This window comes from Caloenas nicobarica, chromosome 3, assembly GCF_036013445.1.
Source record: "Caloenas nicobarica isolate bCalNic1 chromosome 3, bCalNic1.hap1, whole genome shotgun sequence".
Taxonomy (NCBI): Eukaryota; Metazoa; Chordata; class Aves; order Columbiformes; family Columbidae; genus Caloenas; species Caloenas nicobarica.
Window position 1 is genome coordinate 26,181,102 of NC_088247.1, and position 72,089 is coordinate 26,253,190.

Below are 72,089 nucleotides of genomic sequence, written 5' to 3' on the forward strand. Positions count from 1 at the left end.
GCATTTGTGTCACTCAACATATTCATGGATAATTTAGGAAAGGGTGTGAACATAAAAGATAATGAAGTTTTCTGACCATTCTAAGATAAGTAACAAAAATAAAATGATTGCTGAAATGGACATCCTTTCAAGAAGACTTGACCGAGGAAAAAAGCATCACAAGTGGTATGGAAAGAGTGGAAAGGGAAATGTTCTATTTTTCATAATATATGAACAACAAACCAAATAAAATTATCCAGCAACAGTTTTAAAGGTAGAAAAGAAGGAACAATGTAACTGCAGATATCATTGCCTCTAGTTACAGTGGAAGCCAGAGCTTCAGATGAGTTCAGAAAACAATTAAGCAAAATTGTTGGGGGTAAAAACATAATGACCTATTTATCAATCAGACATAATGATTTGCTTCAGGAAGCTGCTGCCTTGCAGATTGATCAGAGATGGGAAGTTGTTATGACAGAAAGTATCATTGCAAACTTGCCTTACCTTCGTGTTCTCTATACATTTATTTCTGGCCACTGCCAGAGATGTCACACTGATTGCAGGGATCTTTGACCTCATGCAATATGATCTGCTTATCTGAGGGATTAGACAACAAAGAAAGAAAGAATCTGATGAAAGCAATACAACAATATAGTAATTCTGGTCTGATCTTATATCAGCGGGTCAGTGAACTCGAACACAGAAAATACAGGTCATAGCCTGTGATACAGGTCGGCGTCATTTAGCTTTCATATACCGAAAGTGATACGTCACTTAAAACCATCTTTGTCACTCTTTTGCTTCCCACTCTTATTCTAACTTCTCTACTTAAAATTTGCATTCTGCAGAAGAGAGATTGTTCTTTGCTGCATGTTGTAAAGGGTAGACCCAGACCTCTAATTGCCACGGAAACCTTTATTATAAATAATATGATTGTAGAATCACAGAATGGTTTGGGTTGGAGATGACCTTAAAGATCTACTAATTCCAACCCCTCTGCCATGGGCAGGCACACTTTCCACTAGACCAGGTTGTTCAAAGCCCCATCCAGCCTGGCCTTGAACACTTCTAGGGATGGGGCATCCACAAGTTCTCTGAGCAGCCTGTTCCAGTGCCTCAACACCCTCATGGGGAAGAATTTATATCTAATCTAAATTTACCCTCTTTCAGTTTAAAGCTGTTACTCCTTGTCCTATCACTACATGCCCTTGTAAAAAGTCCCTCTCCAACTTTCTTGTAGGTCCCCTTTAGGTACTGGAAGGCTGCTATAAGGTGTCCCCGGAGCCTTCTCCAGGCTGAACAACCCAAACTTCCTCCGCCTGCCTTCATAAGAGAGGTTCTTCAGCCCTCTGATTATTTTCATGGCCCTCCTCTGGTCTTGCTCCAACAGGCCCATGTCCTTCTTGCATTGGAATATCTTCTAGAGTGCTGGATGTTTGTGTTAAGTTCATTTGAAAGGCTTTAACATAACAAATCTTTTTAATATATTAAAACAAATGTGCCTCTGCTTTCTTATTCTTCAAAATACTTAATCTGAAATATCCATTTTGTCTTGGGTGACACCGAAGATCTTGTCCTGTTTCTAAATGGGTCAGGAGCAGATGCAAGGGAAATTAATTTTAAGAAACAGTTTATATTTGGAGATATATTTTCTCTGTCTTCAGAGCTCTTGAGTGCAATACTGCATCCAAACTGCTTCATTTAACAGCTTTGATGGACTTGTAATTAATTTGCTTTGGCTTCTACAACAATGAGTTCCAGTATTCTGATAAACATGAAGTTAAGAAGAGTTTTTTCTTTTTTATTTATTTAAACTTGCTCACTGAAATAATAATTGGGAGTGCCTTGTCTTATAAAAAAAAAAAAAAAAAGAGTAAACAGGCGTCCCTCTTTCAGCTTCCATATACAGTTCAGAGACCTCTTCAGGAGAGGTGTAATTTGTTCTATCAAGGTTGGATCTGTGTCCTCATAATTAAATGTGTTTGCCTTAAAATATTCCTAGACTTAGTGGAGGAGTGAATAGTGCAGATGGAACACACTCATTTTCATATGTCAAAACCAATTTTTTTTCTGAACTCCTTTTAGTACTTGGCTGTTAATAAGCAAATGGCCCAGTATAAGAATGGAGAAGGAATGTACCTTTTTTTAATATATATATATTTTAATTGTACCACCCTGGCAATTATGCCTGTGACATACAGGAATGATGCCAAGCAATTCTGTTGCAGGTTGCACAACAGAATTTTTACCAAGACTTGGATTCTCACGTTGCTTTTAGTTCATCTGAATCTGCACAACTGTGCAGTGTTCATCTGAATCTGCACAACCATGCAGTGCACAACTATTTTAGTTTGTATTATAGTAGCATAACTCTACTGACATGAAGTTACTTCTAATTTATGATAGTGTGAATGAGACCAGAATCAGACTTTTTCACTTCAAATGTGTTCTGCACTGGTGGATATTAATAATGAAGATGGCATGATCTGACCAAGTGGTGATCTTTCTTATCTGATTACTGCTAGAAACAGAGTTAAGTTCTCTTAGCTCTGCCTCATTTTAATGGCGATGGTAAGCTAATAAATCAATAGATCATGGCTGATATTATTGCTATATTTGGATAACGGTATCTTAGCAAGCTCTTGGATTGTTTAAAACAGGATCCTGCTGAGCAGGATCCTGCTTTCTACACACAAATAGAAAAGTGCCTGAGGTCGGCTAAACAAGATTAATTGGTGCATGTTTCTTATATCACCATTGGTTTCAAAAATTCAATGGTAGGTTTGAATAACATCTCTCATGTTAAATTTAGTTTTGCCTGTTTAACCTACAATTCACTACCAAATTAATGCTAAGACAAGAAGGGCCCTAAAGGAAATGTGGTGTTGCAAAATGCAGTATGCAATGGAGCATTGTTATCTACATTTATAAGATTTGTTGATTAATTCATTCTTTTTTACAAAAAATACAGTATTCATTTTTCTTTTGTGGCTTTTTACACCTTGCTGCCTGGTAGGTGCCACCTTTATTATCCCACTGAATTTTATGGCTGTGTAGATTCTCAAACTTGTTTTTCTCTATCAGTCATCCTCTCTTGCTCTTAGCCTCTCTCTGCCTGTTCATTCACTGTCTTCCCTTCTTCACTATTTAGTTGACAATAGCCCATCTGCTTCTCAGGAACTACTTTGAGCTGCTGCCGAGGAAGCAGCACTTCACCTTGAAACACCATTATAGGAGGAAATATACCAGAGGGGCTTCACAGACAAAGTCTGGGTCATGACTAAGCAGGTTTGTTCAGGTAAATAAAGGGTAAAGATGGTGGTTTTCTATTGAACTGTCATGTGGCATATTCCTTAAGAGAAAGGGGTCAGAGAAAAGCTGTTAAATGACAGCAGTGAAGGGAAGATGGGAAGGACATATTCACACAGTCCGTCTCTGTTGACAGTACTGCACAGCAGCCTATTTCACTTCAGCAGCCGTGCTTATGTGGTTTGCTTCCTAAGAATGAAAGTGCCTGTTGAAATGTTCAGCAAAGGCTGAAAAGACACCTTCTGGCTCAGCTGCCTCTAAGCCAAGTTTGCAAAAACTTTAAAAATCATTCTGTTTTGATAAAAGGCTCCTAATTTAATATGCTATTAAACTAGTATGGAACTAATTCTCTGAATCAAATAGATTTTAAACGAAAGGGCTAGTCTCTAAGATATGAAAAAATACTGCCTATTTGTGTGATTAATAAAAACGGAAGTCTGCAATAGAATTATTATTATGGTGGAGAAAATGTGTTTGACGAAGCAATAAACTTGGATGCTGAAGTAAGGTTCTTTTGTTCTCTATGAATGTCAGTTCCTATGAGCTATCAGATGCAATAAAGCATAAAATTGTGTTTGATTTATATTCACATGGTCTAATATCATATAATAAGTGGCATTGAAAGCCACAGGATATATCTTCTAGGGCTGATAATTTCATTTCAGTATTTTTGGATTAATGATGGAAAATTATGGATTAGAAGAGTTATCAATGTATGCGAACCTTTTAGCTAAATAAAGTACCAGACAGTACTCTCCTGAGATAAGGTTAATAGATATAACCTCAAATTTATGTTTCTTTTGAGTGCTGGGTAGCTGGTATATTCTTTGATTTTAGAAGTTCCTAAAACCACATACTAAATAGGTTTTGAATTTGAAAAACAAACATTGAGAATTACGTACTTTTGAGCATTTACTCTTTACTTGCATATAAAAGGAACAGTTTTATACTGTTGCACTAGTCTTGATGTAATGAAAAGATAAATCAGCACTAAATTTCACCAAGCAAACCTATTTTGCTAACGCACTTTCACAAATTAGAAAGCCAGAGGGGACTACTGTAGTCATCTAGTCTGACCTCTTGCATACTACAGGCCATGTGACTTTTTCTGAATTAACTCCTGTTCCAACTAGCATTGAATCTTGATTTTAAATATATATATATATATATATATATATTTCCTCAGTAGCTGAGTTTTGTACATGGTGAATATTTTTGGTTAGTCAAGTTTCACTCATACTTGTATACACCTCCATCTCTTTTCACATGTGTACTTATTTATACTGTCAAGGATCACATAAAGCTTTCTGGCTATGGATTCATGATGAGAGTGTGTGTTTAGCTGATTACCTCTGATCTTTGGATTATCTGCCTTCTTCAACGTCATTGAGTGAGAAGTCTAACAGAACTGAGAATTGACAGTAAAAATGCACAGGCTCAATGATAATTCTTTGTCTGCCATTTCATGCTGAGATCTGTTAGCTTTCCTATTTTTAATCTTTATAAAGTGTCATATTGATTTTTTACTGTCGTGTCTTCCTAATTAGAATGTGCTGTATTAATCAAAGAAAATGTCTTACAATACTCTAGGAATACCGAATTTGTGCAGTTTATCAATCTGCATAATCAAGTATTTATGTTTTTATCAAACTTGTAATATTGTTGAAAAAATGAGCCCTAAGATGTATTTTTCATAAAACCATGTTGTTTCTTAATATTTATACCTTTTTAATTCAAGTCCTTACTATTGGTGAGGAAGAAGAAAAGCACTCTATGTCAAAAAAAAAAAATGCATTACCTGTTTCAGACTTTATGACAACTTGGAAGCAAATATTGGAATTACGGACCAACATTTTAACACATGAAACAAGCTGGATCATGGATGTTTGTTACTGATCACTAAATGTTCATGCCCTCTTTTAATCACTAGCGAAGACCATGACAAGCTCCCTAAATATGTCTAATTTTGTGTACCAAGTAGACCTGTATTCCCACATTCTCAGGAGAGTTTAAATCACTTCTCAAAACTCATACCCCAACTAATATTACCTTAGATGTTTTCATTAGTTGCAGTGTCTAATCTTTATTTATGATGCTTGCAAAGTCTACCTTTCTAATTTATGTAAGACAGATGCTGATCCTACCTGCATATCTAAGTATATCTCACTCTTTAATGTATTCAGCCTAAAAAGTCCACTCAACTTCCCTGTGGAATAGGAAAGGGATAGGTGCCCAAAAGCAACACCCGGTGTAGGTATGCTGTTCTGGACTTCGAAGGCAACAGGGAAGGCTGCATACCTATAAAGAACAATTCAGGAATGTAAAGTACTGTCTAGATCTAAGCACTACGTTGTTTATGAATATCTGCCTCTCTATTATGCTTATGTGTTAGAAGTAGAGTCCCACCAGAATAGTTCCTCCATTGCTATGGATATGCAGATTCTGCACCAAAATGCTTAACTGAGAGAGTTATGTCATTTCACAGTGGAAGTGGTGCTTATATCAGACTAATTATTCAGCTAGGAATTGAACAGATTACCTTACTAGAAGGTGTGGGGGGGTTGTTTGTTTGTGGGTTTTTTGTTTGGTTGGATTTTGGTTTGTTTTTCAGTAAGGGATGGACAAGTCCAGACCTATTCCTTCTCTTTTGGGAACTGTACACTGGGCAAAGTATTAAAATAATTCAAGCAGCAATGACCAGAAGCCAGGAATCCTATCACACTGTTTAACTAGTGCTTCTGGGCTCTCTTGAATTGTTTTCTGCCGGCTCAGCTCAATTCACTGCTAAGGGGCAGTTGCTGTCTTGAAATCCCCGAGCTGGATGTTCGAAACAACCTCAGTGTGTGGGGAGTCTGCATGCTAGACACAAGCCTACAGTGACCTCTCACAGTCTTCAAATCCGAGGAAAGCCCGCGCTTATCTATTCAGCAGTCTTAGGGGCTTTCCCACCGACATTAATTCCCCTGTTTTAGCCCCATACCGAGCACAGCCTTAAAAGGGGCACTGAAGGAAGGCAGCCTCATTAGGCACTCGTTTTTAATGGCTCCTTTTACCTTGTACTTCGTTCCACAGCAGCCCTCCATTGCCTTTAATCCACTAATACCTTGAGTAGATGTGGTATTTAATGTAGAAAGGTCTAAAGAGAAGTGCCTGTGAGAGAGAAGGTGGGAAACCGAGGGAAATCGGAGTCGGAAGAGGGGCGGACGAGCCGTGAGCAGGGTCGGGGGCAGAGATGCAGGGATGGGGAGGAGGGAGTGCAGAGTTGCGGGGGGGTTTAGGGGGGGCGAGTTCCATGTGCACGGTTTGAAGAACGAAAATCGGCGTAGTCCGAAACGGACGTGACTTTTCCAGCGGGGGCAGGTGAAGCCCGGCACCCGAGACACGCAACCCATCCTGACCAGTCTTTTCCCCGGCCGGGCAGGGGGCGCAGCCCCCTCCGCAGACGCGGAGGCTGCGCCCCCTGCCCGGCCGGGGAAAAGGCTGGTCAGAGCGGGCTGGGGACCGACGCGGATCCCCAGTCTGTTCCCGCATTGGCTCCCGTAAGTTCCCGCGTCATTTTTCTCCCCACACCCCGCTTTTCGCACTGGCAACCACAAGCCTCGATGGACGGTGGGGAGAAAGCTCGGATGCTCTGAGAAGGTCTTTTTTGGTTTTCCTCTTTTTTTTTTTTTTTTTTTTTTGAATCCCCAGCCCCACGGACCAGCCACCAGGGATGTCCGGGATTCAACCCGAGGATGGTTCCCCTCCGTGCAGGAATTGGACGGCCGGCTCGGAGCTAAACGAAACGAGGGATGTTCTTTTAACCCCTTCCTCCGACTACGACGATGAGGAGTTCCTGCGATACCTCTGGAAGGAGTATTTGCATCCCAAAGAGTATGAATGGGCGCTGATCGCCGGCTACATTGTCGTCTTCATCGTGGCTCTCGTCGGGAACGTCCTGGGTGAGTCGCGCTGCCCCAAAAACTTCCCGTTCCCCCTTGGCGAGGTGGGGTTTGCACGGATGGCGGCTGGAAACCGGGGGTGGGTTTCGCTTCCCCCGCTGGAAACGCGGGTGTCCCCAGCCGCGGGGGAAAGTTAAGGCTGCGCGGAAGGGGCATTTGCTGCGGGACGGCGTGAAACCGGCTCCCCCTGCGCTTGCGAGGCCCTGCCGGGGCTGGGCAGGAGGAGAGCGGCCGGCGGAGCCCAGCGGAGGACGCGGAGGGTGAGAGCCGGGGGCTGCCCGGTCCCTGTCCGCCGGGCCGAGGTGCTGAAACCCCCCCCGGCCCTGCCCGCCCCGCCGGCGGCTCCGCCTCTCAGCCCGCCCGGGCGGCCGCTGCTCCTTCTCTCACAGCCCCGACCCGCTCGGCGGAGCCGGCGCCGCGCTGGGAACGACCGCGCGGTGTTTTCTGAAGGACAGAGATGGCGGGTGCGGGCGGGGGCGAGGAGCAACGGACCCGGGACGGCGCCCGCCCCGCGCGCGGACCGGCGGTTGCTGCCCCTGCGCTCCGCGCTCGGCGGGCGGAGTGCGCGCGGCGCGCAGCTCGCGCCTCGGCGGCTCAACGGACACGCTCGCGAGCCGCGCGGAGCGGGGATGGGGGGGGGGCGGGAGCGGGGCGGCGCCCTCCCGGGCTCCCATTGAGGGAAACGAGGCGAGGCGGCGCCTGGAGCCCGCCTCCTCCCGCTCCATTCATCCGTGAAGGAGCCGGCGGCAGGGAGGCTGCCGGGCGGCCGCCTCCGGCGGGAGAAGGAGGGAGAAGTGGGGGGGGGCGGGCGGGCGGGCGAGCGCTGGCGGCGGGCGGCCCTCACCCGGTGGGGGGATTGTGGCGGGGAGCGAGGGCAAGCGGGGGAGGGCACGGGTGCGCTGGGGCGGCGGGAAGCGGGAGCTTTTACGGGAACAGGCGGGGGCGGCGTGGGGAGCGGCGAGCGGGGTCTGGCCGTCGGGAGCCCGCTCGCCGCTGCCCCCCTCTTTCCCCCTCTCTCCCCTCCGATCGGACTTGCTCCTCCGCTCCCCCGAGCTGGCCGCTGCAGCCAGCCGAGCGTGACTGCGGGCGGGCCGGCCCCTCGCCGGGGATTGTCGCCGGGCTGTCGGAACAGGCGCTTGTGCCGGCTGCGGGGGGGCAGACACGCGTCTGCACATGCACACGCCCGGGGCCGCCGTGTCCTCGCCGAGTGCTGCTCCCTCCCGCAGCCCGGCCCTTTCAGTTTGCTGGTAGCCGGGTGAGCGGAGGGCACGTTGGCCTTCATCAGTTCCGCGCTATGAATGAGCATGAATGCGCTGGGGCCGCCGGGGAGATGGTTGCGCCGTGAGAACCCACTTAGCTGTAGTCACGGCCATTTGCATTTCTTATTTATATCGGTGACATTTTCATGAACGGAGCGGCGCACTAGCGCGCCCAGCCCTGCCATACGGGTCTTTCATTCATGTTTTTCAGAAGGATTTGTGCATGTCAGGGCTGTTACCTGCAAGCGCTGTAGGCTTCCCGAGGCAAGATGCAAATGAGACTGCAGCCAAAGGCGAGATTTTGCAAGACTTTTTTTTTTTTTTTTTTCCTTTCAACGGACTGATGGTACTATTTTGTTTTTCTGGAATGGTGTGCTAACTGCCTGTAAACAAGCATGCACGTCGGCGAAACCAGTGAGTTTTCAGCCAAAGCTATTCAGAAGACTGAGCATGTTTGCTCGGTCCTTTGCTCGACAGCCAGCTTGACAGGCAGTGTAAATATAATACTCCTCACATAGCGGCTGTACTTTAAGCTAGGAAGAAAAGCGTCCTTCGTTCTCATCTTGAGCAAAGACGGTTTTAGGAGAAACTACCTGTGCTTGCCATAACCCGTTCTATAAACAGGCAGTCCCCCTCTCGTCTTTAAAGAGTCAAGGTCAAATTTTCAGCCCTAGGAGCTCTCGCCCTGGTTACACCTTTATTTTCCCCCTGAAGCCACGAGGAAGAAAGCTTTCCCCTCTGTGCACTTGCAAATGCAAGACTGTACTGGCGCTGATGTGGAGCCGTTCCTCCCTGACATTTGTGTATGTTATTGTTTTGCTAAGTATGGAAGCTGGCTTTTGGCTGTCCACTCACCTTTTACTGGACTGCTTCTCCCCAAGCCGTTTGTTCTTTAAACTGTCTTTGTGAATTACACGGACCTCACCCACTCCAACTGCTGCTTGTGTTTATGGGCAAGTTGTTTGTGGAATCTGCAGGTGCAGGTGCTGGGGAGCTGCACACCATCTCATCTTTATGCAAGAAGCTCATACTGCACTGATTGCAGGCTCACGTGATTTCGAGGAGATAAGTGAATGTGGTTTAAAGCTCTTTCCAAAGTCATATTTGTGAAACTTTGACTGCCAGTGAAAATGTGATATAGAGCAGTGCACATGCTGAAGTCTCTGAGAAGATAATTTTTCCTGCTTGAAAAATCCATAGTTAAGGTTAATCTGGGATTTAGTCATGGACCTTCTCACAGCAGAGCAGAAGTGGTTCCACAGAGTTTTACTGCCTAATAGTGCTTTATGGTATCATCCTTAATGATGCAGTGTGTTTCTCTGCTTATGTTTGACCAGTGCTGCTGGACTAGTGTGGCATGTGGAGTCAGTGCTTTGCTTATATTTTGTCTATGTCTTATTCAGATAGCACTGAGGTAACCAGGAAAGACTATATGGTACTGAAAAATATACTGCAGTCTTTTATTTTGATTATTGCATTCACAGCAATAACATCTATGCAAGTGGAAGGCACGGCATATCCCTCAGATGTTAGTAAACTAGATTAAATCATTCTGACAGTTAATTAGCAGCCAAGGGTTGAATCAGAAGCTTGAACTTTGATTGACATCTACTGGGCTCTTGAGTGAGCTGCACTGCAGGAATTCTACTTCAACAGCATACAAGGTCTGCATTGCTATTTAGCTTTCAATTTAATTAGAGTTGACATACGCTGTCCAAGCTGCTGCACAAACCAGCTAAAATGAAAACGGTTAACAAGTCTGTGAATTTGAATGCAAGTTTCATTACTGCATTCAAGTACTTCATGTCGATGATTCTCATGTGTGCCTATGTTGGCTGCTCATCAGGGATTTCAGTGCAAGCCACTGAGAAGAACAGTTTTTAAGACATTTTTAGGATGTATTTACATGAACATTCACAGAATATGAAATCCAGATGATAGCATCAATATGCTTTGTCCTATTTTTGTGTTCACTCAGCTACTGTTTATCACTAGAAGCAGAATGAGTGTCAAGAGTAAGGTCTTTCCATTTTGCAGATAAGACCACAAGATTTCTTTACCACTGCACAGCAATTAAGCTCTTGCAACTTCTTTGCACAGCTACTGCAAAACATAGGACTTAAAGGAGAGTGTATGTTGACTGCAGAGTAAATATAATACCTATTCTTTATTTGAAAACATGACTTAAAAATAGAAAACTAGATTAATAAAGAATTGAAGATACTTTTAGGATGTATGAAAGTCCCTGGTTACTAACATGGTCGTTCCACAGTAACCAGTTGCAGCAGTTAATAACTGGAATAAGACCACAGCGGATTAATAAGTAATGTACAATTCCATATATTTAACTCAGTTTATACAGGTAAAGAATGGGAATGGTCCTTGTTTAAGTTACTCATTTGCACGAGTCAGAACTTTTCTAATGAAATGGTTTCTCTCAGGGAACCTCCATCCATCAAAATGAAAATATACAGAATAGATTACTTTGTTTGATCAAAGACTGCATGCAGAACAAGAAGCCTTCTGGTGTCCCACCAGCTGGGCTGCAGGGCCTCTTGGCAGCCCACTCCAGAGCTGGCAGGAGCTGAGATCTTGAGCACACACAACCTGCCAGCACCCAGCTTGAAAGTCCTCAGCACTGCTGCCTTCCAAGGCTGAGAGACCATGCGGGACATCAGTGAGAGATTTCAGAAACTTTCTTTACTCACACAATTTGATGATACTTGTTTTTTTTTTTCCAACTCAGAATGAAACCAAATTTAATTGTCAGATAATTACTCATCTCTAGATAGCTCTATTATGTATTATCTAGATTTTACAGTAACTGCTAGTTGTGCTGAAATCCGTACAGAATCCAACTCTGGTCCTTTCCTCAAAGAGGTCATTGTCTGACTCATAGAACTCAACAGCATTAATTTGATATTTTCTTATTGTCGTTTGATTTTTTTAAGACTAGAAAAGAAAAGGTTTGTGTATAGTTCTAACATCAAAGTCTCAGTCAATGCCTATCAATAGTCAACTGTCTCAAATGCTGCCCTGTATCATTTTAAAGGTATCTGGTGAATACTGAGGTCTAGGCATACATGCATGTGTTGGTAGAATTAGATGAACCATGTATTCTCTTAAATGGTGCCATGATTTTCATGAACCCTATTTGATTGCCATAGATGAGGCATATTACATTTGATCTTGTTTTAAATTATTACATATAATTTTGTACTGATTACTTGGGGAATCTGGCACTGAAAGGGCTTTACTTTTATAATATCAGTATGAGAGTCATCTATATCTGTTGGATGAAGGAAAACTAGAGTGGCTTTCTCATTTTTAAAAAGATACCACATAGGAAATCATACAATAATTTCATCTACCTAAGATCTAGAATGTATGAGCTCAATTTATGTAAGAGTTTGAGTTATCAGCTGAAGTACTTGGATGTTTGCATTATGTGGGGATTACCGAAAAAGGGTCATGCACATCCTTGTGAGATACACAAAAAGTAGAAAAGCATTAAAAGATGAAGCTGATATGAAATTATGACCTTTTATTTCTAGATTCTTATATCCAGATGTGTAACTAGTTCCACTCCATATGCTTTCTGACCAGAGAGTCCAGAGGGGGAACAGCTCTACTTTCCTTTACCATTCTTTATGTTGAAAGGCAATTCTGCCTACTGCAAACAGTGAAATCCTACAAACCCAACTCTGGAAAAGGGCAATGCCCAAGACTGAAGGAAAGTGAGATGCCAGAGATGCTCAGTATTCTGAATGTTAATACAAATTCTGTCGACTTTCATTTGAGTCCTTCCAAAAGAAAGGACAGTTGCATCTGGCTGGAGGCCGCCGTTATAGTTGAATAAAAAAAAATGTCCTTGGATACTGTTTTTTTTCAGAGTGAAATAATAATAAGCAGTTTGGCTACCTGTATTCTAACATAATTCCAAAGGGCAGTAGTTCTGCTGTGTATTCACTGGATGATAAAGGAGGAGGACTGGAATCTGAACCAGTGGAAAAGTGCTGGGCCTTAACAGTCCAAACCCATTAAAAGCTATTGAAAGAGAAACAAAAATATATTCCTTCACATACGAAGTCTCATATTCTGTTACATTCATAACTACTTTTGATAGTGTTATTGTTCTTGCTTCAGAGACTACATGTATGTTTTTGAAAAATAAAAATTTAGGACTGTTCTGCCATCCATTTTTCTTCCTATTCTTCTGTCTGTAGCACAACTGATAAAATATTTCTTACCTGATGTATCATAAACCTTGGCTTAAAGGCTGACTATATAGCAGCTCCTACAGAAGACTTTTCACCAGTTAGTCAGAATTCCCCTGCAATGCCAGAACCTTATGGGGTGGAGGCAAGTAAAAGGATACCACCGTGTATTTGTCAGATTTCCTAAGAAGCGAAATGACAAGCTTTGTCGTTGTTGTTTTTGTTTTCATTTTATTTTACTTCGAATATGTACTCCTGATAAACGTGTGAAACTTTTAAAGAATTTATTCCATTTATTTTTATACATTCTCAAAGCTGCTGGAGTGATACCTCTGAAGACCAGCTCTGCTATTTAGATCCAAAACAGATGCAGCCTTGATGGTGGCAGGATTTTCTACCAGGTATTAATTTTATATTGTGAGTGATGTTTGGAAGGAAACATCTGCTTGTAGAAGAAGGAAACTAACTCAGTGGGGATATTCAGCAACAACACAACTCCAAGGCCACAGAAAACAGTAAAGCCCTGTCTACCAGGAGCTGAACAGAAACTAACTCATCTTTCCCCTAGGTCAGTGAAGTACTCTTCAGACAGCAGTACCTTTGGGGCATTACCAAATAAAATGAAAACGGTTATCACTTCCTGCTTTAACTTACCATCCTTCAAAAAATTGGAAGGTTTTGGAATCTTGCTTTATTTTTAAAGTGTTGTTTACTTTCTGAGTTGCATGTCAAGTGAAACTTTTTGACAATAGCTCAATAGCTGTTTGCTTACTGTACATCTCACAAGTGGATTTGCCAGAGAAGAGCTAGAATGGACTGTTCCCCAGGGGAAGGAGAGCCAGTAGCTGAAAGCAGAAGCAAGATTGACAGGGCAGTGTGCTTACTGATAGAGTCCCACAGTGCCTGAGAGCATGGTAGATCTGGTGATGTTTACCAGGGTTCAGTCACCTCCCAGCAGTCGCCAGACAAATCCACAGTCATGAAGCAGGTCTGAAGTAAAGCCAGAAAGTAAAGTCAGTGGGTGAAGATTAAGATCAAAATCAGCAAGGCACATGCATACCATGCAACATGTTCTTTACCTGAGCTAAGTATGAGAGCCTTAGCTGATATACAGCTCCCAGGCAAAGAGGTGGCCCCTAAAAGAGGTGTCTCACATCTTTCTCCCAAAGCCCTGTTTGCAGCAGCCTTTTCCCAGCTTACATGCTGCCCCATACCAGAGGTGACCTCCAGCACTGGCAGCCAAGCCTCTGCATGGGGAGCAGGGGTTGCAGAGCCTGGGGTGCACTCAGCCCTGACACAACTGTGCTCTGCCTGTCTCCTGGTTCTCAGTGCAGTAAGACTGCAAGGATTTCAGCCAAGTTTGGGGAATATTATGTTAGCAATGTGGATTCATGCTATAGATTCAGGCCTTATATACTATGCAAGATGTTTGCTGTAACATTTTGCTAGCCCAGTGAATTGTATTTTCTTTGTGTGGTCTAAAAAAAATGCATTCTTATGTCTGCGTCAGAAACAGACATGGACATGGAAGGGTTTTTCCTGATGCAACTCCATTTTACACTGTCTGACAGATGCATTTTGAAGGCTATGGTTTCAAAGTTGCACAGCATTTCAGCTGTGAAACATACCTTGGTTTTAATGAGTCATGCAGGTTTAAATCAAATCATAGAGAAGTGTGAAACCTTTTTATTGTATTGTCATATGCAGTATGACAGCTATATTATGGTCCTTCTGTCTCTAACATGAAATGTGTGTAAGGATTTTGTAGGCTTTTTATTGTTATTATGGATAGAAAAATAATATATCAAACGTGATTATGAAATAACCGGTCAGTCAGTATAGCCAGCTCTGCAGATATGACCGGGGTTACCAATTAATACTTGTAATGATTTGTGTGTATATGTGTGTGGTGGGATAATTTAAAACCAATCTGTCTCTGTTAATCAGTACAGTCAGCTCAGGAAACTCTGTGATGATACTTTTCACTTCCTCCAGAGCTGAACAAACCTGTCATTTTTGGCAGTCTGTTTTATGGCATAGCTGATCTTCTGGTAATAGCTCACATTTCCATAGGATTGTTAACTGTCTAAGATTATGTAATGTGACTTTGAAAATTAATCCTGTGCCAATTAGATGGTTGCGCTATTACTCCCAGTTGTAATCTGTAGAGATAAGCTTCCAGCCAGCAGAATTTAGTTCTTGTATTCCTCTCCAGCACCATAATAATGAGGCAGAACATAAAATATAGAAGTAGGCTGGAGAACAGAAGTATCACACAACCTCCAATTCATAAGTCCTTTTAAAAGTCTGAGTACAATAGAGCACTTAGTAGCTAGAAAACATCTCAGAAAATACATCGCTGCGAGCAATCTAGTTGCTATGTATCTGTTTTGTTTATGTAGACTTCCATTGTCTTTTGTGTGAGACAGATCTGCATTTCAGTGAAGCTGATATTCAACAAAATACTTCAAGATTTCATAATGTCAGTGTTATTCGACTATATTTCTTACAGTTTCATTATTTTTCCTTGAGTTTTACAAGAAAGAAGTGATGGAACCTACATGTATATACTTGTTTATGTATGATACATAGGGAGCATGACCTAACCACCTACTCCTTTTGTCAGGCTTCCATGATTTTGTTCAAACTTGTTGACACATCTAATGTGTCCTGTTTATGAGCTATCACCTCACTGGCAGGCCTTTGTGTGTGCAGCCCAGAATATTATTCATCTTTTCAACAGTCACATCACATATTCAAGGACAGTTGTTATCTGCTGGACATTATTACCAGCTGTAAGATTTTTTTTCGGTATTTCCATTACAATAAACATTGTATAAAAGATGTCTTTGTGTCACTCTGTTGTGGTTTAACCCCAGCCAGCAACTAAGCACCACACAGCCTCTTGCTCACTTCCCCTGGAGAAATGGAGAGAATTAGAAAAGTAAGAAAATATGTGGGTTGAGATAAGGACAGTTTAATAGGTAAAGAAAAACCTTGCACACAAGAAAAGCAAAACAAGGAATTAATTGACTGCTTCCCATCAGCAGGCAGGTGTTCAGCCATCTCCAGGACACAGGTCTCCATCATGTGTAGCGGTTACTTGGGAAGACAAACACCATCACTCTGAATGTCCATTCCTTCCTTCTTCACCCCAAATATATACCAATCATGATGTAATAAGGTGTGGAATATCCCTTTGGCCAGTTTGGGTCAGCTGTCCTGGCTGTGCCCTCTCCTAGCTTCTTGTGCACCTACAGCCTCCAGAAAAGTCCTTTACTGGGTATAAACATTGCTTGGCAACAACCAAAACATCAGTATATTATCAACATTCTTCTCATACTAAATCCAAAATGCAGCACTGTGCCAGCTATTAGGAAGAAAGTTGACTCTATCGCTGGACACACTCTGTTACTTCTTCAACATAAACCTGATGTTAAGTTAGACTTTTTTTTTCAGCTAAGATTAGTTATGTAAAAAATGAAGTAATGTGAGGGTTTAAAGCTTAATAGTGGGTGAGACAGGCAGCCTGGGAAGTAGATATCATCTCCGTGTTCACAGAAGAGATCACTTTGTTTTAAATCTTTTGTTCTTACTGCTGGTTTCAAAAACTTGTAATTAAATATCCTCTGCAATTGAGTTAAAGTGCTTCTCACCCCTTAATCAAGATCATCAATAAAGTTATTGAAAAACTCATGGGAAGTCTTCCTAAAATTAATACAATAAACTTAGTCTTAGGCACCTAATTTTTAGACTCTTAAGTTAAAGCAGAAGAATCCTTAATCAGGAATTGTTCATAATGAAAGTAGTTTTGATGAGAGCTTTTCTCCTTCCAACATTATGCATTGATTCATTGTTTCCACAGGAGCTCTCCGGAATCCAATTTGGTAGCCTACCTACTCAGTCTTCTTTTCAACATGATTGTGTTGCTTGATACCTTACTACCCAGACCTTGATTCACAGTAGGCAATGTCATCACCAAAAAAGACTAAGGAGGAAAATGCCGTAAGAAGAACCAATTCGTTGCCAGGTAGAAACAATTTTTTTATGAGGGTAGGAGGTAGAGAATAAATAATGGGTAACTCAAATCTATTTAACTTTTTTTTTATCACTGGTTGAAAAATATTGTGATGGAGTAAAGCTCTTCAGAAGCTTTCTGCCTCATCCATTTGGAGATGTTGATGACCAATGCTAATAATCACAGCATTACTTCCAAATGACTGCTGGATGGCCATATTATGATATTTTAGTCAAGCAGTTGTGATACTGTATTACCAAAGCAAAGTAAAATGATTGAAGTTTAGTATAATGGGAAAGGAAATTCTAGTTCTTTGTTTACATCCATCTGGGATTCATTATTCACCAAAAATGAGGTAAGACTTAGTGTCACTCGTTTATATAAGGAAATGTCAGCTATTGCTGGTTATGGAAATTCTGTTTTTATTTTAGCCAAGAAGTCACACTAGAAATTGACCCATTGAATAAGAGGTTGACAAGACTTCTGGAGTGTTAGGGAAATGATTTTGGGTTGACATGTAAAAAACAAATTGACAGCTGAACCAGCAGTCCATCAACAGCGGGACTGCAGCACAACGTTTAATATGCTCAAGACAGCGTACATCTTCCAGGAGGCAAGCAGCTGCATTTTATACCAGCTGGAGCCTTTGTATTGTTTTGTTGTTCAGCTTGAGATACAATGAGCTATGCTAATTGAATAGATGGTGTTACAGCCTCTAATTAAAATTCCCCAGGACACTAAACTAACAGAGATTAAATTTGTACATGAAAAATACCAATCTCACCATACTGTTGTATTTGAGAGGGGTTTTTTCTTCAGGAATATGAGGTATGTAAAGCTATTTTCATGTACTTCTGATAGCATCAGTCTTAATTTTTTAACTTTAGTTTTAATATGTTATGGCTAGTCCTTCCTCGGACTTGCCTGTGAGACTTCTTCGGGAGTGGGAGATCACGAATGTTTGGAAGATGGGTTCAGAAACCAGCTTCATTATTGCAGAACTGTCCTCGCTTGGGAAAAGCCTGCACAAATTTTTGCCAACCCTCAGCCTGGGAGCTGAAGCTGGTTTCCAAGCCTTCACTGACACCGTGTGGCAGAAATAGGAATAGCTGAAAGCTCTTGGTTCTGGGAGAGGAAAATGAAAGCACCAGGGGTGACACGGAGTTGTGAGAGTCCGATTACTCAATACCTATTAGAAAAACATAGCTGCTCTGTGTGAAAGCTGGCCTGCATGTTTTCATTTGCAGCAAAGTTATTAACTGTAACTTTGAGACTTTTTATAAAATATAAAAGACAGGAAATTATAAAATACACTGGGCAGGTAATTAGGTTGCAGTAGAGTCCTAACAGTCAGGAAAACCATGCACAGTAGGAACAGGCTTCTCAGTTTAATTTCTCTCACTTTTTCCTCTCACTTTTTTTTTTTTCAAAATTCTGATCCTCTTTTCTTCAACACACCTGTGTTTTTTTATGAGTTTTTTACTGTTTTTCTCACTTTCTTCCTCACTCCCATTTATATCTGGGAACATCAAAGATTGCATTAAAGATTTGCCTATAATGTCAAATTGAGGTTTTATTCAGATCTGGTCTTACTATTTCATAGATTTTCAGTGGAGGTCTGTCTGAAGAGTGCGGTTTGGGTCACTACATTGTGTCCTAACTTAACAGGCATCCTGTTAACTCTGATGTCTCCCAAGGTTTGTGCTGGCCTCATCTCCCATTTTTGTGATTTTTGAGTACTTTTTGGTAAAATACATTCCCAGTTGAGAATCTTTACTACCTTTTTCATCCTTGCTTCTCTTTTCCAAGCTGAGCAGAAAGTCACAGCTCTCTGCTATTTCACTCTGGGTAGGCAGGTGGCATTTCCCACTGCCCTGAGCTTCCTTTCTCTAGCAGGTTTCTTTAGGGTTTATACAGGAGCTGAGTGCCTCTGCTTCTCTGTAGAACTGCCTGAGATTCAAGTGCATATTTAAAGGAGAGTGGAGAGTACAAAACATTATTTTCTCGTGATACTTAACTAGTTGTATATGTTCAGTGGCATAGTCAAACTATTTTGCACAGCTATAAACCAATAGTTTTTGAGCACAGGCTAGAGCATCTTTCTTGATGATCTGCAAGATCAGTGGAATATCAATGAAGCTGTTGTCCAAGACTACTGAATAACCCCGTGCTGTAGTAGACTCAGAAAGACATCGAGTCTGGAAGGAATATATTGAACTAACTTTCTGTCATTTATACCATTCTGTCCTATTCAAATAAGTCGTAGCAAATACTCACAGCTCAGTTTAGCCTTGCACTGAAAGAAAACATCACCCATGCTTGTGCAGGCTGAAAACAACACTGCGGCCAGCAGAGGGCAATGCGCGGGGTGGGGGGAGGAAGCTGGTTTTGAAATACTTTCTCTTCAGAGGCTTTTTTACACAAACTGGGTTTTTTGTATACATTAACGGAAAAATTTCCTGGTATAACCAATTATTATGGTAGTATGTAAAAACACTAATTAAGATGATCTCGTGCTACATACCATACAAAGAATGGAAAATGGTCTATGCTGCAAAGAACGGATGAGGAAACACACAAGCATAAAGAGAAATTTAAAGTAACATCTTGCATTTCTGTGCTTGTAAATTATTACTTTTTCCACCTTTCAGGTGCCCCTTGCCCCTGTATATTAGAATTCAAAGGAATTCAGAGCTACTTTCTGTACCTTGGCTTTCCTGCATACTGCTACTCTCTGAGTTGCATGGGACATAGTCTTGTGTGTTTCTCCGAGGAATAGCAGGTACTGGAGTTCACCTGAACTCCATCCATGTTAAGCCAGTGTGATCTGGAAGGCTTAGTACAGAGCTGAGAATTAGGAGTTCGTGTTTCTTATTTTGTGTCTGATTTACTGTATGGCCTTTAGCAACTTCTATTCTGCACTTCACTTTCCTTGCATCAGAAATGAAGATGACAATATTTTCTTAGCTCTCTGGGGTATCGTGAGGTTTCATTTGCTCATACTGATAGAAAGCTTTGAACATAACATGCAAAACGCTATGAATTGATTTTTGATACAGCTTGCTGCCAATGAGATTGATGTCACATTTGTTAACTTCAAATGGATTTGTTTTACCAGAAATAATGTTTATGTTCAGGTGCTTTCCCCAAACAGGTCAGCACAGGAATGAGAATAGACCTTGTCAAAGAGCATAAACCTTGCATCTTTAGGCACCGACATCTGTGGCTGAAAATGATGCACTTGTCTGAATCAGGTAGAATGCAGGACTGATGAAACTATAACATGAAAACAAAGTAGTCAAACTCTGAGCTTTTAAAACAACATTTTATTTAACCTTTGCCTGTTGATAAAACAAATAAAAAGTACAGAAAAATATTGCCACTTTAAAACCTTTTGCTTAAGCACAAGAGAGGACTATACTTTCAATATGAATTGTACTCGAGACAAAGAACAAGCCAGAAGTAAGAGTCCAAATCTTCAAATTTTTAGTGTTAAAATTATTAAAAGTGAAATGGTGTTTGAAATTTCTTTAACCAGCATTGCATTTCCAACTGTGAACAACATTCCAGAGGGGCAGCAATGTATTATCTTCCCTATTAGGTGCTGCCTCTGCTTTGTCAGGCTGAAAGTTATAACGGTAGTAATCCCATGCACCAAGTGACAATAATAAAGATCTGGATAATTATATGTTGTAATTATGCAATGCTATAAAAGAAGTTACTTTAGTAGGTAACTTAAATAACCCAAATGGGAAGCAAATACAATTAATATGATGTTTCCTTTAAACTTTTGGTTTGTAAGCCTTGCCTTTCAGGTGTCTGATACCACAGCTAAGGGAGCCTGAAATTCTGCATTCAGGAAGAAAACACTGGAAGAAATGGATACTGTGGGATATTTTCTCCAAAAACATCACAAGACCAGTGAAGAGCTTTGCAGAGGGGTTTCCACTTGTGTTTACAAGACCATGATAGATATATAGCAAAGATTATATTTGTACAAGCTATAGAATCTGGAACCATGTCTGCAACATGCTAATAGATACAAAGAATATCTTTTGTGTCACAACAGCGGTTTTAGTGAAATTTGGGAGCCTATATCCAAAAACGGTAGTTAATAAAATCACCTTCTTTTGGAGAAACTGGAGGCCACCTACTCTCCCCCCTTTCTCTTTGTCATAAATTACCCCTAAACATCTAAACATAACCCTCACAAAGAAGTTCCTCAGTCTCAGGTCCTGGTAGGGAGCTCCTGGTACCTCTAGTAGGAGTCTTGAATGAATTTTCCACCGATTTTGATCACTGCATTCTGATCACAAAGACTCTATCTGGTCTAAAGAATGTCCAGAGAACAGCAATGAGGATGGTTGCAGAGGTTCTAAAAATGACTGGGAGTAAAAGTTAAAGACTTCTGAAGTTGTACAGTCTGAAAAGAAAACTAAGGAAAGATGTAACAACTATGTATGTGGAGCATTGCTGCAGGGAAAAACTCTTCTTCATTCCTGCCTGTGTGCAGGAAAAAAAAAAAAGTGGTATAAATAACAGGAAAATAAAAGTAGATTAGACTTTGGAAGATAGTTAGACACTGCAACACATTTAAGAGAGGCATGGTATCTTCCAATGTAACATTTTAAAATGTAAACTTGCCAACAATGGTGTAGTGGTAGTCTTGCTGTCGTTGTGTTGGTCTAAAGACTTAAAAAAGAAAAGATTTGTGGAATAAAGTAATATATTTTATTAGACCCACCGAAGCAGTTGGAAGATGGATGCAAGCTTTCAGGCACACCCTCCTTCTTGGGATCTAAAGAAACATCTGAGTATTTTTTCCAGCTGTTTTAGCTAGTTTAGTAAGAGAATGGCTTAACTCTAGTTGATTCCATTTTAGACTTAGACAAGCTCTTGAGGACCCCCTGTTAACATTCTGTGATCTGTTTAATATATCTAAATAAAGCATAGTGCTATATCCTGACAGATAAAGAAGACTCTGAATCTTCATCTGGATTTGCATGATAGATTAATTGTCGTTTGCAGAAGAACCTTTCATGTGCAGTGGGCTGTACTGTTTTCTTAAAAGAAGTATTGTGGTGTTTCTGGAAAATTTTGTGTACCAGTTTTTAAAGAGCTTTTGATGACTGAATCTGAAACATCAAAAGCTATTGACTGCTACTATATCTCAGGGTTTTACTTCCAAAGTTATTAAAAAACTTACTTTTAGGATAGTTTCTCAGATTCAGTTTGGGCATTTTTAATGCATTAGTGTATGAATTTAGTGCAACCATGTTAAAGAACTGATTTGCCTCATTTCAAAAAGCTTTCAAATTGGAAAAAAAAGGAAAAGATATGAAACAAACTTTAAAGGCACATGGCACATCTTATAAGGTGTCTGCTACATGCAGCTTTTGATCACAGCAATCATAATCAGAAATATACCACATTTAAAATGAGTAGCGCTTAATACTTCAAAAATTGCCTTTATTTACTTACCTCAGATCAGTTAACCAGACAACTGTTACAGATTCTCTGCAGATGCAATAGATATATTATGCCCAGCGAATTACTTTATAAAGTGATTGTTGTCTTGGTATAGTTTACAAGATTCCATGTGGTAGCAATTGGAATTAAGCATCACGCAATCATAAGAAAAAGGTAAACTTTTACAAATGTACATGTGTATTGCCATAGACTAGAGCCAATGGATTAAAATAGACATGAAGAAAGTTGTGTGAATAGTTGGTGAAGATGAACTAGCAGAAAAATAAGCTGCTTTATATATCAGGTTATTTCTTGTGCTGTGGTCTGTGGAAAGCTATTCTTTGTGTACTAAGATTCTCTCTACATGTACCCTCTTGTTTCCACTCTGGAAGAGAACACATGGTTCTTACGCTGAACTACAAACTCAAATATTCTGTGTTAAACAAAGGATACAAACATTTCCTTAATTCTGCAAAGCCAAGTGGTTTTCTGTTGAAGTGTTCCCTAAGTCATGTCCATCTCTCTAACTTGTCTTTCCAAATTCAGTTTGCGTTGCAGTGTGGAAGAATCATCACATGCGGACAGTTACCAACTATTTCATAGTGAATCTTTCTCTGGCTGACATTCTGGTCACAATTACTTGTCTTCCAGCAACTTTAGTAGTGGACATCACAGAAACGTGGTTCTTTGGGCAGCCTCTCTGCAAAGTGATTCCCTACTTACAGGTATTATTTTACTGTGTTTGTGTACACATTACCCAGAGAAAGAACAATAGCGTCTTCCTAATAGTGATAATCTGGTGGAAGTCTATCCCTGCTACCGAAATAGATATCTCAGAGTACATTCTAAGAATTAAAGGACTGTTCCACTTGCGAATATGTTTACACTTAACGAATACTTATCTTGGTCCATCTGATTGTTAGACTTGGGCAATACACTTTCGGGAACATTTTTCTGATGCTCTTCACTTTTTGTTATATTTTTTAGTAATTCAGTAGGGATATAAAGCAATTAAAATGTCCATAAATAGAATTACAATCATTTATACTCTTCATGTGTGGACCTAAACAGCTACACAAGTGTCCAGGACAGACAATCTGAACTTCTGAAGGGAGCCCCAGCTTTCAAATGTGTTTAGTGACTTACTTTGCATATTTTAGAAATAGTCAAAGCATCCTGGTTCACTGGAGGCTGATCAGATTTTCTGCCGTAAGCAATAATTGCCACCACTCATTTACCAGTCGAGTTAGTTAGTTAAGAGGTTGTTTGCATCAAAATTATTTACAAATACCTTTTCTAATAGCAGCTGGTTAGATGAACTGACTGGGCATACTAGAATGACAAGTGCTTGGCCTTTCAGTCATTACAAATCAAAAGAATTAAGCAGAACTCTGAATGTATGCAGGTGATTCAGCAGATACCTGTATGGCTGAAGAGCCACATTGTCAAGGGCAACAGTTCTCCAGCAGATATGTCCTCTACTCGATACAATCAAAAGCACAATTTTTTTTTTCAAGCCTCCACTTTAGTAGAAGAAAATCTGAAGAGAAAGTGAAATGGTCACCTAGTGTACAGAGTGGAAGGATAAAACCAAAGTGAGAGGTTATTTTCTATAGCAGGTAAAATGACTTAGTCTGTCTTAAGGTGATTGTTGTTGTCTTTTTTCATGAGACCCTAATTTCCATTGTTCCTGTGGAAACTGCAAAGGCAAAATGATGGTACTGGTATCCAAATATAACACAGAAAACAAACAAACAAAATAGTTCTACAAAGAAGAAAATATCTGATGAGTTGTCTAATATTTTAAAAGTAGTTTTTCAGATAAAGTTTTGCAAATTCCAAGTTACATACATTTGCTCCTTCAGAATCTGAACCTTCTACACCTACTCAGCTTGGGTAACACCCTAATCTGTGAACTGTCCTGTTGATTCTAGTGAGACTATAGCAGATGAGGATATCTGTTGTAATTCTGTAATAAGTGATTTTAAAAGAAATCTTTTTCTGGGAATAGCTTTTATTTAATAATTGCAGATAAAGGGCTGTTTTAAAACTTCTAAAACTCTGGAAAAAATACAATAAATAAATTTTAAATCTCTGAAAAAATTACATTTACATAATATTTCCTTTTCTTTAGACAGTTTCAGTCTCTGTGTCTGTACTAACACTCAGCTGCATAGCTTTGGATCGATGGTATGCAATTTGTCACCCTTTGATGTTTAAAAGCACAGCCAAGCGAGCAAGGAACAGCATTATAATTATCTGGATTGTGTCCTGCATCATAATGATTCCTCAGGCTATTGTTATGGAGTGCAGCAGTGTGTTCCCAGGATTAGCCAATAAAACCACCTTGTTCACAGTGTGTGATGAGCGCTGGGGAGGTGAGTGTGTCATTGACCATAAAGACTGAATTTGTACTGCTGTGAAGTAATAAAAATATCAGGTCATATTAATATGCAGTCAAGTTGAATAAACATATCACAAAACGTTCTTAATTACATAAGCTTTCCTAGAACTACCGTTTTTCAAATACTGTGAAATCCTATTTTCTTTTGTATTGCTAAGACTTAAAGTACATTTGAAACCAAGTTTAAATGAATGAGGATGGCTTGTGCCTTGACCGTGTTAATGTTTCCCGGAGGGTAGAAATGTTCCCACCCTTAAATGCTTATGCTTATATAATTCTGTGATCGATGGACATTGCAGGCTTATAAAGACTTCAGTATTTAGCCTTAAGAAATAACTACAGGAGAACAGAAGTTCTGTTTACCTGTTATATTACTTTTGCTAATTGCTGATATTTGACTAGTCTTTATAGATATCTCCTGGGACTTCAACGCAAATTGGATGTCATTACAGAACCTACAGAGATATCATTGATATGGTGTAGCAAGTTAGTCTACCATTTGAGATTTGTCATGGACAAGATCATTTAAATAACTTTGTAAATGTAGTCAGTTGCAAATGATTCTATCCAAGATGTGTAATTCTGCCTTTCCAGATTAACTTTGAACCTAACTTGTTCTGTACTTGAATGCAGCTGTAAGAATTCGTAAGGGTTGCCAGGGAGTAACTACTTTTTTTGTCCCTGCTCACAGCAAGTGGCATTAGCCACCCACCCCAGTGGTTGAGACTCAACTCTGGTGGGCCTTGGCATAACTCCAACACTAATAGAGTGTATGAGTTACATGCTGTGACTCTCACACTGGATGTAATGACCATCAGTAACACCATTATTCACACACAGGAAAATAAAGCCAAGTTTGCCAAAACGTATAACTAAACGGTGCCTGTTTAATAGCCTCAAATCACACTAAAACACAATCACATTCTCTCCCAGAGCTATCTCTGTAGATGAAGATTCCAGTCCTGTGAACAATTAAGATAAAATACAACTGGATCACCTGTACTTAATTATTGTGATAAATTGGCTTCAGCAGCTTGAACTTCTGAGGGCTCTTCTGTGGTCTGTTTTGGAAGTTGCTCCCCTGCTGATGGCCTCCACAGGGACACCAGGGGATTAATGGGAAGACACTGGCTGTCACATTCCCTGTTCTTTATTGCCTCCATCCCAGGTAGTCCTCTGGGACAAGGCCAGGAGCAGAGATGGCCGTCAGCTGGCTGGCTCTCATTGGAGACCGAGATGTGCAGAAGGTTAGAGGAAGCCTCTGTTAAGCTATGAGTATTGTGCTAGCTGTTTCACTGGAGAGGACACATCTGCTCTTTACTTCTAGTGTTCTTTCTTCATCTGTGAACAATTTTGTACCCCAGTCTCCTGCTGGATGCTGCAGTATTTATGTGACCACTTTCTTTCACAGTGTTCACTCCTAGTACAATTTGTGTCCGCTCATGTTGGCTGCAGAACTAATTATCCATTCCTTCATCAGTTCAAGGTTAGATCTGCAGCAAAGACTCTTTTTAGCCAATGCAGGAAATGAAAATCATGTAGTTAATTAATTAGGGAGTCAGGAGAGCATTTTGTCAGGGAACAAAATCTTAAAATTTCAGGAAAATGTTGCTTTTGAGCTGCAGAGTCTGAAGTAGCCTTGAGACTATTTCAAAGAGTGCCTTTCATTCAGTGTTGGAATGAATTAGTTGCAGCCCACAGATATGCCTGAGCTGAAGCACCCATTATACAAAACAAAAAAAGCCTCCCCCATGTTTGCAAGACTATACTCCTGTGGAGTGTATTTGTCCAGAATGAAATCTATTGATCTTCAGGTTATGCTGTGAGCCTTCACTTGCATATTTAGAGCAGTAGAAAGGGATATAACAAAGGCAAGTACTTATGCATAGAATTAAGTTCTTTTTGTGTGTGACTTTAGAAATGAAGTGCAAACACACCAACATGATTTTTTAAAAATTTGTATTCATCATAAAATGAAAATAATTTTACATTAAAAATAGTTAAAATTTTCTGGAACAGGAAGCTTTCAATTCCACTGAAAGATAACAATCCTATTTATATCCTACTACCTTTTTAATGAATTATTCTTCTAATGATAATGCCACATCATTGCAAGTTATTCTGCTGGTGCATTTCAGCTTACCCATAAAAAATAATCCTCTCCAATTTCTAATAATAGGTTATCATAGTAACTTGACAGAAGGACCTCTCTATGCATTGTTACAAGTAGGTTGCTCAAATCATGGAGTGACTTAGCAAATGCAGAGTTAACCACATATAAATAAGGATAAAATATTATATATAGATATATCGATATATATACTATAACATCCCTTTCAGACTATGGAGAATAGAGTGTCATTAGCTACTGATAATTCTTGTTCAATTGAAAATGTCTAAGGACACTGAACTGAGCCAAAGCACAGAAGATGCAATTTTTCTACTGAAAACCAACATTGGACAATTTTAAGATTCAGCTGGACAGAGTGTTGGGCCATCCTGTCTTGATCATGCTCTTGCCAAGAAAGATTGGACCAGATGCTACTTGTGGTCCCTTCCAACCTGGTATTCTATGATTTTATGATTCTATGAAATCACAAAGTCCCCCAAACAGAAGAACAAAAGAGTATGGATAACAGGGCAGCAGTTTGAATAGACTGGTGAGCCTTGAGGCCAGAAGAAGAAACAAAAAGCTGATATTTTTGAAGAAAATAATTGCATTTTTGTTGGATTTTGTTTTGCCTTTTTTGACTATGGGAATATCAAGGGTCAAAGAAAGCTAATTAGGAGGACGTTGAAGGAAAAAGAGATTCGTGTTTCTACAAATAACCTATATTTTCAAAGAGAAAGTAGAGATGCACACACTCAGACACCCGAGCAAATCCTGTGGGATAGCCAATTTAGAGGAAAGAGATTATATTTGAGTGCTATCTGCTTTGTGTAGAACTGCATTTAATTTATGCTGTCTAAAATTAGGGTACATCTGATGAAATATTTGCAGAGCATCATGTACACCATATGTCCCAAGGATGTTAAACTGTGCGTTGTCAAGATTGGGACTGCAAAAAAGGAGGTGCTTAATGACACTTTCTAAAGTGTTTTGGAAGTCTGTTCTAATTCTGGGAACTCAGGGCCACTGAAACATGAGGTGCCATGGAGGACTAACTGGGAGCCATGTGCAAGAAAGTGTCAGAGATGCCAAAGCAGGAGACAGCACTGTACCCTACCCAGACTTGGGTCCAGCTGCTGAAATCCATACAAGTCTGATGAGTGTCTGGAGGGAAGGTCTGATCAACACTGTGACACTTGGGCTCCTTAATGGTGAACAAATAGTGGCCACCCTGACTAAAAAGATTTCAAGCGTGCTGTTGGAGAGCTGCCAGTGACTGCAAATGGAGCAATAGTTCAGCCTAAAGCAGGGCTCAATTTCTTTTTAATTGCTTCTGGCATTCCTGAATATAAAATTCATTGCCAATTCTAGGCTGAGGGGTTTTCATTTCAAGTACTGTCTAATAACAATATTTTATTTGGGAAAGCAGAAGAATCCAATATGTGACCTATGCAGACTCACTTAAGGAGCCAGTGTTGGCCACAGTTCTGTAATAGTCTGTAATTGCTATGTGCTGAATTTGATGATGAAGTGCCAAAATAAAAGAAACATATATTAAAATGAATTCGCCATGTGTCCAAGTCAGCTAAATATATTTTCTTAGAGCTGTTCACAAAAAGAATGTTAGCCAAAGTGCATTAGCCAACCCCTTTGCAAATGATAAAAAGAATATGGAGATAATCCTTTCCCAAAACTACATGGTTGAATGGAAACAAAGGGAAGACTTTGTGTTCTGTTTCCTCTTAGACTACTCCTAAAATGGTACAAAAACATATTGTCTTAATTCTGGAAAACAAATATCTGGAAATTGCATTATTACATGAAGATTTATGTATCCTATTTATCAAAGTATTCAGAATTTAAGGAAAAACTTGTGGGACATTTTAACATAGAAAGAAGTCAAAATATTGTTAATACTGAAATTATTCTTGGCATTATTGTGAATTGATAACACCAGCACAATATGTCAGATTTGAAAATGTTAGTGTTAGCTAACTGTAAGTCCTCTTGACATATGACCATAGTTTGGAAAGGACCATGTTGTGTGGCCGAATTTCTCTGCTATAGTTACCCACTTCCTAACATCCCTATTTATTAAGCTTTTTTCTAAAACTATACTCTTTTAGCTGCATTGCTTCTTTATATTTGTAACTCCAAAACCTCACAGGTATCTTCTTGAGACTGGGGAACCTGGGAACTCTCTACTGATGCTCAACAAATTTGATAGTCTTGTCGTTTTTCACTACTCTTAGGGAAGCTGTCGAGAGTCCCAAATTCATTATGCACCAATGGCTTGAGGGAATATTTTGTTTGTGAGACATATCAAAACCTTCTGAGTTTGGGTTCTTTTCAGTTTGTATACATATGTATATATATACATCTATGTATATATGTATTTACACAAATATAGTAAAATTCTGGCAAAACCCCAGAAACTGTAGTTTCAGTCTTTTACCTCCTTGCTTCATTGAACAACAGTCTGGGACTGGAACACGGTGCCAAGAAGGAAGGTTTGGAAAAGTTTAACATTTGTTCAATAAACCCCGCAGCAGACAGAAGAATGCTTGTTGCAGCACACTGATCCTTTACCAGGTGGAATAATTGTACTGTATCACTGGTGCTGAGTAGGAATGCCGATCTCATGCCAGTCCAATTCCCATGACCACCTGTTTGTTTTTTGTCCATTTCCCTCTTTTCAGTAAAATGGTGGCCAGTGATGTGAGAATTATTAATTTATTCTTAAAGAGGTGGTTACTCCAGCTAAGAATGATCTCCCCCTGTCCCAAAGCCCATTAAGTGACCATAGAAGGCAAAGACACTTTACTCCTCTTCTGCTTGGCAGTAAGAGTTTCAGCAGTTGCAGTCAGACAGCTGATTTATCACCAGGACCACAGACAGACTGATGTTCTCATTCAAGGAGCCTGGAACTCACTCACTTGATAAATTAACAGTATCCCAAACCAGCCCTTCCTCCTTCTTGCGGCTGTGATTGTCAAACAGCTTTAAAGCTTTTCTTTGGCTTGAGAAGCTAAACAGAGTCATGCTTCTTAGGGAAAAGTTCTACAAAGGGCTTTGCCCTGGGTGGAGGAGGGACAGGTTTCCTTTGATGTTTAGCAGCTGGCACTTTCCAGGTGGCTAAACTTCAAAGGCAAGTGTTAGGATCTTCCTCCAACCTGGTCCGTCAGTTCTTTGTAGATAGCTAGGCTCATTTAATGTTTCACTTTACTTGGAATGCTAAATTGGAAGCCATAAACTCCAGATGGCCTTTTAAATATGTACTGTCCTTCTACCTGAAAGGGGCCTGGCTGCCTGCGGAGCATTGATGAGGCAGGTGGCACCTCCTTCTGAGCAGAAAGAATGTACTTTCAGCTCTGACCTCCCGTGATCCCAGTAAGTCACGTTACTCCAGTTTCTCCTTAATCTCTCCACCTGTGAGGCATGCAGGTCAGTATTTCCCTGGTGACAGGACTGCTGTGAGGTTGCATTTTTGTGCAATGCAAAAACAATTCTGAGATCGTCAATCAATATACAAGCCGGTTTGTCACTATTAATACAAAACCTGCCCCAAATGGGACATTGGCAAGAGCTAGTAGCTGCAGCTGCTCAGTTAAGAGTTGTTAAGCTGGTTTGCTACAGCATCTTAAAGTGAGTAAGGAGCCAAATGCTGCTTATCTGAATTTTTTGAACCCTGATCCATCGAAGCTGTCAAATGTTAATGGCAATGTCTGTATTTCCTTTGCTGGTGATGACTGTGGGCTGTTAAGCTGTAATTGATACTGACGTTTGGTATTACCAAACTACATTTAATGTTACAAATGTGAAAGCATGTTTTCCAGGCACCCGCTGCACATTCTGCTATAATCTAGTGATGAAGCTTATGATTCTTAAAAACACAATACACTCACAACACTTGTAAGATGTTTATCTCTAAGCAAGTAACATTCACAAGTTGTCTTTTGAAAAAAGATACACAGAAAACTAGGACACAATAGTAGCAAACTCATTATTGTTACAGATAAGTCAAAAATAATCTTGGAAATTTCTTAAGTTTAGAGCATTTGACTGAATTAATTCTACTTTTTTTACTGTAGTTGTAATAATAAATCACTAGGCATACCTTGAAGACACATTTATTCTGCCACCAAAAAGTAATTTAAGAAATGTCTGTCTTTCCTTCCATTAGTATCCCGTGTGCTATAGTCTCCATTTTCTGTTTAGAGGTGAGACACTGTGCAGTTTACTGAGGGATACATAGTAGCCTTTGCAGAATTAAAACTAAAGACAGTTACACAACCTATTAACTATGTTAAAGGTAGGTTGAATAATTGATTAGCTTTTGTTAAATAGTGAAATGTTCTTTCACTGATTTAATAAAAGCAAAACTTCTTAAGACTTCATACCTCAAGTAATAATGTAATATGAAAGCAATAGTGTGATATAAGAGATGCTTGAGATAAAAGCATGTTATAATAGAAACAGAATGTATATAGAAGTGATTAAAACTCCATCCTGACCATAGAATTATTAGATACATCTTCCACTATAACCTATAATATTTGAAAAACACATACATATGTATCTATATGAATGATTTGGTTTAAACTGATTATGAAATATATGTATATTTAAATGCACTTTTCCTATTTGAATTCTCTTTTCAGCTGAGGTTTACCCCAAAATGTATCACACATGCTTTTTTCTTGTGACATACATGGCACCACTGTGTCTTATGGTGTTGGCCTATTTGCAAATATTTCGAAAGCTGTGGTGTCGCCAGGTAAGTCACCTAAAACTAGCTCTGTTTGCTTGCTGCTGTGACTGTGTGCAGATTCCTATGTACAAGCTTCTTCTCTCAGTGCTCCATGTTGTCAATTAGGACGTGGAATTTTACATCCAGCACTGTCACCAGGTTCAGTGATACTGCTGGTTTACAGCCACCTTGGATGGGAGCTGAGATGCATTAAAAAATGAAGGCAGTCAGGTTAAATGTAAACCCCTTCTTGCTCAGGTCTATCAAAGGCTCAGAGGGAGAGAAAGAGAGAAAAAGGCAACAGGAAGATTTATTACAGGGATAAGAAATATCTCTCCCACCATATCTGAAATGCTTACTGAAATGCCTTAGGTGACCTTATTTATACTGCTAAAATCTCCTGTAGCAGTCAAAATGGAGGACTGGCCTTCACATTTTGTTAGTAGTCTGTATAATTTTTTGTTTTGATTTTTCATTCTACAAAGTCTCAGGTTCATAGCAGGTCCGATCTGAACAGAAGTTAAACTATTATAGAAAGTCCAATTGTCAGAACTGTGAGTCTGGAAGTGAAGCTGGCTGTTATCAGTAACATTTTATGTGAATTATTGACAAGTAATTGGCATGATGTCTAAGTGAATATCTGCTTTTTCAAGCCTCAAATTAAAAATACGGGAAAGAAAAAAGAAATGCTGAACAAAAACCCCAAGCAGCCAAGCACACAAAGAACATTTGAGTTAAAGAGGCAAAAATGATGTGAATTTTTTCAGAAACTTTTTTCCTCCTCCAGTAATTTGAAGTGGTGTCAGCTGGAGAATAATTTTCTGAGTGCGAGCTGTCATCTATCATGCATCAGTCTATGGTTCCCTCTGCTGTCTTCTGCTTTGTCTGGAATCTATCTACTATGGCTTTAGTCCCCTGCTGTCCCCTACCCTATCATTCTGTAAAGGACAATAAACCCATCCTGCTGAAACCATGATGGAAGATATTCTCTCTCCTGTCCTCTCAAATAGCTCTAAGAACGGCTGACATTTCCAGCAAGATATGAGCATGAATCATTTCTCTCTCACCATTGTCTGATACCATTCAAAGTTGAGGCTGTCCTGGCAAGGGCTAATATCTGCCACGTCAGGAGCATTTTCCATGCAGTTCAAATTGATCATCAGAGAAATCACAAGTAGATTTCTGAATTTAGATTTCCAAACATACATATGTTAAAAGTAAAAATGAAATCTTAGACTGACAAAACATCTCTCTTGCAAATAGCTAAAATATAGGAAAAACCAAGTCTGCTTTAAGGCATTTTGTTATCACCCATTCATCATAATAGCACTTGTTCTCACATCTAATCATATTAGGTTAAAGCAGAGTTGCTGTTGGTCTCACCATTTGTCTTAAAATTATCATTTTTATTTTAATTTTTTTTTTTTATTTTAATTTAATTTTATTTTTAATTTCTTACATTTATAAGATTAAATAACAAGACAGTTTGAAGGTAAAATGTAATCTTTACAATTTGAGGGGACTCTTCACCAGCACAAAGGCTTTGCTCAGTTAGTTTTGAAATTAAGTTTAGCCTAACATAGCCCTAAAATGCTCTACATTGCCAAATCATTATCTGTCTTGTAGCACCCAATGACCTTGTCACCATATTCCGTCTTAACCTTCTCTTCTGTACTTTCTTTACAATCTACCTAGTCTCTCAAACTGTCCATTAATTAAGCAATTTCTTTTAACCTGCATGTAGCTTGAAAATGCTGGTTCAGATTCAGAGCAGAATTTGAATGACTGGAAACCAACCTGGTTTGAGGGGGAATTTTTCCCCTATTGTGTTAGCTGGCCCATTTCTTCTTCATAGTATTTCTTCTCCCTGTACATCTTGCATGCTGTCAAGTTTAAAATGATCCTCTTTTTTTTCAGTGGCAAAAAGAGAAACACTGCCACAGGCTTAGTGCTATCAATGATGTGAAATTACAGATGTCTCTTTTCCTAGCATAGATGATAGCACTATATATAAGAGGCTGCACCAAGTTGAATTAAGACCGTTGCATATCTATTATCAACTGTGATTTGGCTGCAGACATCAGGCATTTTTCTAAGTGCAGCAGGTGTGCCAGAGTCAGTCATGTAGAGTGAATGAATGTAGTGTTCTAAATGTATTACTTGACAACAGTTTCAATTAAGAAATCATGCTGCTTACCAGAACTTCAGTTAAGTATAGTGATCTTATTGCAAGGTACAATGAGTCTTCCAGATATACACAACAGAAAAAAAATAGCAAACAGTAAAAGCTCTCTATGCCTTACACTTTTTCTAAAGGTTCTTTTTTAAAATCGAGTGTGGTACGCATGCAAATTTTCAGATGACTAAGACAGATTTACAAGCTATCCTTACTGTACTTTGTGCAACAGCTCTCAAAATTACTGATTGTGCCTTTCAAGCAGATCTTTGAATGTGAGCTTTACACTCTGAATTAGTGATTCATCTTTGTAAAGACAAGAACAATCCTGCCACAAATACCAGGGATTTTGAGCAATTTATTTTAATTATTAGCAAGAAAGTAGTGACTAAGAAGGTTATATTCTCTTGCAGAGTTTAAGTAGATTAAAAATAACTTCTGAACAACTAAATAGGACTGAATGGACTTAGGATAAAAGTGTTGGTACATCATTTGTATTATCAAGTTCCATACTGTATGCTTCGATTTACTGATGTCCAAATGCATTGACAGTAAAACCTACTCATATTAATAACTAGGAACCCTACTCATTTTTATTTTGGCAGCTGGAGTATACCCTTCCAATCTTCGCAAGTAGTTATTATACTTGGAGATATTTTCTCTGGTTGTAAACCCCTCGATAATAATTTGAGGGGATAGAAGAAAAATACATAAGAAAAAAGCTATGCAGTTTTCAGTACCCATAGGGACACAGCTTGTGGGCTTTTAGTGAATTACACACAAATTCTCCACAATTATCTCTATAACTGACTCATTACTGAAAAGTAAATACATGCATCATGCTGGCATGTGTGTACTTGTACATATATATGTATGCGCTTACATAAATGTATATTTGCAAATGTTCCTGTATATACACACACTTCTGCAGTGTTATCCTCCTTAGATGGTACTAGTTCAGCTCTGCGGGTATATAGCTCTTCTTCATTTGTTGTTGTTGTTTTGGTTTGTGTGGTTTTGTTGTTGGTTGGTTGTTTTGGTTTTGTTTTCTGATAAATTTCGTGCTGTATTATTGCTTATTGGTTTTACAGTAACAAAGCCCAGGAGTATGCCAGGTAAAGACTGAGGTAAAGACTGTTAAAACAGGGCTCTGTAGAAAGGTTCTCAGCACAAACTCCTGAAGATTTATCAATTTAATATATAGTACAGTGAGGCTGTACATTGTATACAGTCCCTACCTTTTATCACCTCTTGCTATTAAAGACTGCTTAAACACCAAGAAAACCCTTCTACCTGCACAGACAGGTAAGCCATGTACAAAACCAGTTGTGTCTAACTTTCCTGTAGAAATAGCCATTCACAATTGTGGTCCCTGGTACTGTTTCTCTTCCTCTAAAGTGCATCTAGCTACCAAGAAACCTGGTCAAAGAATTCTTCAAGTGAATCTTTGGCCTGATCAGGAGGGAGAGGTTTGTCTGAGTTTCTCTGCTTCCATCTCTATTTTCTGATCAGTTCTTGCTACAAACATGGTAATTCAAGATGACTGAAAAGGAAGGAAAACCTTCAAAATTAGAAGAACAGAATATCAAAGTATCCCTGATAAACCAAAATCAGAATCTTTGTTAGCGTAGTATCTCAGTAGTGCACGGCAAATGCAGTACTACACCTCCCAGCTAAGAAGGGTTAAATTCCTTGCAACAGGACAGATGTGTCCAGGTATGAAACTGATACTGCAGATTTCAGCTGAATGAGTGGGAATCCTCAGTAGAAGTGCCTGCAAGAGGTTTTTTTTGCTTCACGTCTGTAGAGACATTAGTCAAAAATAAATGTTATAATGTATCCCTTGTTCTGCTTCTTTGATTTCCTGTTCGGTACAACAGGACTTTGCCAAAATGTTTCAATAGCTGTAAATCAGGTTTGGTGGTGCACATAAATGCTGAGTTAAGGGCTTGTCTGTGCAAGGAAGTTATTCACAAAAAAACAAAAACAAAAACAAAAACAAAACAACAACAACAACTCAAAAAGCACACAAAAAACCCAACCGATCACAAACAAACAAAACACAAAAACCACGGCATAGTAGCTATTCTAGAATGAGTCTGCATGTGCATGCTTTTATCTTAGAACAAGTATTTCCATTTTAGCTTACTATTTATGGAAATAAATATTCAAAAATTTAATTCCCTTCTGGCCAACTTGTTTAGATAAGCCCTGATTTTTAAACTGTTAAAACAGACAATACGAATTTTGCAGATACTTTTAAAAACTATTTTACACCCGCGAGACTAGTCACCCTGCATACAATTCCTTTATGCATGAATAAAACTATATTTCTACCCAGAAGGTTTTCACCGTGTATAGCATTGTAAACATTATAAATGTCATTGTAACAGGGTTCTCTGAGAAAGTCCTTGCCACCTGTAGTCTTTCACATTTGGCTGCAAGCAGGAAATAATTTTGAAGCACTGAAGAAAATTTGCTTTATTTGACTTGGCTTATGTGAAAGCACAGAAAACAAAAATTGAGATTTTTTTTTTAATACCAAGGTGCTGTATCTACCCATTGCAAAGTGCCTTTGGCTAACTTAATTATTGGCAATCTTCCATGATTCCTCTCTATTCATCACTGTATATACACTCACTTTTGAAGACCTTTGCAGGGAGATCTACATTTCAGCTGTAATTTCTCTAGATGCTTTATTGTCATCTAGATTGCAAATTTGGAGATTTTAGGGCACTTACAGTTATGTAGGCTTTAAAATCCTTGTTTTCCAATTCTGAAAAGCTGTTTAGTATCTTAAATTAGCAGCATATTAATGAGATAAACTACTCTGCCATACAAGAAAACATTTAAGGTGGAATGTTACAGCAACATAATTGCAGCAGTAGGGTTGGTAAGTGTGATAGTCTGAAGACACAAGCAAGGTAAGGTATGTGGGAAGTAAAGAAATTTTTAATACATCAGTTGATATATTTGGATAAAACACAAATTTTTATTCAGTACTTCAAGTGTGTCTGAAACCAGGTTTGTTTCTTGCAGCTACATCAATTAATTTAATATAAAACCTACTTCTCCCTGCAAGCTTACATTGTGTATGCTAACGTATCTATTTTTCATATTATAGCAACCCACAGTGCTAGTTTTTCAAAGTGCCCCTTATTTTGTCTCTTTTAGATCCCAGGAACTTCTTCTGTCGTTCAGAAAAAATGGAAGCCTCTGCAGTCCGCAGCACAGCCCCGAGGGCTGGGACAATCAACAAAGTCAAAGATTAGCGCTGTGGCAGCTGAAATAAAACAGATTCGTGCAAGAAGGAAAACAGCACGTATGCTAATGGTCGTCCTTCTGGTTTTTGCACTTTGCTATCTACCAATTAGCATCCTCAATGTCTTGAAAAGGTAAAGTTTATCCCAAAATGTAAACACTTGGTAAAGTTTTCTGTCTAAAAACAATCCTCTGTTGGGAGATTCCTCTTATTCTGGCAGATACTTTTGAAGGTTAAGCTTACTTATTTCATGATAAAGAAATTGAAAATAAACATACAGTTTCAAGAAAATATTTATCTAACCTATGTGTAATACCAAAACTAAAGGCCAGATTCTAGAGCCCTTATTAGCAAGCTCTTCCTCATGAAAGTGATTTAGCCTATCGTCTCATTAAAACCTGCAATTTACATGGGATTACAGCTTGTTTGCTGTAAATGCACCTGTGGAAGTGCAGTTACCTAAAGTAGCAACTGAAGATTAACAGGAGAGTATTGTGTTGTGGCTTGGCCCCCAGGACTCTGAAATGCTAGTTTCAAACCCAAGCCCCTTCAGGTACCCTTTTGAGACCTTAGGCTAACCTTTCCGTTTGCCTATGAAGCTCTGTTTTACTTTTTTGCCTTTTTCTGTCCTGTTCATTTGGTTCATAATTGTTTAGACTCTGGTTTTTTGTACAGTGCCTGACAGGTAAGGCTTTGATATAGTCAATATCTCTTGAGACCTTTGGAATACCAATAAATAATGGCATATAGCAGAATATTTGAATATCCTAAAAAACAACCAGACTTTTGTTGGTGCTTGAGGAACATTTCAGGTTTTAAGGAATGTTTTCAAGATGGATATGAAAGCTTAAATACATCCTACTCAATTCTGACACTTTCTTGAGAATTAACTTAAGTACTTTTCATACTCAGGCCCCTTGGAAGGCAATGTGTAGAAGCAGATCTAACACCTGTTGAATTCGGTACTTAGCAGTAAAGTCATGCATGTGCATTATTGCAAAGTAAAGTACTGATGTGGTACTAAACCACCAAGAAAGGAGCCTCGGGGATGGGGAGAGAACTTTATTCGCTCAAGAAAGCGATAAGTGTTGAATCAGCTTTTTCGTGATAGTGAAAATAGATCATCAGGGATAAAATGAGACTAGAAGTTAGCAAATCTTTTTATATGATTTCTAATTTTGCCATCTTTCAGGTTTGCTTTTCTTTTTCTGTAGGGTTTTTGGGATGTTTAATCATGCTGATGACAGAGAAACTGTATACGCCTGGTTCACATTCTCACACTGGCTTGTATATGCAAACAGTGCAGCCAATCCTATTATTTATAACTTCCTCAGTGGTAAGTTACAGTTACCCAGAATTCAAGTTTAATGTATAGTTTGAATGTAATGAGCCATAGCAAATAAGATTAATGACTGTGTAACATCAGCCCAGCTCCTCCGGTGGGAACTAGATCCTCTTCTTGGAACAAGTCGCCTGATGTATCCCATTACCTTTAGGCTATCTACCTATAACTAAACCAAACAGTGCCAGGGCCTGAGTCCAAGTGCTTGAATTTGACTGTCCATGCCATTAATTTGGTAGAGAAGTCCCTGGTATGACTTTGGCCTGAAACAATTACCACTCCCCTGACACTCTCTGGGTACAGTCTGGGAGGTAGCAGAGACCACAGGCTGTCCCCACTTGACATTTTATATGTGAGTATTGGGTTTTGGAAGCTGTGAGTCCTTATTAATACTTGCATGACCAGGCTGTGTCAACTAGGTTCAAGGCTAACGATGCTGTTTAATTACTAGTACAGATTTGTCTTGGTTTGTATTTGTCTCATTTGGCTATGGACAGCAGAATCAGGACCTAAACTGGAAGTATCACTGGTAAATACAGGGAGGCAAAAGTCTATTGATCCTCACTACACATTTTCCCACTGTACATTTTTGTGTATTGTGTAGTGTGAGGATGATCTGAACAATTTACTCTGAGCCCCAACAGTGGACTAATGGGCTGTTGAACACTTTGAATCTTGTTTTAAAATGTATTCAAGATGAAATTCAAATTAGCCATTAGTTCATTTAGGACTACTCATTCACTTATTTGTTTTTGTTAGATATGTTACTAATCAACAGACTATCCACAACATGATTTCATAAATCATTCTAGTTTGTCCATTCTCTGTGGCCAAGAATAATTTAGGTTTCATACCATACCTCACATATCATCTTACAAAGGTTTTATTTTTTCCATCTTTCTCCAAGATATTGAAATTGTGACTTCCTCCTTCCGCATTAGAAGAACATCTGGGTGTTTGGGGTTAATTTTGCTTTAGGTAGCTGCTTTTTTTCCTAATCTATAAAGTTTGAAACATGGTTTTTAGTACAATTTTTTCATGAGTCTTTTTTTGTGGTTGACAGGGAAATTTAGAGAAGAATTTAAAGCAGCATTTTCTTGTTGCATCTTTGGCATTCGCAGTCACAATGATGAAAGGCTCACCAGAGGTCGTGCCAGTACAGAGAGTCGGAAATCCTTGACCACCCAGATCAGCAATTTTGATAACATTTCAAAACTTTCAGAACACGTTGTACTGACCAACATCAACACACTGCCAGCAAATGGTACTGCACCTGTTACCCACTGGTAGTATACTTGTCCCTATGTCTTTTGATGCTGTGGAAGTAAAATTTAATTGTGCATACAACAATATTTGAATCTGAGCACAATACAACTATAGAAGGGTGTTTACAGTTAAGAACTGACTGTAAGAAAAGGAACTTAGAATAAATATTTTATAGAATATGCTACACATTTTGTTATATATTGATGAAGCAAAATTTCATCTCATTTATTTCAAAAGTTGAGTGACTATTGGGGAGGGGGTAAGGTAATCATATCTTACATAAATATTTTCTTTGGATTCCTACTTCCTCTAGACTCCTAAGTCTACATATACATGAAAGTATGAAAATTCTCCCTGGAGTTACAATGTGTTTATAAACACCTATATTCTACTCAGAGCTAATTCTCTGAAGTTGTGGTCTATTTTATACCAAATACTGTAACAAAAATGGGGTGTACAGATTGTACTACCTGAATGTCCTTGACTATTTCAAATTATCTGCTTACCATGCATTCTGGTGTGAGTTGGGCTGATCAAATAAGAAATTCACATTAGTTTCTTTTCTCACATTTTTGGTTCTTTTTTCTGTTGGGTGGGTCATTGTGTGTATTCAGGAACAGCTGGGAAGCCACTCTTGATTTTTCTCCAATATAGGTTGATTAAAAAAATGAACACAAACCGACATGAAAGGCAGAAGTTGTTCAAGCTTTCCCAGTTCTGGGTGAATGCTGAAATGATTGTGCAATTCCTTTGCTTTGTGAAAAATGGCATATAATTTATTATTTGATATTTCTCATTACATTATATTACTATGTTATATCCCAGTGGGACTTTGCAAGGGACTCCAAGTACAGAATTCATCCATCCTCTCCTAGGGATGTGAAAACTGGTTGTCTGGAAGTTATCTCAGACACTATACATAGGACTATATAAGCTGTATATTCATAACAGAGAAACTAGTATCCCCAAGGACAGCTAATCTGTTTCTAAAATATATATCCAAAAAGAATTAAATAAATTATCTCTGAAGAAGCCTGTTCTTTTCACTTACTACAGAAGGTATGAATTAATCTTGCTCTTCTCCAGCAGTGTTGCCATGTATAGCTCAAGCAAGATATAGCCATGAAACCCAGATGACAGTGTGGCTGTAGATTATGTTTTACTCTATATTTATTATTTGTCATCATTCTCTTCTCCCTGCCTGTCCTTATGGCATTGGGGTGGACTAGATGATCTTTGTAAGTCTCTTCCAACCCAAACCACTCCATGATTCTGTGACTGACCTGTACACAGGAAGCTGTAGTGCTCTGCTGGTCACAGTGCCATCTGGGTAAGGAACCACAGGGCAATTTACCAAATAGTATATATTGAATAAGCAGTAGAAATTTGGAACATTTTCTGGCAGAACACAGATCATCACCTGCATAGTGTTCAGAGAATGACAATCACAGTGTGAGCCAGTTAACTACCTGCTACAAACAGTAAAACCATCTTAAAAGCTCTAATTTATCTTACAGGTATCCCAGCTACACTCAGCCCATTGAAATCAGTGGAACTGCATCTCCACATACCAGGGATGAACATGACTTCAAATTTAGAGGAAGCTGGGAGGGTTTCTGAAGAAGACACTGGCAACACAGAGAATGCAGAGTGGGACAAATTTGTCCCTAGCATAACTAAACTTACCTCGATGGAGTTACAGCAAGGATGACTTTGGCTCAATACATGTAACACCATCAGAGAATGGCACATGCTTCTAGCTGTTACAGACTACAACTGGACAAAGGGATTCCTTCAAAATGACTGCCTCTCCTATTTCTTCTCAGTCTTACAGAAACCTACTTACCTCAGAATGAGCTAAAGAACATGTCTTTACAAGTCTTTTTAAAGATTGGATTGTATCATACTTTGTAAATACTGTAGATATTTATTTTTATATATTTTAGATTCTGTGGAATGTTCTAAAATGTATCATATAAAGAACTCTAAGTATTTGAAAGAAGTCTTAAACATCATTTATTTATATGCTGTTTCTATAAACGAGTGAATTATTTAAAAGGAATGCTTACTTATGCACTTACTTTGCACCTCTTTTCTTGCTAATTCACTTGTAGTAATTCTCTGTTCGTTATGAAACTTTCACTTCAGACTGATTTGGGGAAAATCCAGGTTACTTTTCTGAGCACAGACGTGCTTCTAAGATGTGAACCCAAAGTGCTGCGAGTCACACATTTTCATAAGGTTACACTAAATAGCCAATTATTTTTTCTTTTCAGACTAGAGTGCCTAAAAAGTAAGTACTTAAAAACAAACTACATGATGCTCAAAGGTGCTATAAGTTCAAAATTCCTACTCAGGCCAATAGGAATAACAAGTGTCAGCACCCCTGAAGGACCAGACATATTAACTTCTTTGGCTCCTTTTAGTGCATGATGTCTGCAAGTGTTGCTCTGCAAGATCTCTGAGGATCTTTAAAATAGAAAAAATTGGTTATCTTGCTTACTTTCATGATTTCTCTCTCAGCTGCCATTTAATACTAAAGATACAAACAACAGATTTATATGCCAAGAAAATGTTGACTTTTCAACAACTAAAATAAAATATTTCTCTCTGGAGATTATAGAGGTGATATTATCTCATTGGACCAGTAGATCAAGTACTCATCCTTTTCCATTTATGGGATAAGCTCCTTGGCCTGGGGCTTCCTACCATGCGTTGCAATTTTTCTTCTTAAAGAACAAACATGATGCATCACTAGAGACTTAGTCTACTAGGGCAATGTGACCTCTTGGTTAGAAAGAGGCTGATCTATTAGAACCTGAGCTACAATCTCCCTGTGACACTATTCTTGCATCTCAATTTAGATTTTTCAAAATAAAGGGTAAGATGGGAAGGAAGATTTAGTTTTCAGTAAAAAGTATTTGACATATAAAGAAGACATTCTCACACATTCAAATGTTTCTGAAAAGCCAATTAGTCATAGTCAAGGTATTATTTGGTTAACTTATGTAAATATTTTTTTCTAGGTTTTACCTACTGTTGTGAGATGTACTGTCTACCAGGACAGCTATGGTTTTATGAAGTGTTTTATCACTTTATGCTTTAGCCTTCCCCAACAATTGTTTTACTTGACATTGTTGCAATTACTCCTAGTTTACACTAGTGTAAAGTGAGAGAAAAAAATTCATTTGTTTGTATATTAAAGTTTTCTATTAAAAGATAAAAAGGAGAATATTCTTTTTTCTATTAAAAAAAATAAAGAGAAATACCTAAACGAAAAGGATGTTTAAATATCAAATAAAATCATAGGAATTTCTATATTCCTATGCATAAGCTTAACTTTTGAGTATAGCTATTATTTCGTTGTTCTTTCAATAAACTGGTTTACTTTGTGTCTTCTAAGAAAATAAAACCTGAATAGTTGTGGAAAGCATGACAGGATTTGACTTCATAGATGTTGCAATTCCTTTGCCATTAGAATGCTATTTTTGTTCTTCAGCCACAGAAAATGTAGTATTCTTAAACTGTATGGAACAAGATATAATTTGAAAATATTTCTAATGTTTTGATATCAGTAAACAAAAAGTCAGAAAGTTAAAAACTAGTATAGTAATCTAGCTGCAAAATAATTATCAGTAGTACTTTCATTGTGCCATAAAATGTTGCCTCAACCCACTGCTAAAAAAATGTCAATTATGACAGCATTTTGCAAACCTATACTTTCAGAAAATGTATTTTTAGCTTTTTCTTGAAGAGACAGAGTAAGAACAGAGAAAGTAAATGGTTATCTAAGAACACTTTGTCAATATGAAAGGAGAGTATTTATACTTTTCAAATATAAAAGGTCTGAGGGTGACTGTGGAAGAGCAGCAAAATTCAGGTGGGTTGTCCAGATCCCTGTGAGATGAATGGTGAGGGAAAGGGTGCAGTATTTCTAACGTAAGCCAGCTAACAAAGAACTAAAATCACATTGTTAGTGATGCTCATGGAGAAACCGTAAGTAGCATCTTTCTAAAGGGGGGCTGAATATTGTCTGCCAACACGATTTGTCTTCTTTTTGCTGCTACCTTAATGACAGTGGGATAAATTGTGTTAGTTAATCTGAGGTGAGAACATCACTAAGGGTTATCAGCAATTTTTGGCTCCTGCAGGACTCCAGTGACATGTTAGAAATTGAGTTTCTGGCCTTAATTTTCTCTTTTGTAAGAGAAAATTTCTTTTTTGTTATCTTTTCTTATTTTCACTTAGATCTCCAAAATTAAAATATTCCAGCACTCCTAGGAATTTCTTTTAGCCACAATTTTAACAGCAATTTTTGTGTGGAGAATATAAATAAAAGATGAGACATTCATTGACAAATAATTCTGAGTTTTTCTCTGGCCATATTTTTGTTGAGTAAAAAACATGTATTACAGAAACAAGTGATATGATTAGAACTTATCTAAATTCCAAGGATAGGTAGAAAGTGTTAACTAATTCTTTCCAGAGAATATGGTTATCAAGCTAAAGACTGGTTAAACATAGTTATCGAGCTAAAGATTTCATTATTTCAATGAAAATATTTCTCATTCAAAAATTTCTGTTATTTTTAAATACATATTTTTATGCAAATATTCATATGTATTTCTTTAGGTTTACAAAATTTGAGAAATACATAGACATTTTCTTCTTTAGCTCAGGTATGTTTTCAGGCATGATTTTATCAGAAAAATTTCATAGGCCTTTAAAAATCTGTTGGCTACCTGTGTACAGTAGTGGTGAGGCTTTTGCCAGTTTTAGGGCCTTTTACTCCGGAAAGATCCAAATATACATTCAAAATTTTATCCAGCTGGATTTATTTCTGAATGAAAAAAATCAATGGGAGTTTTCAGTAAATATAAACCCAATAGTGAGCAGTGGCTATTAATGGAGATAGAAATGGCTATGAGAAAACAGGGCAAGATTTTAAGGGCAATATGGAATTTAACACCTTTTGCGTGCGACAGAAAGTAAAGAATCTTAAAGAAACTTCTGGGCTTCTTATCTATCACAAAAGATCAGGTGAGGAATGAGCGTTTTTTATCCAGTCTATAAATCTTGAAAATTATCTGAAAGCTGAGCTTTAGTTGGGTTTTGTTACCTCTAGCTGCTTTGGTATTCTAATATTTACACTAGCAACACAGAAGCATAGACATGGAGTTCTCATGCCATCGTCTCTGCTTGGTCATAGTGTCATTAGACATAGAGTTTAAACCACAACGTATTTGTTCCTGCAGATATAAGTTGTTGTGACGCCATCATTCTAGTGCTTTATCTCTCAACACATTTCACAGCCTTGGAGGTCTGATATCTGACCTTTTTCTCCTTTCTTGTTGTCGCTGTAGTGAATAAGATTGTGCTCTGAAGTCACAATGACTGCAAGATAATTTCTCCCCCTCTCCACCTCAAGAAAGGCAAGGTTTTTTGCTTTTCTTCCGGACTGCATAGAGGGCACCATCTCATTCTCTGATATTAGCAAGAGTGATGGATGTCATTAACCTGGACAGTGCTTTATAGGAAGGAGAATACAATAAATATTAGCTTAACTTAACTCTTCCTGTTAGATGCATCACAACCTACTGCCACATGTTACAATGGATGAAGGACAAGGCAAATTTAGCCTTCCAACCTAAAATTTGTCTCACAGCGAAAACTATATTAATCTCTCATGCTGTTCCTTTTACCTGACCATAAGGTTTTTCTCTGACTGTTGGATATATTGGATGAAAGAGTATTTTATTTTATTTTATTGAATACACTTTCCAAAAAAAACCCCACTATTTAGTAATGTTGGCATAAACGGTCTGCATAAATAATGTAATAAATTAACAAAGTTAAAATCCAAGTTACAAAAAAAAAAAATTAGTTTGGAGGAGGGCAACGAGGCTGGTGGGGGTCTGGAGCACAAGTCTGATGAGGAGCGGCTGAGGGAACTGGGGCTGTTTAGCCTGGAGAAAAGGAGGCTAAGGGGAGACCTTATCGCTGTCTGCAACTACCTGAAAGTAGGTTGTAGCAATGTAAGCATTGGTCTCTTCTCCAAAGCAGCAAGTGACAGGACAAGAGGAAATGGATGTAAGTTGTGTCAGGGGAGGTTTAGACTGGATATTAGGAAAAAATTCTTCATGGAAATGGTTGTCAGACATTGGAACAGGCTGCCCAGGGAAGTGGTGGAGTCACCATCCCTGGAGCTGTTTAAAAGGCATTTAGATGAGGTTCTTAGGGACATGGTTTAGTGCTAGAGTTAAGTTATGGTTGGACTCAATGATCCTGAGGGTCTCTTCCAAGAAAAATGATTCTATGATTCTAAGACTGAATTTTCCTGAGCTAAAGAAAACATATGCAAACTCTGGATTTGCCTCAAGTTTTGCTTTGCCAATAGGGACAGGATTTCACCCACTATATCTCTATCTCTGCTAGCTATGCTGGAAGTTTCATGATCTCTTTTTGTATTCAAGAACAAGTATTCAAGAACAAAATCCAATTAAAATGTTCAGTATGGGATAAGCAATTTCTGAAAACAAGTCTCACGAGTAGTGTGGAGAAATCAATAGGGATCTGTTGTTTCCTCCTGCTTCCAATGCAAAAGCAAAGAGCATCCAGTGAAGGCAGCAGTTGTGTGATCATAGGATTTAGGGTTGATTTTTTTTTTTTTAATTAAGTACCTGAGTCAGCTGCTAACTTTTGTATAGCAAATTGTTTTTCGATATATTTTAGTGAAACTCCTGAAGTTGGACTGACAGTTCAGTATTGGTCTAGACTATAGACTGGTTATTTGTTCTTCTGGTCTGATGTCCAACATGTGCCTCTCTCTCCTTAACAGATGGTGATCTTATTGCATATCGGAGAAGGAAATAAATTAATTTCTAGAATGCGTGGGAAGTGCTAACAGAAGTTGATCAGACATAGCAACAGGCGTTTTCTGGAGATGTTACAGGCAGCAGCCAAAGACTTGCACTGTTAGTTTCTCCGGAAATCGAGTAGGAACTGAATGCAGAGGGGGTGCCAGGTCGCCGGTAAGAACCGCGTCTCACCTGGACACGGTCCGGCTGAGCCATTACTGCAAATTGAGTAACGTTGGCAAAGGGTAGAGCAACGACAGCGAAGGAAGCTCGCGGTGGTGGGAGGGGAAACTTCATCCGCTGCCCCTGACGGAAGAAGGTGGGCAGAGAAAGACACGATATTTACACCGGGAGGGGACAGACCTGCCCCCGCCCGCCCTTGCCCGACACCCCACGGTCCGCGCCGAGCGGCAGCGCTGCCGGGGGCGGGGCGGGCGGGGCGCTGTCCCCGCGGCGGGTGCTGAAGGGGCGGTACCGCTCCGGCACCTGCTGCCCGGCGCCCCCCGCTCGGCGCGGAGCTGCAGCCGCCAGCGGCCATGGCCGCGCTCCTCTGCCTCGGTAAGTGCCGCGGGTGCGGGGAGGGAGGAACCCCCCAGCCTTGCCAGGATCCTCGCCTCGCCCCGGGCCTCCTGGCCTCTCCACGGGGCCCCTTTACCGCTCCATCCCTTGCTCCTTCTCCTGGGGAGCCACAAGGAGGGGCCAAGCGGGTACCTGCTGGGGGTTCGCACCAGCGTGCAATGTCCGGGCCCTGCGGCTTGGCCCAGACTTCTTCAGCCCGGCTGTGGGTAGCGTGTCTGAAGAGGGAGGTAAGTCACGGTAGCAGGGTCAGCACTGATAATAAGTTGAGACCCACAGATGGGATGACTTGTCTAAATGACGAGCCACTTGTTTGGTAAGTGAAAAGTATTTAGTGCTTGCAGTGTTATACAGAGGGCTATTGACATTTCCCATTGGGTCTGAATGGAGAAAAAGGGAAAATCGACAAAGCTGGTACAGAGGGAATTGGTAGAAAGTATTACGTTGAGACAAGTATGTTTTAATTCCTTTTACTCTCCTTTTGCCCTCTCTACATAATGTATACTGACATATATATTTTATGCTGATCTCTTTAACAACCCACTACTCTAAACTCATATTCCACTGCTAAATACATTTTGTAGGTAGTTCTGCCCCTGGGTTTGTTAAAACAAAGTTGTCCTTTATAACTTTTCAACTATCTTCAAACCATATTCACCTATAGTTTGTCGTTCTCCTTCTGAGATAGCTGTCTTGCTGCTCTTGCAGCTGGATAGAAACTGCAGCTTGGTTTCTCGTTATTCATTATTATCTGCCAGATAATAATTGTGTGATATTGGAAATACACTGTGATCCTTTTGTTCCTCAGTTCCCAATCTGCAAAGTGAAGGTGCTAAAATGTCCTTTTCCCCTCCTTTTCAATTTAGACACTAAATTCTTCAGAACAGCGAATTTTACACCTACCCAGTGAATCAATAGACACCTGCACAAAAATACAGACACCTGTAGAAATCTAAATGTATTTGTCTTCATATCAAAATGGTTGCCTCTAAAGGTTTTAGCTACAAACTAGCTTAGATACCCTGAAATCTTCTAAGTAGAAAACAGTCTCTGAGTATTCCAAACACTAGAGTAAATAACTAAAATGAATAACTAAAGTAAAAACTGTTCATTTAAGCGATTGTAAAAGCTACAGTGCACTGGATTCTAAATTCATATAGGACAGTTTGTTTCATGTAGGCTTGTCACAGTATGGCCTCTGTGTCCCGCTGAGGAAACAAAAGATCCATCCGTAATATGTCATTAGCCTTTCTTAGACTGAATTAGCTTCAATCACAGATTATGCCACTCTGCTCTTTTTTTTTAAAAAAAAAAAAAAAAAACAACACACACAAAAACTCCCCAAAACCACCAAAAAACTTCTCCTTTTTGTTGGCACAGTTTCCAGGTGGATTTGAAATAAACACATGCTGAAATAATCCTAACAAAGGAGCAGGAACTGCTAATTGGCTGCTCAGTCCTACTTTGACTATTCATTTTCAGCCACTGGTTCTGAAAAGCTGTCTTAAGAGGAGAGGCACAGCATTTTTGTGCTGCAGTTCCTAATCAGATGTGTGAATCTTCCATCGTGTTAGTACCTACAAAATACGTAAATGATCATCCAGCAAAATACCCTTTCTTAAAAAACTTCCTGGGTTTGTAATTTTGTATTGTCTTCTATATACAGTCATATTCACCTGTAAGGTATTTGGCAACTTATTTTTTTCTCTGTCATCTGAATAAATAGTGAGCAATTTCACAATTAGAAGGAACTTTTGGAGACAGTACAAGGAATAATATCTTGTCATAATGAGCCAAAATTGTCACCTTGGATGGGCCAGCTGCACATTCCTCAATGTCAAGTGGCACGAGCCATTTTTATTGATCAGTCTCCCAGGCTGACCAACAGAAGCAGCCTCAAAAGGTGCTTCAGGCTGGAAAATACTGATCTCGCAACCAGCCCTGCACAGATCAGAGAACTGGCAGGAATAAGCACAACTGGGGAAGGATTAGCACCAGCTATGGTAAGCACATGTGGCCTCTTATGTGTCTCTGAGGCACAATAGATGCTATTGCACCTGTCAGTTATAAAGTATTAAATGTTGCTTCATCTTTAAGGACATGTCTTCAGAAAGTGCTCCCCATGGCAGCACTATTATATCACAGGTAAGCATCATTTCCAGAAGGGATGGCATCACTTCTAAACAGTAGTGGCTCTTTAGGATTATTGAAAGCAATATTTGATATTTGATATTGTCCCTGCTCATTGCAGAGGGGTGGGACTAGATGACCTTTGAAGGTCCCTTCCAACCCAAACTATTCTACGATTTCTTATTTCTTAAATATATCATTGGAAACATTTAATTTCTCTGGATGGGATCTTAACAAGTCCTGAGGGAATACTTCATGCCTCTTGCAGATTGTGTTTAAGGAATTAAACAGTAATGCAAATTCCTCAGATTCCACATGAACTTGCCTGAAAGAAATGAGACTTGTTCTGGGAGATGCTGTGTTCTTCAATACCTAAGGAAAACATGCCCATCAGTTGTTCATCAGCTAGTTTGACAAGGCCTGAAATCAGTGTCTGAAACTTAATCTAATAGAAAATTAAGACACATGGTTACAAATTAGAGGTTGTGTTACCATGGGAATGTTGATCAAAGAGCTAAACCCCAACTGATTTGTCTTTTCTCAGCAAGGCAATTTAATTTTCTACTGATAAGCCAGAGGTAGTGCTGATTTAAAATTCTTTACCCTGAAACCTCCATATCAGTCTTCAGTTTCAGGACTTTTTCATGCAATTAAAATGACCTTTAAGTTCAGTGCACTCAGGGAAGCAGATAAAGACATAAATGTTGGGATTGCTTTCAAGAAATTATGCCTCTAAAATAAAAACAAGGAGGGTGAAAAGTATTGTATTATGAAATAAAATCTCCTTTATCTAACAGTTGTGTATGTGTCAAATCTCTTTCACATGGTCTATTCGTAGGAATTCCTGTATGATCTCTAGCTTGACAGAATTGCAGTCCTCTGAATTATATTGTTATAATCTAAAAGTAAATGAAAAAGGTCAGTATAATATCTGTTGTATTCGATAGTCATTATATTCTGTTTTTCCAGTGTTGTTCATGTACTTCACGAGTATCTCTACTGCTCAGACTGACTGTCTGCACTTGAGGGAGCAGTGTGTAAATGCTGCAAATGGATGTGAAAGTGTCTGGAATGTTGTTGAAGATGTCTGCAATATTTCAGGTAATTCTCTATGGTGTACACAGGTTTATTCTGAATTGCTGAATGGTTGCATATTCATAGGTTATCATAATATTGCTGTGGCAACTGAATTAACTCAGTGAGATTTCAAAGAGAAAATGACAACAGAAGGTAGTCAACTTCTGAAATCCTTGACAGTGGCCAATATTGTTTTCTGTAACAGTCATACTCTCTCTTCAATAAGGTGATAATGAAATTTCTGGACTATGAACGAAGTCAGTCTAAACCAACTCAATTCTGGATTCAGTGGAAATTATGCTCTTGTGGGATCCTGCTAAACAAAGCCAGCATGCAGCTGGAAAAATGTTACAACCTTGCTTTCCATAATTCAGAGGAGTTTATCTGCCACGTCCTTGGAAGTTTTCAAGACCAGGCTGGATGGGGCTTCGTGTGATCTGGTCTAGTGGAAGGTGTCCCTGGCCATGGTAGGGGACTTGGTACTAGATGATCTTTAAAGCCCCTTCCAACCCAAACTGTTCTATGATTCTATGGTCACACAAGATAAGCAAAACAATGTAGTAGTTGCTTAGAGTAATTTTCAAGTATTGTATTAGAATAAGAAACAAATCATATCAAGCATGCCTCAGTGTAAGTTGTGCTGTAGGGGGCCACATCATATTTATTCAGTGAATAATACATACGTGTCAGAGCGATTCACTTGCAGGGAGTGATGGTACAAAAAGTGCAGATTACATTGTGACTAAGCCTCCTTGATCTGTTAAACAGATTCTCACATAAATGAAAGCAGAAAATCAGTCTCTGCCTCTTGTACTTCCAACGCATGGTGCATCATTTCCAAGTAAAGTGTTTTAAGTGGAGGAAGACTATTATTTTCTTAAACAAATCTTGGTTATCAGGCATCATCTCTTTCTTTCTTTAAATCTCTCCAAGACTTTGCTGTTAAATGTTGAGTATTCACTTGCCATGTGCTGTGAATATGGAAGGAACAAGAAGAGTGGCAGTACAATGTAGTAGTGTCATTAGAACAAGCTAGTAATGACGCCTTTGTTGACTGATAAGTGTCAAGGCCCTTGATCTGCCAAGGATACATCAGTACTAGAAAATAAAATGGGCCGGTGACTGTTTTCTGGCCCTGAGTTCAACTGTCATGAGGCAGCATGTATCCATGCAAGTAAACTGTCTTAGCCCAACACTGGCTGCAGAAAGCTGCTTTTTCAGAGTGACTCCAGCTCCACGTTATCTTCACAGTCTAGCTGGCTCAGTCCAGAGCAGGTACTGCGCAAAAGTGGAGCAGTATAGACACAGTCACTTGCCATTAGCATAGCTCATGCCTTGGTCCTGTTCAGAAATGCAGCCAAGGGTATTTAGGTACATGACTGCCATTTCTAGCAACTTAATTATTAATACATAAGGCAAGTTCTCTGCCACTGGGAACCAGAGGTATCTATATCTTCATGGCAACCTCCCTTCTCCTTATATTGACATTATTTGAACAAAACCAGGCATGTCCTGATGTCATAATCTGTTCTGAGCCTCAGCTATTGAAGAGTTGATAAAGTGAATATCCCTCTGTCTTGGCATCAGGACCCAGCCTCACATTTGGTCTGTGGTGCTGCCAGGCTTCATCCTCAATAGGCCATTGCTAGAATATTCACCTGCAGTGTGAGCTACCGGAATACCTTTGTCTGTCTGATTTGTTGTAGAGATTTGAATCGAGGTGTTCCAAGTCACAAGGCAGTATTTAAAATATTTAGAATAGAAAATTCTCAGAGGGGTCCTTCTTAGTATATCCTGTTCCAGATATGTATCTGCTTTGCATAGAATGGCTGAATACTTTTAAGAACAGACAGAGTAAATGAAAAATACATTATAACCTAATGGTTACAACAGTCCCCAAAGGAACTGGGTTTCAGCTCATGTTCTATTGAGTTTTTAAATATTTTATCTGAAGTGCAACAGTTTCAAAAGAGAAGGCTGATTTTTTTTAAAAAAAGTATCAGAATATGCAGTACTTTCAGGCTCAAGACAGTGACCTAAAGATGAGCTCTCCAGAACCAAACCTCTTCCCCAAATCAGAAGTTGTTGAATTTGCATCTCTGACATCATTCACAAAGGTATTCACACTAAGATTACCTGACATAAAGATCAGGTCTTGTGCTGTAGCCTGTTCTTTATCATACCCTGCAACCAGATGAAGTGGGGCAGCATGATGACTTCGGTGGTCTCCCTTTTGGATTTGTTGCATTGTCCCATAATATGCAATTTCTCTCACTTTTTGTCCTATGTGCTTATTCACTGATAGTAATGGTAGTTGTTACTGGGTCACAGAAACCTTCTGCAAATAAATTCTTCTTGTGATTGCTTGTTTGGTTTTGCATCTGTGTATTTACTTAGGATAATAGAATTTGGCAAGGACTCTTCAGCATTGCAGGGCACTCAGATGTTGTGTTAGGTCTAGGCCAAATTATTCTAAATGTGGTTATTAGGTGCCATGACACCAGATGGTGTAAACCTGCAGTCAGACAGCTGATGTTATCTGAAAGGCCACAGAAACAGCAACAGAAAATCTACCAGCAGTATTATAGAATCATAGAATCATAGAATCATTTCAGTTGGAAGAGGCCTTCAGGATCATCAAGTCCAACCATAACTTAACTCTAGCACTAAACCATGTCCCTAAGAACCTCATCTAAATGCCTTTTAAACAGCTCCAGGGATGGTGACTCCACCACTTCCCTGGGCAGCCAGTTCCAACGTCTGACAACCCTTTCCATGAAGAATTTTTTCCTGATATCCAGTCTAAACCTCCTCTGGCACAACTTGAGGCCATTTCCTCTTGTCCTATCACTTGTTACTTGGGAGAAGAGACCAACACCCTCCATGCTACAACCTCCTTTCAGGTAGTTGTAGACAGCGATAAGGTCTCCCCTCAGCCTCCTTTTCTCCAGGCTAAACAGCCCCAGTTCCCTCAACTGCTCCTCATAAGACTTGTGCTCCAGGCCCTTCAACAGCTTCATCGCCCTCCTCTGCACTCTCTCTACTATTTCAATGCCCTTCTTATGATGAGGGGCCCAAAACTGAACATAGTATTCAAGGTGGGGCCTCACCAGTGCCGAGTACAGTGGCACAATGACTTGCCAGGACTTGCCAGGACTTCTCTAGTCCTGCTGGCCACACTATTCCTGATACAAGCCAGGATGCTGTTGGCCTTTTTGGCCACCTGGGCACACAGCTAGCTCATGTTCTGCTGGCTGTCAATCAACACTTGGCCTTGTTAAACCTCATACAATTGACCTCAGCCCAACGATTCAGCTAGTCCAGATCCCTCTCTAAGGACTTCCTACCCTCCAGCAGATCAACACTCCAACCCAATTTGGTGTCATCTGCAAACTTACTAAGGGTACACTCAATCCCCTCATGCAGATCATTGATAAAGAGATTATTGGTATGGTTAACATTATACTGTATGTCAAGGCTACATGTGCAGGACTAAACACTTGATGGATGAGCTGTATAAGTAGAAAAGACCCTTCAGTGCTGAACATGAACATGCTAGTTGGAGGCCATAGGCAATGGGGCAAATACTCCTTTTGCTAGTTTCTTTATGAAAATCCTAACTACAAATGAGAATTATACTCCTACTCTGTGTATAAGTTCAACGACTCAGTCCCTCAGGCTGTAACCTCCAAGTTAAATGTGTGCGTTATCAGGACCTTCATCTTTTGTTCTTCAGAGCAGGTCTAGGGGCACTCTCCAGACATCTACCTAAGTCACTCCTTTCTCTGTTCAACTGTCCATCACTGCTCCACTACTACTACAACAACATTTTCAGAGTCTACCTTCATAGCCCTCTGAGTCCAAGCCTTCTTCTTCTTTGCCAAGATACAGTGAAAAAAAAAAAAAAAAAGAGGCGGGGAGCAAAAATGTCTATGAGTCAGTTTCCATATCAGGATGGAAAAGACTGAAATATTTTTATGGAAGCAGAAGTTTTCACGCAGTTCAAGAATAAAAAGATAGCACCCTGGGGCAGAGTTAATGTTTTCTTCCAGTAGCTTTCAAATATTTGGGATTTGGTATGAAAGAATGTACAAACTCACTGATATCTTGGCTGTTGCCAAGGGAAGGAAGGACATTCCTCAGTTTCCCATGTTTTGCAAGTAAGCAGGTGTGGGAGGAGTGGATCCAGCACAACACCTAGATTGACATTGAGTTTGGTCAATGAAGTATTCATAGAATCATAGAATCATTTTGGTTGGAAAAGACCTTTAAGATCATTGAGTCCAACCGTTAACCTAACACTGCCAAGTCCACTTCTATACCATGTCCCCAAGAACCTCATCTACACATACCATGGATGACATGCTCCATGTATAAGTGGGATGTCGCCAGGGACTACCCTTTTTCCTTGATGGCTGCCATTCTTGAGGGGTCCCACTCTCACCCTTCTTCCCACTCCTGCTCTCATTGCCTGATCCATGACTTCCCTACACCTGTTTGCAATATCCATGTTTTACTGGACTCACTGTACTCACAGTGTCCACCCTCCAGCATCCATTGCTAAAAGCATGCATTCCAGCAGCTAAATATTGCTCTGTATAGCTTTATATATTTTATGATATTCACATTATTATTCACTCTTCTTTTGTTATTATTCTATTAAATCTGTTTTCATTTCAACCCACTAGTCTTTCCTCCTTTTCCTTTCCTTCCCCTGGGGAAGGAAAGGTGAGAGAAAGCAGCTTTTTACTATTTAGGCACCACCCAGGGTTAAACAATAACAATTATGTACATATAAATAAATCATATTATGAACAATGGCTGCCAAGCTTTAGGTCAGAGAGCAATTTTTGTAAATGCCTTGGAAGCATATGTATTAAGCTAAAATATATTACACAGAACTAACCATTGATAAAGCAACTATAATTGAAAACCAGCAATAAAATATCTTCTCTGCTCATCACAGCTGAATCAACACAGTGTACAAACAGACCAATACTGATAATAAGGTATTTCTACCCAGCTTTCAAGAGGCCAGGCAAGGGAACCCCATAAATCTGGTGTGCTTCCTGATTCTGCCCAAGCCTGGGCACCATGACCTCCTCGTTTGCTGATACAAAATGTGAAGTGGGAGCAGAGGCTGGGAGCTGTAGCTCTTGCTGGACTGCGATATGTCCCTGTAGCAGTGCACATTTTAATACACCCTCAAACACTCCTTCATCAGCAGCTGGAGAAAGGGCAACACAGACGCTGTATGAAAAAGGACTTTGGGGTGACAGGATGGGGATGAACACTCTGGAACAGCTAATACTCATTCCTTCAGGCACAGGCAAAATGCACTCTTTCTTCTTGCTGGCCTTCACCTAGATTGCCTTCCACTGCTATTTGTGTCAACAATATATAAATGACATTAAAGCTCTGATCACATTAGAGCTTGCCTTTGGCAGCGGTGACACATGGCTGATAGCTTTTTAGTTTTACTAGAGTATACGATCTCTGCTGCTCCACGCCAGTCACCGGGGAAGCAGCAAGGCAGGAAGCCAGACATCACCGTTGACAGGGAAGAGACAATAGCCTATGTCCTCAGTAGATTAAAACTGATCTTTGTACTGCACTCTGACCAGCCTGGATCTTATGAACTGCACACTCCTTAACCTACATATTGTGAGATACTTAATATCCATGAAGCAAAGAGAGAAACTGTACTGTTTTGAGGACCTGCATACCTGTTTTGAGAAGGTAGACCATGGCTTTCACAAAATCGAACTTTATTAACATGGTATTAAACTACTTCTTATGTGTCTTTCTTAAGTAACCTGTAACTTTCTTAAGCAATAATAAGTAAGGAAGTACTTCTAAAACCATTTAGTCCATAAAGTAAACAGTTGATTGATTTATCTTTGGACCACAAACTAGTACATGCTTTTTCTTTTTGCTGCACATACAAAGAAAATATGATCTGACAGCCTGTGTGTGAGTCTTTATCATTGAGTCCAAGTGCACTTGCAAGCAACAAGCTTGAAATTGGACCAGCAAACTAAGGTTCCTGCAGGTTCTTTTTTATGTTAAATTCTCCCTTATTTTTATCATTAAGAAATTAAAGATTCTTGGACTACTTTAAATTTGTTGTCATTGCCAAACTTAGGGAGTTAAGTTGTTCTGTAGGGTAGCAGTCCAAGGGCATATCCAAATGGCCAGAGGCCATAGGCTCATATCATCCTCATGTGAGTAAGGGATCTGAACCAGAACAGACATCTCTCAGCATGTGGTGAGCATCATCATCATCACAGGACTGCACTCGCACTCCTACGTCCCCTCTCTTTCTCCGTTACATGGCAGTACCTGAGCCTGCGCTGTGAATTCCCATCCCTGTACCTGACACCTCATTTCTACACAGAGTGAAGACGAATGTCTCAGTGCCTCAGTTCAGGATCTGCCCCTTGACTTCTGTGAACCTTTTTGATTTGGTCTCTGTACCTCATCTACTTAGTATAAAATGTATAAGTTTAAGATTTTATGTACTTTGGAAATGAGAACAGAAACTGATATTCGGGCAATGGGTCAGACTGAATGAAAAAAGAAGGCAATATTGTACCTACAACTTTATTATATTGCTCTGAATATGATTCAAAGATTGTAAATTGTGACAGGTTTTCAAACAAAACAAGGTTCAAAACATCTATTCTTGGCAAAATATATTTTTTTACTTCAATTGAATTGTTTTATGTAACCATATCCCTTAAGCATTCATAAACATTAACAACATTATAATTTTAATGGTGAGTTCTAGGTAATAGATGCAAGGCAGAAGACGCTATTGGATGTAATAGAATCATCCAGCTCCTGGCTGACGAATATCCAGAATTTAAAAACTGTCTCTGCACTGCAGATGATTTCTGTAGCATCACGACTTTGCTTGGGAAACAGTGCAGCATTAATAAAGGTAACTAACCAAAAAGTTTTAATTATGAAGAGCAAAAGGAAATATGTAACATTGTAATGCTCATTTTAACTGGATTGAAATCTCTTTGTATATTTCTCAAATCTGATAATTAGTTTTGTCTCTTCTATCATATTCACACAGCAACACACATACAAAAGCAATGCCATATCTGCTTCAAAATAAACAAAAACAATAAAATGTGTGGGAGAAATTCAAATGTTTTCTAAAACGCTTGCTCAATCCAATGGCAAGCAAGAGTGAAAATATGATGCATGTTGAGGGCTACTTGTTGCCCAAGGAAGCTTGAACGTCTATGTTATGTATAGAGAGCCACATCCAGTCACCTTGTGAACGAGAGTGTGGGTGAATGGGGATGCACAGTTGTGCAGTTGTGTCACACTGTGTTACAGGAGCATCTTTACTACATCTGGGAGAGGTTATAGGGTGTGAGAAACACAGTTCCTGCCTTTGTAAAGCTGTACTTTATATATAAAGTGCATCCTTTTTATAATTCTGTTGTAATCAAAGGGCCCAGCTCCTTTAAATTTACTTTTTATTATCCTGAGAATCCTTTTCCCTTCAGAAAACCTATTTCTATAACTGAGAATTACTTCATGCATGAAAGGCTTGTAGTTTCTGTCTTCTGGAGTAATGACTAGCAAAGCTGACATAAGAGAGGTGAGATCGGCCAGTGAAAGAGAGTCTGGAAAGTGAGTCCCAAGGTTGATTCCCAGCTCTGATCCATCACTCCCTGATGACATCAATCAGTGTACATTTCTAGTAGGGGAATATAAGGCTTTATTGCAGAGGAAATAATAGCATCCTGATTCATTACTTCTTGCCTCGAACAAGAAGAGTGGGTTATCTAAAACCTGATGTTCATGTCATTGGAATAGTTGCTTTTGCTTCTAACAAAATGAAGTCATTGTATATTTTTTGTTAATTGACATGACATTTCTCACCAGTATAGCAAAACGTCTGGATGGAGTTATACTAGTATTGGTGATGATATCTTATGGTGTTCCTACATACATTCAGGAGTAATTGTCCCTGTCTATCTTAAATGACTATTTTAGGTAATGAATGAACCATCTTCAGGAATTTCCATTCTCTCTTTACAAATTATGCAGTGAATTAAGATGATAATCCATGATATGTCCAATATGTAGGTAGTTAAAATTATGTGAGATTAATCCCTTTATGCAGTAATTTTAGTGAGGGTTTCTCATATTACTGTCAGCAGCTGAATTGTTAAAGTAGACTGTATTACATAGCTACCAGGACACAGTAAGCATGAGGAAGATTCATTAGTCTGCAAGAATCTGAAATTATTATGTATTTACATACATCTCAGAATGAAACTAGGACTTTCATTCATTTTATTGCATTAAGACAATCATCCTTTTACTGAGTTTCTTTTGAGCTGACCAGTGATGTTACCTTTTCTATTTGATTTATATCTCTGTTATAACTACTTGTACAGAATATTTGGAAACTTCCTCAAGATCAGATACTGGACTGAGTTTTAGGCAACACAGAAATGCCAAAGACCAAAGATACCCAGAAGAATTAGGAAATGACTGCAGTATTGCACAGCAACGCTGTCAGGAGGACCCTTACTGTTTTCTCATGTATAAGAGTTTCCAGCAAGCATGCCAGGCAGACACCGCAAAATGCAGGTTCCCGATGGTCAACCAGGAGTGTTCATCCGCGTGGAAAGAACTGAGGAAAACAGTGCTGGGAGAGTGCAAGTGTCCAGAGCCACTTCAGATGAGATGCGTCCAAATATGGAAGGGAATATTTAACAATCCTTGTCTACAATACTCTCAAGAGAACATAGCTTCAGCAGCTACTGAAAATGATGATGATGGTGACGATGATGACTATGTTGATGATGAGACAAATCAGGACACTGATGCAGGTTAGTGGTATTCCAGCAGTCTGAATGCTTTTGTATGTAACAGTAATGTGAACAAGTCTATGAAAAAGATCTTCTTAATCATTTGCAGTTTAACATTGGCAACAGGATAGTTTTAAGAGGCTTATTTAGATGCAAATGAATGATCTGACAGCAAAATGATAGCATGAGTGCAAATACTGTTGTCCTTCACTGTGTTTATTTGATACAACCTGATCCAAACCAGTCCCTTTCGGTATGACACTATAACTAGAAACAATATAAGACCAAAACCAACAATTTTCTAGTAGCAAGAATTGTCTGTCTGTCTTGACGTTGGAGCATAACAAGCAGTTAGTTGAGACTGAAAACTGGGTGCACCAATGAATACATTAGAGCCTCTGGTCTTTATTTATTTACAAGAAATCTGGCTACATACTCTGCTAAGCAGCTCTAAAAATTCTTTTTGAGCTCATAGAGTCTGTAATTATGTAGATAATGTTATCAGCAGCCACTGATAAACTGTGCTTTCACCCCGAAACTTATGAATATATGTAACAGTGATTTTAGAGTTTGTTAGCAAGCTGACGGGTCCTATTTGGTCAAGCTAATTTTTTTTTTTTTTTTTTACTAATGGCACTATGCCAGCAACACAGCCAATACTTTAAAGTTAAAAACTAAGCTAAGACATGTCCATATCCATATCTTTTTGTTCTAGACAACATTAGTAAGCAAGCAAGATTACAATGGCGTTTATCTTCTCTCTCCAAACAAGGTAAATCTAAATTTACTTATGAATCCTAATAACTGGTTTTAGCTCTGTTTTCAGATAGTGTACAATGTATCAGGAGATTAAAATGAATACATTTCATTCAATTTACTGAAGAGCAGGGAGTCAATGGATTCAACATATTTTCAGTTAAGCTATTGGGTAGATAAGAATCCAAAATGTCAGGTAACCATACGAACCTGTTAAATTTACAGAGGCAAATCTCATCCCGGAAATATTTTAGGGTCAGAATTATCTAGATCTTTTTGGAAGGCTTCTAGCATAGGCTAGAAATACCTAAACTAGCTTTAAAAACACAGATATCACATTTATATTATCTTTTCTATTACTTATTATGTAGCCTAGCATAAGAGTGCATGCCGGAGATTTCAGCAGCTTCAGGTATCCGCTAGCCACTAGCTCCCAGAAACTATCACACCCTTGGAAGAAACTTCCATCTTGCCGGTTTTCACTTACTGATCTGTCAGAGGCAGAGACTTGCAGGAGGGTTGCTTATGAGGGCCAAGCAGTTTGAGGGAGAAGTACGATAATCATACAATGGACTTAAAAGAGGCAATGCTGGCAGAGGTGAATCAGAGGTTTGGGGAGTCAAACTTGTTTATAATGGGAACATTGCAGGCAGGATGACTACCAGTCATCACTTGAGAAAGGTTTTCTTGTGATTTCATTTTAAAAGCTGTTGTTCTTTTTAGCATACACAGCAAACAAAACCTGTTTGGATGTGAACAAGGAGTGTGTTGAAGATGAAGTATGTAACAAACAGTTGTCCCTGTACCTTAAGGTTTGCTCAGTAAATAAGAAGTGCGACATGGAAGAATGTCAAGCAGCCATAAGGTTCTTCTATCAAAACATGCCTTTTGAAGTTGCCCAAATGATGACATTTTGTGATTGTATCCAGCCTGATGAATCCTGCCACAGAGCCAAAGAACTTCTTCACGGCAAGCCTTGTGCAGTTATTGCAGTTCCACCCCCATCATGTCTGAATGTAATCCATGTGTGTAAGGAGAATGAATTGTGCAGGTAAGTAGAAGAAAGATTTTGTCCAGTAATATGCTTTTGAATAATGATTTGATCAAACAATTCACATATATATATATGCCATATAGCTCATCTACAACACAATTATTTTCTGCACTGTATCCACTGTATATCATCACAGATGTCTGCATCAACTGTGCTAATTCCACAAGTAATTCCGCAAGTATACTGAAAAGGTTAATTTTCAAAATGGTCTGGAATCTAGTGTGGGCTTTTCTTCTGCCTGTTTCATGACACTTAACACCATTTCCTCTGAACAAACTATGCTGGTGCATATTTTCATTACCATTTTCTTCAAATAACACCTGCCAGTCTGCACCTTTGTCCTCTAGCAGTTTGCACAAATTGTGCAGCAGACTGGACAAAGTTTGTTTGGTTTAAGTAATTACCTCTTCCACTGTAGAGTCTGACCCTTTGTACCCAATGGCTGCACAACCAACTTGGCCCATTCAGAAAACTGTCATCTCATTCTTTTCATCTCAAGCATACTGATACTTGAAAAAAGCTGTCCTGAAACATGCACAGACCACCAGACACATGAGGAATAACACGGTTTTCAGATTTGATTTTATTTTAGAAAACACACAACAGGATCAGCCCATGTTTGTATTTCCACTTAATTGCCACCGTTTGTGATGGTCAATTGGTTCACTTTGGTTTTCAGTGTAGTAGCCTGTTCCCTTGTGGATTAGACTTGAATTTTACCTTAAAGCTGTGCTCAAATTAACCATCAGTCAACAAACCAAGAGGCCAACAGACACTTTCAGGTCTGTGCAGGCTCTTCAGATTGACGTCAGTGAGAATTGCCCCTTTTTGTGTCAAGAAGAATTGGGCTACAAATGTATGTCTGTGCATGTGCATGTGTACACATGTAATATCTTAATGGAGACTTGCTGAATTATCCATTATTTTGGGACCATTAATGTTTCCTAGTACTGACAATAAGTAGATATAATTAGCAAAATTAGTCTGTGAATTGTGGCTAGCCATATCTATAAATCAGGAGGTGGATAAAAATAATTCCATTAGCACAGAGGTGGCATCTGCTTCGAAACCTTTGCTTGTGTAATGAAAATATTTACAATAATGTCCTGGCTGGTGTTATAACAGTCCATGTTTTTACATGTGACTCGCTTGTTACAGCCACACAATATCAACGGTAAATTAATAGCCTAATTTTATGATGAAGGAAACAATGTTTTAATAAGTAATGTACAATGTATAACAACAGTTTAGCTTTATCGTCCCCTAACATTTAATGTAAGTGATAAATTGGTTTCTAATTAATATCTACAGTATCTTAGTTAACTTTGAATAGATGCTTATTATTGGCATACTTAGTGCATTAAAGGACATTTTTTTCTATCCTAAGAGCAAATAAACTGAAATAATTTGAGATTATTGAGCCAGGAAACAAGTTAATTCTTCTCTTACCTCCACTATCAATTAATCTTTAAGGTCAACTGAATTACTTCAAGTTTTCCTGAGCTGTGGACATTTTGTATTTTGTTAGCATTTGGGGGAAGGAGGTGTTGGCATTGGATATAGATTACTTTATGTAAAATAAATTCAGTAGCCTTTCTTTGTCCACACTGCCCAACAAACTGATCCACTAGAATGGCACACATTTTAGTTTCATTGTGATGACTGGACTAATTCCTCTATCTGCATTTCTTCTCTGAGGATCTGAGACAGTTGGTATTCATACTGATTTTTGCTGGACCATAGGAAAATCTCCATAGGTACTGATCAGAAGTACACCTGCATCTGTGAAGATGTCAAACACAAGTGCAGTTGCTTTTTCTCAAAAACTTTTTCAGTAAAACCAAGTTTTTCCACAGATTATTATTTTCCTAATTTCACTAAAACCAATTAGGTGTAAATCAGAGCAGCATTTAGGCCAGCTATCATGGAATATTGTGATTTTTAAAGCTTAAATGGTAACTTGGGAATACACTGTCTTTTCATTATGATCCTTAAATGAATTTCTGTGAAATCACAGAATTTTTAAACTGTCATAGAATCATAGAATCATTCTGGTTGGAAGAGACCCTGTCATTGTATACTTTTTCTTTCCCCCACCAGGAAGAAATACACAACTTTTCAGTCAAAGTGTTGGAGACATGTGACAAAAAAATGCTACGATGATGAAGCTTGTCTTGAAACTTTAATCAAGGATGACATGCCCTGTTCTGCAAACGCTGATTGCAAAGCCGCCTACATTAGCAACTGGGGCACGATGCTGCGTGTGGAGTGCACCTGCCAGAATTTACCCCCCATGGAGCAGGCTTTGTGCAAGCTCTTCCATCACATGCTTCACAGCAAATCCTGCTTCAGTGAATTACGTGAGTAACACATACAACTTTAAAGAATAATTAGTTTTACAGAGTATTAAAATGCTGATTTACACTAAATCTTTACTTTGCTATGACTGATTTCAGCAAGATCCAAATAGAAATACAAATCGCATGCACAGTTTTTCCCTTGGTTTTGAGAAATATTTTATATGAGTAGTGAATCAATACAGTTGCCTACATGTATCGTTATATGAATATGTTGGAATAACAATAAAATAATAATTTATAGGATCCATACTGTTATGCAGGTTAAAAAAGTCCAAAGCCTTCCTTTCATTGGCTTAATGTTATATTTTGATACACTGTTTTTACAAATAATGACATACTATTTTTTCTTTCTTTTCTTCTTGCAATCTAAATATTAGTATAGCTTATACGCATTTAGCAACAGACTTCATTCCACAGAAAATAACTTCAATGATTTCAATACAACCTATCAAAGAAAAAGCTGCTGTGAATGGAGGCCTCAAGTTTTGCCCTTCAGTAAAAGCACTGAGGTTAACTCAGATTAAATGTAGGAACTTTCTCAAGAACCAGTAAAGCCTTTCATGTGTAAATTGACTACTTATTTTTGTTAAATATAAATGTCCTTGCCAAGTCTTTGTTTAAGACAGATTTGTTAGTGCAATGAATGGCAATACAGGAGCAAATATTAATGTTTTAGTCTGAATCAGGAGTGTGCCTTCAAAGCAGATCCCCTGTTTGTCCTCACTTATTGTTCTGTGGGTCACATCAAAGGACAGTTCCACATCACAGGGTGGCTCCTGGACTCTTGCAGCCAAAAACTAAACCTGAATGTTCATCTGCTGCCTCTGCAGCACTTCAACTACATCCAGGCATCTGGTCCATGGACCAGATCAAAGAGCAAAGTACCCACTTCACCTCAGATCTTTGATCTATCACACCAGCTATTTTGCTATATTAATCCTCTCAGGATACACTACTTCCTAGTGCATAATATCCTACGCCAGTCATCTTCTACATGTAATTAAATACGTTCTCAGCCTAGCTTGGGAAAGCTAAATATATTTAAAGATTTCCATGAAAAGCAAGGACTATTTCATAGTTCCACCTGATGGACTGTATTTCAAAAACATGTATTAATTGCATGCAGGCATTTCATTGAATGAATAAGATTTTTTTTAGTTTTAGTGGCCAAAATGTTACCACTGATAAGGGTGTAATTTTTTTCTTGTCACTCGCATTCTACCCAGAAATTAAAATCACGTTGCTGAAACACCGTTCTTAAGCTTAGCTAATCACTACTAAAATTCAGACTCTGAGAAAAGTTTAAAAGTCATATAACAACTCCCCTGGAAAAGTGATACCATAATACACATTGATTTGAGAATACTGGCAGTGATTTTGCTGCTGAATGTTATTTATTTGTTTGCTTGCTTTATGGCTGCATTTAATGGTCCAAATGAGTGATCACATCATTGCATTAGTTATTCTTACAGCTACAAAGCAAAAAGATGACCCTCATGTCAAAATAATCAAATAATTGTTCATGAGCTTTTGCCATTCCCTGAAGCAGTCTCAGGATAAAATGTTGTGGTTTATTTTTGGTTTGTGCAGTTGGGTTTTTTTCTGTTTTTATGTTTTTTGGGTTTTTTAAAGTTGTGTTTGTTTTTCTGTTTGTTTGTTTGTTTGTTTTGTATTGTGGATTTTGGTTGGTTGGTTTGGCTTGGTTTTGGTTTTGTTTTGGTTTGGTTTTGTTGTTTGGTTTTTGTAGTTGCTGTTGTGGTGTTGTTGTTTTGTTGTTTTTTGGGTGGGGTTTTTTTGTGATGGAAACTTCCCTAACCTAAGTGGGATTGAAGAACAAAAGCATGCGTGCTCCTGTAGTGCAACGAATTCCTGATAACTAAACAGAAACTATTTGGGGATCCAAAACTTTTGGCTGGGTAAAGGATTGGCATCTCCTCTACAGAACGTTTGCAGAATCTTACCTTTTTTTTTTCCTATCTAGCCGTAACGCAGCTAAAATGAAAACAGAGATGATTATGAGTTTGATTGTAAGGCACAGTATCAAACACCATTAGAACTGGTGTGAACAGACCCACAAGTGGTGTTTACACCATCACATCTTCCTGCTCTTGTATGGCACTGCCTTGCTAAAAGTGTTTGCTCTTGGGGCTGTGCTTACAGGATTAAAGTTTGCTGCAGACTGACTCAGTAAAAGGCAAGAACTGTGAGTAACTGGCTGCTATATGAGACAGAAGCACAGTGTGGATCAGTGCCAATGTAGGATCAGTGTCACAACAGGAATAAGCAAAAATGCCAGGGACAGAAAGTAAAAAGTTACGTTTCCAAAATACTTTAACTCTGAGTTGTACTTTTGGATCTCACAGAAAAAAATACATTACAAGGAGAATGAGTACATTGCTATTTCAACAATGTTCCAGGCTGGAAACATGAGCCTTTTTCTTATCGTTTTCATTCCTCTGGGGAATAAAAATTTCTCAACTTACAGTTCATGTGAGTGACCAGGCCTAGTCCTGCATGGTTTAGCCTCTTGCTTTGTAAACTATTCTACTTAGGTAAAACTTCTATTTTTCATTTCAATAGAAGATATATATTTTCAGATACATTACTGAAATCATGCCCACTAAGAGCACAGGCCTTTGTGAAAGAGGTAATTGATGTCTAGCAAATCATCTGGAGAATAAGCTCTGCTTTTGGAAATGCTTCGAACTACTACCCCTTTCTCATCACTTCTATATTGGTTTGGCGGGCCCAATTCTTTTGGTGGGCCTATTTCTAAGAATTTAAGCTGGTTTGAGGTAAAGAGTATTTTTAAAGTACACTTGTCCCACGTAAGACAAACTACAGGGGAGGTTTAACAGGGATATCAAAGGAAGAATTCTTATTCACTCTTTCACTTTGTTCATTGAGTATCAGTAAACAGTATTTTTAAATAGCTGCCTTTATAAATTTTGTGATTCTTATCAAAACACCAAACAGCATTATTCACTGAAATTGTTATTTAAAAGTAATATTTTGAATAGGTATTTTCTTTCCAATATTCAGGTCAAATTTCCATTAAGAAGAAAGGTTTTCATTGGGTAAATACAGACGTGCCTGAAGAAAAGCTTTCCAGAGCACAGCTCCATTCTTCTTCAATTACTGGTGAGTCTGGGCAGGCCACTCCATAATTTTAATAGAAGTACTCTTGAAATTTCCCTTGTGTATGATAGGGAAGACTAAAGTTTGGGTCCCTTGGGTGGACTCAGGCAAGCGAGCACTACCTGTTGGTCTCCCATTCAACATAATGTGGAATAATGTCTCTACCTTTTTGGCTTAGCTTACATAACCACAAAATAAACATAATGACACTGAACCAACTTCTCTGATAAGTGGTTTTGAAATAGATGTCTCACAATCACTTTATTATAATTTGGGAAAATGAAGCTATTAAACCCACCAGAGCCTGACTCTCCATACAGTCATTAGAGAGTAGTAGTTGTAATGTGCAACATAAATTATTAGCTTTGATGTCACACCTACTTCTCTCCTATCTCGACTTTTTGTGCCATAGTAGTTACACCAATGAAGCCACAGTAAGTGGTCGAGAAGGGGTTTATGTTACACTCCATCAGACTTCACCTTCTCATGCAACAGAAGGGCACGCAATTGCAGATCATCATATTCCATGGGCTGAAGAGCTGCATCTGGTTTTATTTCCATGCATTTACAATAAGCAATTAAGTGACATAAGGCTAAAGGATATTGAATTAATATACACATTTTCTCATGGTTTAAATAATATTGATTTTATTTTTCCTTTTGAAAGACCCAATTACAGAGTGAGAACACTAAAGAGCTTAATGAACAAATATCAACTCTAATGAGAATGATCTGTTCTACCTTGCGTGGGGCAGATTACAATACTCCAGACATTACTACAAATTAGTTCCCAGAACTGTGCATACTGAACACCTTTAACAGTGAAAAAATAATACAAAATCTACATGCAGTACAAAGTGAAGGGACTTCTGTGATCTCCATCCTTCCACTATTACCGAAGTGGGCAACGTGGAAAGTATAAAAATAGATTCATGGGAATGGGATTCCTGAGATCTGTATGTGGATAATTAAGCATTCAGGTGTAATTTTAGCATTAGAATTACTTAAGAATCATGCATGTCATCCAAGTGCTCTGTGTAGCCAAAGAAGTAAGTCAGGGACCCTCAGAATAGTATTAATCCCACTTGACCTTTGCTGGAAATGTTGGCTTCGCTTTGCCAAGAACAGGGGGAGAATGAACCTCTAGCAGGAACCAGACTCTCGTGGTTAAATAATGCAAGTTACAATGCAAGAAGTCCTGTTCTAAGTGGGAAAATGTAAAATGTGAGATATTTCACCCTTGTGACCAGTTCTAACTGCAGACCTTTTCAGTGGGTAAAATGTATTATACATTTTCCTCAGAGACTCAGATAAATGTTTGCAAAAAGCAGCCTGCACCCTGTTAATTCTCATCCCATTGAAGCCTGAATACTTTCCAAAAACCTGTCCTTGAACTCTTAACAGAATTTTGGATGGCCTTAGAAAAATAAAAAGAATGCTGACCGGCCTAAACCATAAAATAAAATATTCCTTCTATTCGAGCTGTCATGTACACTAGCTAGGAACTCTCTGAAATATAAATGTCTCGCAGGAAGCCAGATTAAGGAGAAGAATCTGATTCAGAATATCTACCTGATGATAAAAACCATATTGCAAATATTTTTCATAAAACCCACTGCCAAAAATCTAACCCAGTATCCTAGATTCATATGCCAGTAAATGTGCATTACTGAGGTTGCAAAGGGAGTTATCATCTTTACAAAATATTTATCTTTACTGAAATAAAATCCCAAGGAGAATTCCAGGGTGCAGAGGCAAAACAGTTAAGTTGTCAAATATGGCTTTGTGTGTGTGTGATGTTTTAAGATATTTGCTTCTTAGCTGTTTTCTGCTTAGAAATCAGAAGATACAATTTGCCGCTATCTGGTCCCTGTATCAGAATCCCAGGAGAATCCTTTAGTTAGCACGTCATTGAAAGATACAAGGATGTCTTTCACCACTGTACACTAATGATCATCTACAGATGAACATGCTCTGAAGAAACTCTGTATTTCTTCAACGTTTCTTAATTTAGTAATTAAAAAAACACTTACTGTTCAAAAAACAGTAATATTTCTCCATTCTATTCAGTGGCATTGCAAATCATTGGATAAGATTAGTTTTAGTAAAAGGTGTCTTTCATAATAAACAATAAATCTAAACATATATAAACATATTCCTATATATTTGAAAATAAATATAACCCTGTTCAGTGGGAAGAATACTATGACAGGTTTGGTGTGACAACAGGATTGTTTAAAAAGCTTGACTGGATTTACAGTCATCCACATACCCCAGAGGGTACAGGCCAATCCAGTCATCTGTGGGCTGATACAACCCTGGTAACAAGATGTGGTGTGGGCAGAGTCTTAACCATATAAAAGTTATTGAGAGTTTTGCTGTAAGCTTAGATGGGGTCAGAATTTTATGTCATTTTGGAAACTGCATCAAAACTGCTAAATCAAACAAAAATTCTCCAAACTTCAAAAATGTTGTTATTGCCTACCTAGTTATGCATTTTCAGCTTGGTTTTGACTTTATCTTACGCAAATTATCTCAATGATTTTACAGATCCACATAATTTAAAAGATTGCTTCCCACACTTTAATTTGAAAAATGATTCATGTGTGAAGATAAGCATTTACTTTCATAAGCATAGAGCTTTGGAGCTAAAGTATTTTTTTGGCTGGAAGACAAAGCTAGAAATACAGAACTCTTATCCTGTTCTTGTGAGATATAAAAAATTGGGCTTGACCCAAAACTGTTGAAATTAATCTTATTTCATGTTAAATTGTAGAGTTACCATGTATTTCCCACTGAAGAGTTTTGCTGTGTTGAGAATCTAGATAAACAAGTAATTGGCAGGGTTTATCTATAATTATACCAGCCACTGTGGGAACTGAGATTAGTTCAGCTCCAGCAACTTTAATTTGTAAGGTATGAAATATTGTCAATCTGATTGATTTGTAAATGTAGAAAAAAGCTTGTGACAAGATGAGGGTAGCCAAGAAACCTCTGAGCACCAGCCGGAACTAGTCTGTGCAGTGACCATTCACAGGCATTTCACTAGGTATACATAAGCAGGTAGATTTACACAAGAGTTTAATCCTACTAATTGTTCCAGCTGCTGAGCTATCCTCTACCAAACTTCTTCACTGGAAATGTCTGTATGTCTATACAGACAGCTCCAGCTCCAGTGATCCCTTAAGCCACAGCCATTGTGTCCTTGAGATTTGCAGCCTATCCTAGGAAGGGCAAGACACGCATCATGCAGCCATGGTGGTCCTTCTGTAGACCTGCCCTGAGGTGAGGAGGTCAATGAGCTTCTCACGACAACAGGCCATGTCCCTGGGACAGAGCAGCCCACCTAGTGCCTCACAGCCCTTCCCCTTGCAGGGGAAATGACTGCTGTCCACTTGAGTTGATTCAGTCTCTGCAGGACCGAGCTGCAAACATCTCTTATTTTGGCCGCTTCCTATTATAAGTCTTCAGACACTGCATATGCCTTTATTTCTCCATGGTACATGTAGAAGTTTGTATTGTTTTCTCCATCTAGTCAGAGAACGCAGACTAGGTTTGCTGTTCTGCACCTCAGCCAGTTGAAGTACTGAAAAAGGAACAGCTGTTTCTTAGAAGAGTAATGGCATAGGTGTGTTATGTACATGACATGTTTTACCATTTCTGCTAAGAATAGGAAAGTACCCTAACTTTTAATCATGGTTTTAATTCTCGTGACAGATCCATCTGCTCTTCAGTGAACTGTGAATGGGCATGCAGCATGAGCACTAAGGTTGTTTACAGATCCATAACTACAAATGTGCCCAATTTCAGTCAATGTATTTATTGTTTGTTTAGAGCACTGGTTTTTTAAGCCTTAACTTGTTGTTATTTAGATCTCGTTCAGATGATCAATACCATGTATACAGAGATTAAAACGGGATAGTACAGCCTGGTATATCATACAGGAATTTAAATGTAGATTCTGGTAGACAGGATTTGGGATAAACAGAGACAAAATTTCATATCTATATTTCTTAACTCCCCTAGTGCTATTTCATATTTCAAGAACTGGTTGGATACAGATTAATAGAGAAAATTTATATAAAATATTGCTTTAGATTTTTAAAGAAGAGCAGAGCGTTTATCAAGAAACACACACTCCAATAACATTTTTAAGGGAAGATGAATAAGCAGATTCAAGTAGTCCAACCACAAAGAATACATGAAGTGAAAAATTAGCTCTTCAGCCACAAGATTGTGCCCTCTCCTAACCTTACAAATTCCCTCGCTTCTCAGAAGGCAGGATAAAATATATGGCTTCTAGCATGATCTCATCATTAACATCATTCTTGTATTCCCCATAGAACTGAAAATGCTATAATCAACATCTTCTATCAGCAATTACTTCACTAAAAACACAGCATTTTATAAAGTTTAGACAATAAGTAGAATATTTTTATTTCATTTGATCATTTTGATATGGTTTCCCACAGCCTTCTCCTAGGGTAACTGACACGTTATGGTCTAGACAAGTGGTCTCTATGGTGGGTGGGCTGACAGGCCATACCCAGAGGGTGGGGATAAATGGCTCCTTTTCAAACTGGCAACCTGTCATGAGTGGGGTTCTCCAGGGATTTATGTTGGTCCCAATGATGTTTAACATCTTCATAAGTGATCTGGATGACGCGATCAAGTGTGTCCTGATGAAGTTTGCTGCTGACACCAAGTGAGCAAGTGGACACTTTGGGAGGAAGAGCAGGATGGCCTGGGTAGGCTGGAAGAGTGGGCTAACAAGAACTTCATCAAGTTCAATAAGGACAAGTGCAAGGTTTTGCACCTGAGAAAACTTAATCCAGGATTGCAGCACAGGTTGGGATCTACCCAGCTGGGGACCAGCTCTGTGGAAAGGGACCTGGGGGTCTTGGTGGACAACAGGCTCAATATGAGTGAGGAGCGTGCTGCTGTGGCAAAGAAAGCCAACAGATGCTGGGCTGCATTAGCAAGGGCATCACCAGCAGAGACAAAGTCATTATCCCACTGTACTCAGTGCTTGTCAGGCCACATCTGGAATACTGTGTTCACTTTGGTCCCTGCTATACAAAAAAGACGTGGACAGGCTGGAGAGGGTCTGGAGAAAGGCCACAAAGATGATCAGAGGACTGGGAAGCCGTCACATGAGGAAAGGCTGAGACAACTGGAATTGTTCAACCTTGAGAAAAGAAGGCTTAGGGAACACCTCTTCATCATGTTCCAGTATTGAAAGGGTGGCTGCAAGAAGATGGAGACTCTCTTTTTGCATGGAAAAGACGAGGGGTAATGGGTACAAGTTGTTCCTGGAGAGATTCTGATCAGACACAAGAGGGAAATTTTCAATTTATGAGAACAATCAGCCATTGGAATAATCTTCCCAGGGAAGTGGTGGATTCCCCAACATTGGACACTTAAGATTCAGCTGGACAGGGATGCTGGGTCATCTTGTCTAGATTGTGCTTCTGCCAAGAAAGGTTGGACTAGATGATCCCTGTGGTCCCTTCCAACCTGGTATTCTATGATTCTATGATTTCAGAGTGTTTTCGTTTTCTCAAAATGAAATATTTTTTCAACTTTTTAAAGAAGAATATTGCAATATTTTGTGAAATTATATTAGCCCATTTTAACCATCCATGGCTGTTTCTCCTAATAATTTTTCTAGTTTTGTGGTAAGTGATGTACTTTAAAAACTTCCATTTGCCTTAAATGTGTGAACCTCACTTTCCACTTAAAAAAGTAGGAAACTTTTACCCTTACAACTGCCCCTGCAGGTGTAGAAAGTTTCAA

At 39.0% G+C, this 72,089-nt stretch overlaps 2 protein-coding genes across 2 annotated transcripts in view; both read left to right on the plus strand.

The window, feature by feature from the left end:
* The first annotated feature begins 7,000 nt into the window (after window positions 1–7,000).
* Window positions 7,001–41,213, plus strand: HCRTR2 (hypocretin receptor 2). The gene is made up of 8 exons (XM_065632550.1): window positions 7,001–7,229; window positions 22,739–22,917; window positions 24,327–24,570; window positions 31,368–31,483; window positions 36,807–37,027; window positions 38,109–38,230; window positions 39,300–39,500; window positions 41,020–41,213. The coding sequence occupies exons 1-8, from the start codon at window positions 7,001–7,003 to the stop codon at window positions 41,211–41,213; spliced, it is 1,506 nt and encodes a 501-aa protein (XP_065488622.1).
* Window positions 41,214–46,895: 5,682 nt separating this feature from the next.
* The window catches only part of GFRAL (GDNF family receptor alpha like), a 27,925-nt gene continuing 2,731 nt past the window's right edge, over window positions 46,896–72,089 (plus strand). The window contains exons 1-8 of the mRNA XM_065632904.1: window positions 46,896–46,917; window positions 50,035–50,166; window positions 56,927–57,085; window positions 58,569–59,006; window positions 59,701–59,757; window positions 60,465–60,792; window positions 62,896–63,155; window positions 66,198–66,296. Coding sequence (XP_065488976.1) covers window positions 46,896–46,917; window positions 50,035–50,166; window positions 56,927–57,085; window positions 58,569–59,006; window positions 59,701–59,757; window positions 60,465–60,792; window positions 62,896–63,155; window positions 66,198–66,296 — 1,495 coding nt within the window. The remainder of the gene's footprint in view (window positions 46,918–50,034; window positions 50,167–56,926; window positions 57,086–58,568; window positions 59,007–59,700; window positions 59,758–60,464; window positions 60,793–62,895; window positions 63,156–66,197; window positions 66,297–72,089) is intronic.

What these genes read in the sequence shown, in the direction of transcription:
- HCRTR2 (XM_065632550.1), top strand. Translation starts at nt 7,001, where the DNA reads ATGTCCGGGATTCAACCCGAGGATGGTTCCCCTCCGTGCAGGAATTGG. An exon ending in GAAAGCTGTGGTGTCGCCAG is followed by an intron (nt 31,484 to 36,806) that starts GTAAGTCACCTA and finishes TGTCTCTTTTAG; the next exon opens with ATCCCAGGAACTTCTTCTGT. An exon ending in ATCCTCAATGTCTTGAAAAG is followed by an intron (nt 37,028 to 38,108) that starts GTAAAGTTTATC and finishes CTTTTTCTGTAG; the next exon opens with GGTTTTTGGGATGTTTAATC.